Source organism: Equus quagga, unplaced genomic scaffold, assembly GCF_021613505.1.
Source record: "Equus quagga isolate Etosha38 unplaced genomic scaffold, UCLA_HA_Equagga_1.0 153_RagTag, whole genome shotgun sequence".
NCBI lineage: Eukaryota > Metazoa > Chordata > Mammalia > Perissodactyla > Equidae > Equus > Equus quagga.
Window position 1 is genome coordinate 676,632 of NW_025796915.1, and position 70,426 is coordinate 747,057.

Consider the following 70,426-nt stretch of genomic DNA (forward strand, 5'->3'; position numbering starts at 1 on the left):
ACCTCACCCTGGCCACAGTGATTGGTTCAGAGATGGGCATATGACCCAAATCATGCAAAGGAGAGTCAGGCTGGAAACATGCGAGACCGTTGAACAAGAAGCATATGCCCTTTTGTGTGAGGATGCTAAAGAAGGATGGAAGCCTTGAACAGCCATGGGCAGCCACATCAAAAGAGCCTGCCTGAGAATATAGCCCACCTCAAGGAAAGCAGAGCTGAGAAATGGAGAGGGAGAGAAAGAAAATGAGAGAGGGAGAGAGAGATCTGATAATCAAGCCCTAATGCCATTTTTGATTCCCTGAATTGGCAGGAGGCGAGAGGAAGAGAAACATCAGCAAAACTGTCTTCAGAATCATCCTCCTTCACCAGTCTCCTCTCGTCCCCGACTCTGTAGGAAGCTGGAGGTGGGGATGGGCTACAGTGCAGGGCCTATCTGGAGCCCCCTCTGGCCAGGTCCTGCAAGCACAGGTAGTCTCCTAACGTCTTATCTTCACCTTTGGGCATCAGCCAAAACAATGAGATAACAAAAAAGCCCCATTTAGGACCGGCCTGGTGGTGTAGGGGTTAAGTTCATGTGCCCACTTTGGCAGGCCGGGATGTGCGGTTCCAATCCCGGGCACGGACCTATGTACTACTCAACAAGCCAGGCTGTGGCAGTATCCCACATACAAAATAGAGGAAGATTGGCACAGATGTTAGCTCAGGGCCAATCTTCCTCACTAAAAAAAAGCCCCGTTTAACATCCTGCTACATGAATATTGTTGGCCGTTTCTACAAATGAGGAAAATGAGGCTCAGAAAGATTAACTAACTTGCCAAGAACACACAACTGGTCAGGACACACAGCTGGTCAGGGAGAGTTGAATTCACATCCAGGTTTATCTGGCTTCAAATTCCCTCCTCCTTTCTACTACTTTCTACTGGAGTCCCAGCCTAGGGGGCAGTGTGGTCCAGCAGGCAAGGCCAACAAGGTGGGAGCAGACACAGGCCCATATGGAGCCAGGTGGCTCCTAACATGGGGGCCACAAGCAGCTTGGCCTAGGGTTCAAGGCTCTAACTCCGGTTCTGGTAGGCTGGGGGCAGGGCAGTCCCACATCCAGAGGAAATGGCATTTATGGGGTCCAGAAGGTGCAGCTCAGGGGCTAAAGTTACTATCAAAAGTTGAGTGCTCACTGTGTACTAGGCACCAAACCACGAACTTCACTGTGTTGCTGTTTCATCCAGATAAGAAACTGACTACCAGCCAGAGCTGCTGAGCCCTGCTGTGGGAGGCCTTCTTGCCCTCCTTTCTCAGGTCAGAGAGGCCAGCCAGCAGAGAGCCTTGGCTGTTGGGAGCAGAGGAAGGCAGTGTCAGGAGCCAGGCCACACACCCTCCTCTCACATCTTCCAGGCCCTGGCCCAGCCTCCTCGTGCCTCTCTAGAAGCCTTGCCCCACGCACCTGTCCACAGAGTTGCCATTGTTTTCCTGATTGTTCACTATTTTGCTGCCAAATTAATGGTCCAAAAACGAGTTTTATAATAGCAACCTTTATCTATAAAGACTCTTTGAAACTCCTTGGCCTGGCATTTAAAGTGGCTCAAAAATGTGGCCTTACTGAACGTTTTCAGCTTTATTTCTCCTTTCTTTCAGATGTGTCTGGCATGTGTGTCAAACTGTGTGTACTCATTCCTGCTGCCACTCCTTGTCTCTGGCCGTTCTCTGCCACTCCTGCCCTCCCCTCTCCATCTGGTTAATAAAACAACTCACTCACTCAGTCAGTCAACCTTTCACTCAACAGGTGTTTTGGGCATCTCACTCTGTGCTGACCATTCCCGGGTGGCCTCGTGACTCGCAGCTGACACCTCATCCCTTGTACTGGGATCTCTGTAACCCTCACTATTAACCTTCTGCATGAGACATCCTTCCTCCCCTGCTCCACTCCACTGGAACCCTTTCAAGGGCAGAGGCTCTGCCTTGCCCATTTCACAGCTCCACGGGGGCCTGCTCGTGCCAGGGGTTAATAAACAATGTGTGTGTCACATGAATGGGACAAACACAGGCTCTGGCAGGAAAGCCCTAAACACTGGCTTGAGAGACTAGAGCTCAGTCCCAGCTCTGTCACTTACTAGCTGTGTGGCTTGTGAAGAGCTACTGTCTGTCTCTGGGCCTCAGGGTCCCCACCTGCAAAATGAGACTACCATCTTTGTCCTGACTACCTTACTGGGCTAAGGTGGTGGAGGAGACTCTGTATACGTGTGGGCTGTTACCATGATGTTTTCCCTGCAGGCAGGATGTGTATTTGAAGGCAGGGGAAAATGATTGTGTTTCTTGGAGTCCCTTGGCCGTAAGAGCTGAGCTGAGCAAAGCCACCTCCCATGACCCTCAGATGCCAGCCCAGGAGGTTTAAGGCAGGGGGAAATGGCCAGCACCCATGACTATCTGAGGTATGGCTGAGGTGCCCCTATACTCCTCCTGGGCTTTCTGCCGGTGTCTGAGGTAGGGAAGGAGCTCTTCTCCAGCCCAAGGCTGCCTTCAGAGACTGGGGGTGGGGCAGGATTTGAGTCAGGGCTTTTTATCATCATAGACTGTCTGAGTAGGAAGGGACAGCTGAACCCTCTGAGTCAGCAGCCTCGCCATTGGGAGGGGAAGCCGAGGCTTACACAGGAGAAGGGACTTGCTCAAGGTCACTGTTATAGTCCTGATGTAGGTTTTGGAAACAGACAAGGCCAAATCTCAGCTCTGCTGCTTGTTCACTAGAAGAATTGGAACAAATTGTGACCCTGACTCAGTTTCTGTAAATGTTAACAGGGGTTTACACTTCTAACATCTTAGAACTGTGAGTATCAGAGGGAGTGATGTGTCTAAGGTGTCTGTTGCTGAGTAGCAGCTCAGGCATCTGGCTCCATTCCCCCAGCCCAGGGTGATGAGGATGCTCAGTTCTATCCTGTTTCTCAGGTGACCAAGCTGTCTAAGGCTTTAGGAGAGAATTGGGTTGGCTTGGGGCTCGGGGCAGGAGGTGGCAAATCTAACATCCTGCCAGTCAGGAGACTGATTCCAAGGAGGTGAGTGGCTTGGGGCTTGAGCCACCCTTCTTGCCTCTTCCTTTCCTTCATCTGCTCATTCATTCCACAGGTGTGGATTGAGCTCCTATTCAGGAACAGATTCTGTCCTGGCTGCTGCTCAGTCAGACAGGACTCAGACCCAGTTTCTCCCCAGCCAAAATGCTCACAGTCCGGTGGGAAGAGAGACAAAGCGAGGAGACATCCTTAGAGTGGAAGTTGCTATTGGAGTCATGTGCACAAAGCAGAGGAACCGTGAGGAAGTGGAGCTGTGGAAGACTTGCACTTCCTTTTTTTCTTGTTTTAATTGCAGAGCACATTTTCATGGTTGGGATTGACCTACGTGTATAATTTTTATTTGCTATTTTTTTTTGCTATTTTTATTGGCATTATGTCATAAACATTTCCCCCATGTTATTATTAAACTTTTTGTAAATATTTTCAATGGCTGCAGCATATTTTCAGCAAAACAATGCCATAATTTAACTAGGTTTGGACATTTACATTGTTTTCAGGGTTTTTTCTTCCTACGGTAAATAAAACTATTATGAACATCTTTGTACATAAATTGTTTCCCACATTTCTTGTTATTTCCTTGGGGTAGATTTCTACGTTGTTTTCAGGGGTTTTTTTTCCTACGGTAAATAATACTGTTATGGACATCTTTGTACATAAATTGTTTTCCACGTTTCTTGTTATTTCCTTGGGGTAGATTTCTAGTCATGGAATTCCTGTACACAGTATATTAACATTTTAAAATCCCTCAATAGTCCTTTGGTACTTACTGCCAAGTGACTTCTGAAATGGTTTTCCTGGTGTACCCTATGGTAGTTGTGGCATTGTCAGTCCTTAAGTCTGTACAGAGGTACAAGGTTATAGTAGAAAGATAGTGGTGGGGGGGTTGAATCACACAGGCCTGGGGCTCCAGCCCCAGCCCCTTCAGTTACTAATCACGTAGCCCTGGCCACGTCAGTTCTCCCTCCTGAGCCTCCTCCATCCTCATCTGTGGGACAGGATGATAATACTATCCTTGAGCGGTTTTGTGACGACCAGAGACAGTGAATGTAAAGCGCACAGCTCAGTGCCTGGCACACAGTAGGAGCACAATAATTGTTTACTGCTACAGTATCACAACTTCCTGGTAGGGACTACTGTGAATTCATTCCCCTTGGAAGCTGATGCTGCAGGCTGAGGCCTCTGCTCCAGCCTCCGCCAACCCAGGCATTTGTGCCCCTGCATTGGCCAAGCCAGGCCCCCAGGAGCCCTGCAGTCATTCGGGCAGAAGGCAAAGGCCAAGGCCAGAGGCCAGAGAAAGGGAATAAAGGGCTCTGGGGGCAGAACAGAGGGGGGAAGTGATAGTCAGGCTGCCTGGGAAGGAGAGTGAAGAGGGAGGGGCAGCTGGAGAGGGCCGAGGGGGCCCGCAGGAAAGGTCAAGACTAAGGGGATGAGATCCAAAGGGAAGGGCTGGTTCAATGCCAGGACATAAGGTGAATCCAGGTACCAGGTTGCCAGAGGCTGCTGGAGGGCAGGAGGGGGTGCCCCGGGGGCTCTGAAAGGTGGTCGAGTACCTGGTTCTATGACTAGCTCACTGCTGACCCTGGACAGGAACCTCGCCCTTGCTGGGCACTCACCCATCTGCAATAGTCTCTGGGTGTCCTTCCTTCTCAGACATCCTCTGGCCTGGCAGTGCTATGAAGAGATCACTGACCCTCTGCCTGGCCCTCTGAGTAAGTTTAAATACCTACCAAACAGTTTCCCTGCTGCAGACAGGAGATGAGAGCTGCCCTGGGTCTCTTGTAACAATCAGAAGATCTTCTGGAGGATTACTGGAAAGGGAAGGGCAGAAGTCAGAGGGAAGGGGCTTGCTTAGTGACTACGGCCAGAGCAGAGTGGACAGGGGAGGGTGGGAGGGCGTGATGGGGGGAGTAAAGAGGTAGGAAGTGCCAGGTGGGGGGCCCCAAGGCAGGCACGAGGAGAATTACAAAGCAGTGCCTGCTTTGGTGGATGAAGCCCATGTTCATATCCTTTGGCTGGAGGAAAAAGGGCGCTCACTCATCCCCTTCTCTGGATACCCTTGTGTCACAGGTTTGATTCTGCAAGAGCAGACACTGAGACGGAGTTTGGGGCACGTTTTGTTTCTTGGGGATCCACACCCCTGAAAGGAAGGGGTATAAAGCAGGACTGAGCAGAGAGAAGTCAACCTGTGTTTCAGGCTCAGTCAAGTCTCAGCTAACGCAGCACCAGAGTGGGGAGTACCTATCAGAGTGGTCCAGCAGCAGATCTAAATGAAGGGAAATTTATATTCCTGTGTCCATCAGTCAGCAGATGCAGGCTGCCCCAGGAAGGGTGTGACCTCAGGTGAGGTGGCCCTCTGCAGCTGAGGCAGGCTCTGAAGTAACTGACAGCTTGAGACAGTCTGCTGACCACTCTCCCTGCAGCTGGACAGCAGGTCCTTCCTTGAAGGCGATCTGAACAGAACATCTTTGTGTCTATCAAACACTGAGCAGCGAACTACTTGCTGAACTATACATGGCAGCCCAGTGGGAGAGAAACTTTAGATGATACAAATCTGTGTCTTGTCCAGACGTTTTGGAAAATGCAGATAGGGAAAAGAAAATCAAATAGCAGATAATTGTGTTTGTACCAAGAGAGTCCCTGTGAGGAGAATCTGATCCTCTGAGCACACTGGTTCCTGATTTTCTGGCCTGGCAGTTTTGAAATGTCCAGCTTGCCACATCTCACCACTTCCCTCCCCTCCCCTTGAACTAGCTCCAGGCCCTGGTAAGATGCTTTCTGCTGGGAGAGGGTGTCAGATCATTCTTCAGGTGTGTTTAAGGCAAAGAACATCATTTCTTTCCTTTTCCCATTTCTGTGTGATTTGGTCACGAAGCCTTGAAGTCAGGGAGCAAGGAGGCAGCCTGAGAAAAAGAGACGACCTAAGTCTTCAAGGGAAGCGGGCGATGGAACCCTCTGGCTCCAAGACCTTCAGTGGTTCCTTAGTACTCTTAGCTTGGAGTCCAAACCCTCAGCCTGACATGTAATGCCTGCGTGAGCTGGCCTTGCATCTTCTCAGCCTGGCAGAGTAGGGACACAGTGAGTGTCACTGAATGAATGGAAATGTTTATTATTATTATTAATATAATAATAATAAAAGAACTCATGTTTCTCTAGACTTCACCAAACCAGGGGCAATCCTAGGGGCTCAGTATCAGCAGTGACTTAAAACTTCTTGGCTCACCTGCTAATGCAAAACCTTGACTCTCTCCTCAAAGTCTATTCCAACCAATCCTGGGAAACAAGAGGTGAAGAGCAATGAGTTAAGAGCAAGAGCTTTGGACTCACCACTGGGAGAAACCAGGGATACTTGGAGAAAGCTTGATTCTGGAGCTGGGGGAAGGGAAAGTACAAGATGAGCCTGAAACATCTTGTGCCAGAAAGTAAGGAAGTGCCCCCCAAAATGGGGCCATGTCAAAGGGAAACCGAAGTCACCCCATATGGGCTCACACTGGCCAAATCTGGGACAGTGTGAGTATCAAAATAAATAATAGTAGTAACAGATTATAACCCATATAGATATTCCCGAGTCCTTGTTAATATAAGAAACGAATAAATAGGGGCCAGCCCTGTGGCACAGCAGTTAAGTGCAGCACGTTCTGCTTCAGCGGCCCAGGGTTTCGCCAGTTCGGATCTCGGGTGGGGACATGGCACCACTTGGCCAGCCATGCTGTGGCAGGCATCCCACATATAAAGTGGAGGAAGATGGGCACGGATGTTAGCTCAGGGCCAGTCTTCCTCAGCAAAAAGAAGAAGATTGGCAGCAGATGTTAGCTCAGGGCTAATCTTCCTCAAAAAAAAAAAAAAGGAAATGAATAAATAAATGGGGAGAAGGGAACATTCTTCCTTTTAGTAGGATGCCAACTAATAAACTAGATGGAATGACAGAGTTGGAAGATCATCAATGGATGCCAGAACTAGTGGGTGAAGGTGTGATGAGAACAGGATACACTTATTTACAGTCTCAAAGAATTTTCGTATAAGATACTTATTAATCACTAAGGGGAAAATAGTAACTTTTTGAAGAAAACTAGTAGACATCACCTTAATCAAGGGATCAAAGTTCACAGCATCACTAATAGTACAAATTAACATCATGTGCCTCTTGATATGATGCACTGAGAAGGACACACCAACACTTATGTGGTGTTCCTGCCAAAAATGCATGATCTGAATCTAATTATGAGGAAAGGACTAGATACAAACCCAATTGGAGAGACATTCTACAAAATGACTGCCCTATAATTTCCCAAAGTGTTAATGAAAGACAGAGGAACTGTCATAGATTGAAGCAGACTAGGTGAAAAAAATAGACTTAAAAGACATTATAATTGATGGAATTAAATTTGAATCTGGAGTGCAGATAAGACAATAGCACTGTACCAATGTTAAATTTCTTAATTTTGAAAATTGTGCTGTGATTATACAAGAGAATGTCCTTGTTCTTAGAATTCGGGTACCATGTCTCCAACTTACTCAGATAATATAAGAAATTAATATGCATATATAAAAATAGAGAAACAATAATAAAGCAATTGAGTAAAATTTAAACAATCTGGTGAATCTGGGTAAAGAGGACAAGAGTCCTTTATACTCTTTTCTCTAAATTTAAAATTATATCAAAATAAAAATGTGCAAATTAAAAAAAAAAAAGCACATGAGAAAATACGCCTCTTACAAATGACCTGAGGAGCGGGCTGCTGAGGGCTGGGCTTGGGAGGGAACTAGGGAGCTGGGTGCCTGCACCTCGAGAATGTGGGGTCTCCTGGTCTGGTGAAAATCTGTTGTCAGGCTCCCTGTGCTGCTCAGGCTGCCAGTCACTTCCCAGCTTGGTTCTGCTATTTGAAGTCCTGGGAGTGAGGCTTTTCCAGCTGAGCCTGAGAGCACAGGGCTGTCAGCAGAACAATGCCAGGTGTAAGAGAGCACCGTCACCGTGGGTTGAGAGCCTGCCATGTGCAGGATCTGGGTTAGATGCCTTTTCATATTCTCAAACACCAGACTAGGCACGTCAGCTTTAGAGCCACCCTGTTAAATACATAGGCTCATCATCTCTGTTTTCCAGATGGGGAAACTGAGTCTGAGTGAGGTAAGCCTGGAGCCAGGATTCAAACCCTGCTGTTCTGACTCCAAGCCTAGTCCTCACCCCCACCCCCGAACCCTGGACATACCAGGGACTTTCCTGCTTCCACGCCCTGACACACACCAGTCCCGTTGCCGGTATCTCAGGCATCCTCCTCGTATTCCAACTGAGTGATTTTCTGGTCCAGCTGAGACTAAACTCTAGGTCTCCCGTCTCTGATTCCCAGGTTCTCAGTGATAATTAAACACCAACTGGACCAAAATCAAACTTTGCCTCACTGTGAACAAGTCATTTTCTGACTAAGTTAAAACCAACCCAACTGGGGAGAGGATGCTGAAAAACTGTTCTGAAGCTCTTTCATGAGACAGCTGCCATAACAGAAAGCACAAAACAAAACAGGGTAGAAAGGATAGGGGTAGGGGTGGGGGACACAGGTAGGAGAGTGGTTACACTCTGCCTTCCCTGTTAGAGTCAGGTCAGTCATTCTGTCCTGCTGGCCTCAGTGTCCCCATCTGTAAAATGAAGCCGTAAGGCAATAGCAGGAGTTCTGGTCTGAGGGTGTATGTCTGACTCACTTATGAAACCTAAAAACTATGCAGATTCTCTGGCCTCCACCCAGTCAGTAGGTCTAAGTTGGGGCCGGGCCTTATGCTTTTTTAAAGTCCCACAGGGCTCTGATGACACCCTCCCTGCCCTTTGAGAACCTCCGGATGGTCTCTGCAGGCCTTTCCATCACTGCAGGCCTCTGCCCTCTGACTAGCGAGCCGCTCCTGGTGATTTTTGGCCCTCATTGAAGGAGCCCCTCCCCCAGCCCTGCTGGGCCTCAGTTCCAGTTAGGTTGCTCTGCTGGCTGCTCACTGGCCACTTTACACCTCTTTGATGTCTTTCAAAGATCCTGCCCAGCACCCCAGCTTCTGAATACTGACAGTGCTTGGAAACTCAGAGTCACACTCTTGTGTAAATCTGAAAGCTCCTTGTCAACTCAGAAGAGTTGTATGGGTGGGAAGAAGCTTTATTTTTTGCAACTGCTTTCCCAGAGCAAACGAAAAACAGAATCTACGTCATATCCTGAAGGCCGAGGGTCACACCCTCAGTCCCCACCAAGCATCTGGGGCTGGGATGTCTCCTGGTGTTAGATTTATCACCTTAGGAGCCCCACCCCACCCTGCGTGGCCCCTGGTCTCTGCACTTCCGCCTCAGCTGGGGACTTCCCTTCTTTCCCCTCCCTACTCATCAGCTTCTGCCTCAGACCCTGGCCTCATCCCTCACCTCCAGCCCCACACTCTAGGAAGGAAAGACCAGACTTAGGATGGGACTCTGACAATTAGCTGACCTCTCTGAGCCTCCTCTCTGTTTCCTTATCTGCTGGATTAAGTGAGACCTAAGGCATGCGAAATGCTTAGCACAGGACTGGGGGCATTGAGAACCCAGCAGGCTATTACAGTTATTCTGGAACTCTCTTTTTGCCTGGTCTTACGGGTGAGTTCTGGTGCATTCCTTCTCTTTAATCAGGCCCCACTCTCCTCCTGTGAGAGGCCTTTCCAGGCAGGCTTCTCAGCAGGGCTTCTCTCTGCTTGCACACTGCTGTTTGCCAATCAGCACATTTCCTCTCCTGGGCTGCCTCCCCCACCAGACTGGCAGGAGCCATGCCTTGTTCATTTCCATATCCCCAGACAGGAAGACTCAGTAAATGCCGGTTGGTGCACTACAGTGGGGCTAACATGCCGGGCAGGGTAGGTGGGGTTGAGAGTGGGAGCCCTAACCCAGTGGACATGTGCCTCCAGCCACATGGAGGGACCCGGCAGACATTTCCTCCAGGAACAATGGATCACAGTGTTCAGGTCCAGGAACATTCCAATTCAGCCATGGACTAGGCAGGCACCCGACAGCCACGGCCAGCATCATTGCGGTGCACTCCGCTCTTCCAGGAAGGAAGGAAACATGTGTTGCTTGGACTGCCCAGTGAACAGTAGATATTATCAAGACAGCATGTCAGCACTGAAAGGAACAAAACAAATGCCCCTTGGATAGTGGCATTGCTGTTTCCAAATGAAATTCATGGTAAGGGCCTTCTGGCTTCCTGATGTCACCAAGGAGCTTTGAGATGCTCCTTCTCTACAACTCCTTCCCCTCGCTAGAAGACTCCAAGCTATTGCTTGAGATTCCTCCTGTATGAGATGAGGTTGAAGGGTAGGCTGGGGACAGATCATGCAGGGTCTACAGGCTATGTAAGGACAATGACCATTGGCTTGAGAACAATGGGAAATCATAGCAAGGTGACAACAGGAAGGTACATGATCAAATTTGGGTCTGAAAATGTCCCTCTGCTATGTGGAGAACAGACAGTAGTGAACAGTGTTGGCTTCAGGGATGTGCAACCAGTGCAATTGCACAGGGCCCTGTTGCTCAGAAATGGCCTGCACTTGGGGCTTAATGCTCTGTGGTTGCCATCTTGAAATTCTCCATGAAGTTATCTTTGAATTTGTGTTTTGTAAGTGAAGTGTGACGGGACAGAGAAGCATGCATCAAGGGCTTGGAGCCTTGACTCACATGTGGTCCTGCCTCCTACCACCTTCCCACTCCTACCTAGAATCAGTGCCATCCCCTGCCCCCAGCAGAGACCTAGCTGCAGGTGTGGAGAGGCTCAGGGTTGCCTGGTGGCATCTCAGGATGGAGCATGGTGGTGGCTGTCCCTACCCTGAGCTGACAGTGCCATGCTACATTCAGCAGGTGACTCAAGGGGGTGAGTCTCTTGCCCACTCCTCACCTAGGTACCTAGTGCATCCTGGCATGAGTTTGCGATACTCCTGGGGACTGCCACCCACCATGGGAAAGGGAGATGCCTGGCTCAACTTTGCTGTCACCAGCTGGAGAATGCAGTCTGGTGGCTGGCAGGAGGACAAACCCAGAAGCTGGTGGGTTTTGTGCAGAAGCAAGTCAAGAGGTGGAGAGAGCTTGTTCCACAAGTATTCCCTGGCCAAAGGAGTGGTAACATTAAACAGCAGATAAAACACCACGACAGGTTGAGAGAACACGGCAAAGGGGAAAGCTTTCTATTTTAATATCTTTAATGGCAATTGTTTCCTTGCTTTTTTAGAAAGAGGATCCACATTTTCTTTTTTTTTATTGCAGTAACATTGGTTTATAATATTACATAAATTTCAAGTGTACGTCATTATATTTCGATTGACCCCATAAATTATACAGCTGGTCCTGGTAGAGAGCAAGTGATGAGATCAAGCATGTAAAGTACGTGAGGCCCTGCAGGTATTAATACTCTCTTAGGGGTGGCTAGCATTATTGTTTTCTTTTGTTTATTTGGCTCAAAAGGATGGATGACGTGACTTCAGGAGCTGAGCCCTGACAGGTGGCTGGCTATGGTGATTGATGTTGTAACAACTGATTTCACATTTTATTCTCAGTCCTTGGACTTACTACTTTTTGAATTCTTCAAACGGGTATGTTCAAATCCCACGCAAAACACTTTGGGGCTTTGCCTGCGCAGGGTGACTCCTTCTTACAAAAGGAGTCACAGCCTGGCCTGAGGCACAGCTGCCCAGACCTCAAGGCAAATCGTGTTTTGAAGCAGCTGGAACAGTCATTAAAAAGCTATGATTTTCAGGACTGGATTCCCTTCCCTGGGGACTGGTGATGGAGAGACACCCAAGAGCAGTTCCCTTTTCTGAGGGACACTCAGATGTTTCCGTCCTGCTCTGCCATCTCCCTGATGTCCCACCAACACCCCCACCCCACCTCACCCATTTGCCCCATCCAGGCCTCATCCCTCTCTGAGTTATTACAACATCTTCTTCTGGTTTCATCCCCTCTGAGCCACTTTCCATCTGAAGAGCTCTTTCTAGAACCTGTCTGTGGACCTCTCAGGGCAGACTACGTCTGCATCCTCTCTGAGCCCCAGTCCCAGCAGGAGATTGTGCCTAGCAATGTTTGTGGACCTGGTTGAGAGAAGGCTGTGGTGGTCACAGGGGTTGGCTCCCGGCATCCATAACACCCCAATCAAGGGATCTCCTTCCTGAGGCCAATAATGGTTAAGTGTGAGCATGTGACTCGCTTCTGGCCAATGAGACACTAGGGGAGGTCCCCTGGGAGGCTGGGGCGGGGAGGATTTTGGAGAAAATGATACACCAGGAGAGGTATCCCTTTTTTGCCTCTTGATGTAGCTGTGTCTGGAGTTGTAGCCCAGAGCTGCTGCAGCCCAAGGAAGAAGATAGTAAATGACGGAGAATCACAGAGAAACTGAGCTGGGGAGCCAGTGTACCCCACTGGAGGCCACACTGCATCCAGACCCCTTGTGTGGGTGATAACACGCTTCCTCCATGTCAGACCCTCCAGTTTTATGTTCCTCGCAGCCAAGACATCCTCAATGGGTGGAAATAACACATTGAACTTGGAAGACCATGTGTCAGGGCTGGACTGTCACCCAAAAGCACCACTAGCCCCAACAGCCTCCCTGGACTAGGTTTTTCCAGCTATGGATCAGGGTGAGAGGTTCTGGAAGCAGAACCAGAGGAAGGAAGGATGAAACCCACTGTTAAGAGAGGGCTATTGGTAAAAGATAGCTATGGAGGTTAAGAGCATGCATGGACTTTGGCATCAGACAGACCTGGGTCCAAAGCCCAGCCCTCATTTACTGGCCATGAGGCCTTAGGTGAGTTGCATAAACTCTTTAATCACTGGTTTGCTTCTCTGTGAAGCAGGGATGATGGTAGCGTGTACCCCACAGGATGGAGTGAGGACTAAATGAGGTGATCCATGTAAAAAGCTTAATGGTACCCCCAATACTCGGCAAGTGCTCCCAAGCTGATTGACGGTTCTGGCAGCCCAGCCTTGGGAGCTGCAAAAGGTGGGGTGGTGCGGAGAGGGGGAGGCATATCTCTCTGTGGTGGAGAACTTGAGATTCTCCTTAGATACCTCCTATTACCCCTTCCACAATTGCTTCAACCCGCAACCAGCATGCCATCTGTCCGGAGCTGCCCTGGCTGGACCAGAGCAGTTGGGAAAGGAAGGCCTCATGTGTGGGGGCCTTGAGGGATGGGAGGATTTACCCAGGTTGGGAAGATCAAGGAAGGCATGCCAGGAGGGAAGCTGGGGGACAAAGGGACAAATGAGTGGAGGTAGGGGTTGGAAGGGTACTTTGGGGGAGAGGGAAAAGTCCTGTTTGAAGCAGAAATATGTAGGGGGTGATGAGAGGAACCCCTGGAGAGTCAGGGGAGGGAGCCTGGCCATGACGTTTTCTGCCAATAAGAGAGTTTATTGTTGTTAGTGCCATCGAGTCAATTTCAACTCCTATCAACTCTGGGTACAGCAGAGTGGAACCCTCTCCTTTCTTTTTGCGCCATCATCTCACCTTCTGGCAATGTTCTGCTGCTATTCATAGTGAAAACCAATTTTTTCAGAAGTGAGCGGCCAGTTTCTTCTTCCTAGTCTGTCTGTGTCTGGAAGCTCCACTGAAACCTGTCCACCATGGATGACCCTGCTGGTATTAGAAATACCAGTGGCATAGCTTTCAGCATCGCAGCAACATGCAGCCACTACAGTGTGACAACCATCCAATGGGTGGTATTGTTCCCTGATCGGGAAATGACCTGAGCCACGGCAGTGAGAGCAACGAATCTTGACCACTAGACCACAAGGGCTGATTTAAAAGAGAGTAAGAGCCTTCTATTAACAGAGGGTTTCTCATCTGCCTCCAGAACTAGAGGCATCATCTCATTTGATAGACTACAAAACTGAGGCAAGGGAGGCTGGGTCACTGCTATCAGAGGTGGTGATGCCCTTGGGATGAGGTACAGCCTCAGTACCTAGCCTTCGGGGTTCAAGATGTATTTACACCATTAGCTGTCTTCAGCTGCAAGTAACAGAAACCTGACTGGGTTGGCTTCAATGCTGAAGATGTTTATTAACTCTAACCTGGGGATTCTGGAAGTAGGGGGCTACCAGGGGCAGCCCCACTAGTCTGCAGTTCTCCCTGATTGTTCTTTCTTGGGAAGCTATTTCAGAAGCTTGGGTGTGCCCCATCTCTAATCCTGAGCACACATAACTGGCACTTGGGAGCTTAGCTCTCTTCTGCAGCAGCTCTCATCTGTCTTACCACTCTCCGTCAATGGTAGGGGCAGCATTGGTGAGGGTGGTGATTTGGACAAGCCTGACTCATCCCTTCTTGCCAACCCGCCTGGGGCTAAGTCCCCCTCTGCCGGCACCTTCTGCTGAGTGGGCAGGCCCTGGCTCTTCAGGGCTGTGTCTGGGGCTCCAGCCCAGGACTTTTCCCAAGGTGGTACCAGACAGTGCCCCCAGCACCTGCCCAACCAAACAGAAATTCCAGTAATGTTCTCAACACTCTCTCCTTTACAAAGACTGGGGGGGTGGCAGATGGGGAAACTGAGGCTCAGAGAGTTGGAGGGGCGATTAAAGTCCCTCAACCACTGAAGGGTAGGCCCAGACAAAACAAAAACTGGGGACCTCAGCGGGGTTTTCAATGCCTTTATAATCGTGTCTCTCTTGGTCCAACCGCATTCTTCCAGCCTGAAGACTTCAACTTCAGTGTGGCTTCCTGCCCCAGAGAATGTCTTATCTGGAGACTTGGGAGCAGTGCCCAGAAGGCCTAATAAGTTACCCGCTCATCCCATCTCTGTGCTCCCACAGCCCCCAGCACACAGCTGCACCTGCCCCCAGACCATGAGCTCCTTGAGTGGAGGGCACGGATTAGGGCACGGAGCAGCTAGGGTTTGATGAATGATAGCCATGTCCTCGGGCCTGGGTGAGCCCCTCCTGAATGGTTTGTGGGTGAGGGGTGGAGAGTCTAGCATCTCTGGGCCTGGTCTGGAGTGGCGCTGGGTGGTGGGCAACACCACCTGTGTTCCTGCCCCCCGCCTTGCTCACACCTTCAGTGGGTCTCAGGCTCCCTAAGTTTATGGTCTCTGAGAATGGCCCAGCTAGGGCATCGGAAGGGGGCGAGTGGAGGCAAGTAGCGGGGTGGCAGGTGGCAGGCGGGGCTGTGCAGGAAAGCACAGCAGCCTTACTTCCTGTGGGTGAGGGCCCTGGTGCCTTCCCCGGAGGAGGTTGCACAAACCTTCCTGTGCAGGCCTCAGGCTGCCTGCCTGCCTGCCTGCCTGGCCTGTGGACCAGCCTGCCTCTCCTGCTGGCCACTGCCTTTCTTCTGGGGCTGGCATCTCTGCTCTCAGTTCTGCAGCCTGGGCTGTGTCTTCCATCACTTTGGGGCTGGACAGGGGCCGGGCCAGACACTGGGACCCGCCCTCCCATCACTGGGCACCCCTCCTTCCTCATTTTGCTGCTGATTCTAGCCCCAAACAAAACAGGCTGAATTCTTTTCCTCCCTTGGCAGCTCGTCTCTGGCTTGTGGCTGCCTTCTGAGGCACTGGAGACAGTGCCAGCCAGGGAGGGGGTGCCTGGGCCAGCTCTGCCGTGACTGAGACAGAGTGCCTGGCTCCTGGCCCTGTGCAGCCCTGCCTGTGGCAGGAGAGTGAGCTTTGCCGTGGCAGATGCCTGAGGATGATGCCCCAGCTTCAGTTCAAAGATGCCTTTTGGGTGAGTGAAGATGGCTGGGGTGTTGAACAAGTGAAATGGGTCCCGGGGGAGGGGAGCAGCTTGGCTGAAATTTCCCGTGGCAGTTCATAGGGATGCGGCTCCAAAAGGGGGGTTTTCTCATAAGAATAGTGGTTGATTTCTTGTCTTAGAAGATTTTGTCTTGAAGGTGACTTGGGCTACTGTCCCTTCTCAGCTGGAAGACAAAGGGGCTCCTTACCCTGGGGTACTGATTTCTCTGCAAACTTCACTACAGTGGGCGAGCGATCTCCTCTGTGCTACCCAGGGCTGGGTGACCCTCTCTCCACAACAGGATCTTTTTAGGGGAATCTAATATATGGGTGGGAGCTTGAGGAGGCCAAGTGAGGCGAGGGATGGTGGGGGTCGTGGGTTTAGGGACCAGACAAACTTGAACTTGGATCTTGGCTCTGTTATTTAGAGTCTGGACAAATCATTTTACCTCTCTGAGCCTCATTTTCCCTGTCTATATAGTGGAGATAAATATTAATAAACATATCAACTGAATGGAAGGATTAAACAAGGTAATCTAATGTCATAAGGTCCCTAGAGCCTTGCTGGCATGCCAAATGGTAATTCTCTTCCCTTCACCCAAACCCTCTTCCTTGCAGACCTGAGGGGTCCTTGGAGGAGGCAGCAGGGTTGGGTGATTCCTTGCTTGCTTTCTTAAATTCAGATCAGGCATAAATCCAGTCCTTTCCCCATGAAATTATGGCCCCCAGCCTGATTGCAGAGGTGAGATGGCTTGGCCCAGGCCACGCAGCCTGCAAGCCCCAGATCCCCTCGTGTTTTTCCAGCTGTCCTTCAATCTTCCACTCTGCTCCTTAAGCACTGGCTGTCCCCAGTGGCTCGGGAGAAACGTGGAGACTCTCTGGTTAGAGCTGAGGAATGTGGCTGTCCCAGAGTTCCCCCTTATAGCCCTGCAGAGGACTCCCTGGCCCTCTGCTCAGCCAGCTCTGCCTCAGCTAATAGCCTGCCCTCCTCCGGCCCTTTCCTGGGGCCTGGGGCCAGGAAGTTGAGAGCTAACCAGCCAGGTCTTCCTTCCCTTCTGGGCCATGCTCTGCTTGGGGCCAGTGGCCAGTGTGTGAATGGCCTGCTTCCCACCTGCACTGACCACCCAGTGGGCAGAGGGCCACCTGGGGAGGGCACCCTGTGCCTCTCTGGGCCCCCATTTCCCCATCTCTACAGAGAGGGAGTGGAACCAGCCCAGAAAGCCAGTCGAGGCAGACCTGGCTTGGCCCATCCCAAGCACCAGGCTGGGGGCAGGGGGGTGCAGTGAGGGGAGGCGGGGGGGTGGTGACTCACCACGTCACATCTCTGACTTGGAGTGCAAAGTTGAGGTAGGGCCTGGAAATCCAGGGTGCTCTGTAGCCCAGGGCAGGCCAGGAGACCCTGACAGTCTTACCTCCTGGACATCTCTCCCAGCCCAGAGCCCCTGGGCCCACCCACCATAGGGCAGAGATATGGCAAGGAGCAGCCCCAGGACAGGATCTGGGCAGTGGGTGATGGTATATGAGGGAGCAGGGTGTGGTGGCAGCGGCAGCAAGAAAGCAGCCCACCTGTGGTAGCTTCCTGAGTGGCATCCCACCCAGGCTTACCCCACCTCTGAGCCACTGTGGGCTTCATGGCCTCCAGATGCCTCCTCTCCTCCCCTGCTGGCTCCTTAGCTCTGGACTGAGGGCACAGCTTCCCTGGGGAAGGCCAGAGCAGGGAGGGGGAGAGAAGTGGCCAGTGGGAGCCTCTCACACTGAGCCTGGGCAGATGCCCCAGAAGGTCACTGTCAGCATCATTGCTCCCAGGGCTCTGAATTCTAACGCCTCTCCCTGATGCTCAGCTCAGCCCAGCCCATGAGGAAAACTAACATTACTGAGCACTAAAGATGTGCCAGGTGCTATTCTCAGGACTGTGTATCTAGTCACTCATTTCAACTAATGAAGTAGATGCTATTGTTATCCCTGTTACTCAGAGGAGGAAGTTGAGGCACAGAGAGCTTAAGTAACTTGCCCAAGGTCACACAGCTGAGCTTAAACCCAAGAGGTTGACTCCAGTGCCCAGGCTCTCACCCAGGGCGCTTCATCATCCCTCAGTCGACATGGCAGATTACTGGATCTTTGAGCCACATCAGTGAAGCAGAGGGAAAAATTCTGTTCTTCCTACCTCCCAGGGAAGTAAGATCAGACAAGGTTGATAGAAGTATTTTGAAGCTCAATTTACAGACATACTGATCTAACTGCTGTGGGGGTGTTAGAGACAGAGCCCAACCTGCTCCTCCCACTGTCTGCCCCCTACCCCAGCCCAAGACAATGCCATTGAACTCTGCAGCTTGGCAGCACACTGTTTGAAAATGACTAGTCTTTAATAGTGGAAGGAAGGCCCTGAACTAGAAGGATCATGTCTAATACCACGGCACTGCAGTTATCTGGCAACCTCAAATCCAGAACACAGTTGAAAGCCAGCCTCGTTTCTGGCACTAGCTTACAGTAAGTAGGGAACAAAGTGGTTTCTGAGAAGCTAAGAGCTTGCCTTAAAGCTCATATACTTTATTCATATGAGATGGCCCATAGATTTTAGTTAGAGCCTATGAACTCTGACTTTACCCACAATTTTAACGAGCTTGGTCAGGTGGTCTTTTAACCTATAGATGCAGCAGTTAGTGGTGGGGTGGGGTGGGGGGGTCCACATGGAACCCCATATACAGCTAGTGATTGATAAATATTGGTGGACCTGAACAGTCAGAGACTGTTTCACAGGTAGCTGGTAGCCTGATAGCAAGGGAGGAGACAGAAAAATTATAAAAAGCAGACCTATTGGCTCAGAAGTGGTAGGAACACTCAGTGTGGGAGTAGACCACTCCTGTCCCTCAGTAGGCCTGTATTTGCAATTTTGTCAGTGTGGCCATACAGTATTTATTTATAGCCTGCTTTTATCTGCGGCAGAATATTCAGATGCAGGCTGCTGTAGGAGTGAGGCGGGGGTGGGCTAGCCACGGGGAGAAGGAAGGGACAATTTGATTTCTGTTAGACACACACAGTGATAAAGAGCATCACAAGTTTGCAGGAAGTTTGTGGCTGAGCCTCAGAGCAGGGCCTGTCAGTGAAACAAGGCTGAGGCTGAGAATACCACGTACCCGAGCTGAGAGGGCCTAGATCTCAGATAACCTGTCTCAGCACGCAGGCAGAGGGGCACAGAAGCCCAGAGAAGGCAGGGTCCTCCCCCACCCCCCACACATACAGCTCTCTTTGCCAGCGGCTCTGCTCCCAGCAGGCAGCCAAACTGTATTGCAAGAAACATCTGTCTGCATCCCCAGCACAAGGCTGGCAAGTGGAGTGTGTGTTCAGTCAATGTCTGTAGAAGAAATGGATGAACAGTGAAGGCCTCCCTGGTCCCACTCTCTTCCTGAACACATTTTCTCCTTCATTTCACTTTGGCTACATTCTACAAATATTTACGGAGCAGCCTTCTCTACTAGGTGGTCTAAGCTGGACCCCTGAGCCTCACTCCCACATCCAATCAAATGAATGAGACTGTCTTGCCCTCAAAGACATCACTGTCCAGTGCTGGAGACTGAGGTTCCCTAATAACTGGGCCAGGCATGGGGTGCACTGAGAGGAGCCATGCTCTGAGCTGCCCCTGCCCTCCCACGCTCTCACCCCTTCCCAGACCTACATATCCAATGACCTTTGCAAAGAAGTCACTGGATATTGTTTTAAGAGGGAAAATCTAGCTCTGGACCAGGTTTTTTTGAGGTTCACATCCTATCCCTTTTGGGGTCATTAACAGGAAAAGGAAGATCCCGAGGAGGCTGGGCCATATATCCTACAGTGAGGCAGGAACCACCAAGGGTGACAAAGACAACAGGCCTGAACTTTCCCTCTGACTTACGGTCATATCTCTCCCTTTTGAGGCTGGGCTCCAGCTTCATCTGGAAACCTCTTTGCCAAGCTGGGAGGAGCTAAGCTCCCCAACAGACAGAGGACAGAGGAAGGTACCACTCCCCCCAGGGGGAGTGTGAGGGGGATGACTCACCAGGGAGGCCCATGGGGCTGAGGCTGGGGTTGCGCTCCCCCGTGTATCCGCTCGGCTGCTGCTGCCTCTTCCCCTTCCCGGTTCTGAGACTCTGAGGTTCCCCATTTAGGAGGCTGCAGAGGAGGGGACCAAAGGGCTCCTCTTTGGCTGTCCTAAAGCTGCCTGTCCTCCACCCCAAGAGCTGCCAACCACGGCCCTGGGGCCTCATGGAAAATCAGGAAAGGTTGACGTTCACTGGGCACCTGTTCTGTTCTGGGCACTTAAAGCTATGTATATAGCTTCTAAAGAAACAAAATCAATGAATGTAAATCCTAAAAGTGGGAAAATAGAGAAAAATAGGAAAAAAGCACTCTTAGTCTTATCACACAGAGACAACTAGTAATATTTTGCTATGTTCCCCTAAGATTACTTTACATAGGTGCAAGCAGATTGTGTACATGATTTTGTATTCTCCTCCACCTTTTTTTCTTTGCATTTTTAATTGTGGTAAAATATCCCTAACATGAAATTTATAACCCTAACCACTTTAAGTGTACAGTTCAGCACTGTTAAGTCTATTCACATTGTTGTATGACTCCCCCGCTTTTCAACATAACTTCATTTTGAACATGTGTGGGTATGGGTGTGATTTCCTGATCTTCAAAACACCTTTGTTAATGACTGCATGGTCCTCTAGCCTGTGGATTTGGCAGACATGCTATGATGCATTTATCCAAACCCCTATTGTTGGACATTTAGGTTACTGTTAATTATTTGCCATCTGGACAGTGATGGAATGGTAGAGTCTTGTGTATCAAGGTTTTTCATTTGAGAATTATTTCCTTGGGTAGATTCCCAGAAAAGGAGGCATTCCTGAGTGACAGAGTGAGGCCAGTTCTCTAGCATTTGGCACTAGTGGCCACTTTGGGACCCCTCACCGTCCTGTGGCTGGACAGGGGCCTTTTTACACAGCAAGGAGGGACCGGAGTGGCCTGGAGGGGGCGGGGGGGGGGGGACTGGAGGGACTCTGCTGGTGGCTACTCAGAATTTATGGGAGGGTGTGCAGCAGGGCAGGCCCTCTGGCCTTGAAGGCTCAGGAGGCCTATGGCTGAAGAGCAGGTCCTCCTGAGGAACAGGGGCTTGCAGACAGCACAGGAGGTAGGAGAGGGAGGCCCTGGCTGTCCCGTGTTTGCCAACACCAGCTGCCTTTCCAGTACCTCCCTGGCCGTGGCTGTCAGAAGGAAAGAGGACACCCTCCCTGATCTGGTTGGGAAAGCTCTTCAAGACATGGCATTATGCATAAAAAGCACAGAGCCACATGGTGTGTCTGGTACGTGACGTGTTGTAAAAGGTAGGGGTATAAGCATTTGCATGGGCATAGGCTGTGTGAACCCAACAATCTCTGGAATGACACACAGAGAACAAATTAGAGTGATGACCTTGGGGGAGTGAGAGAAGAGAGATGGATAGGGGACAGGACTGGGTGGCAGTGAGTTCCTTCACTCTGTACTTTTTTATCCTGCTTCATTTTGAACTGTGTAAATGTATTACTTATTGAAAAAATTAAATTACACAATTAAAAATGAAAAAGAAGACATTTAAGCTCCATGAGATTTTTTTCTCTGAGTACTAGCTACTGAAATCATCCGCAGAGAAGCAGCTACAGTGCCTGTTTGTGGAGTGTCCGTTATGTACCAGGCATGATGACAGTCACTCCACACGTGTCCCCAAACCCACCCTGCAAGGAACGACTTGTCACTGTCCTCCCATCTCCGGCACAGAGGCACAGGCAAGTCAAGGGCCTGGTCCATGGTCACATGTCCAGGGCAGAGCAGGGACTGCCATCCAGGTCTGTGGGATGCCATCATGCTCTGCCCCTGAATTCAAGGGCGTTGGCTGGTTTGTTCTTGGTTCAATTATAATTTCTGTAGGATGAAAGAGTGGCCCTCTAGACGTTAACAATAGTTTCTATGTTTTGGAAGTAAGGTGATTTTTCTCTCCATTTCCCTCCTAATTTTCTGCAAGTGAACACAGATTGTGTACGTCATTAATAGGAAAATATTTAAAAGCAAAACTAAGCAATTCCTGTTTTCAAGGCCGAGATGGTGTTTTCAGGTGAGATTTGTGGTTCAATAGCATTGCCCCTTCCGCATGCTCTGTGCACACTTTGTGGTATGTGGGCCCCCCGGGACCCGAGTGCTTGGTTCCTCCGTGCCCCTTCCATAGGATGTAGCCCGCTGTCTGACGGTGTTAGCAGATTGCAGAGGTTTGTGGTTATGCTGCCTCTGCTTTTGTGGTGCCTGCATATGGTCACCTGTAGGATTTTCTGGTTGCAGTGTCCTGGATCAAGAACATAACCCACACCTTCGATTTTATTCCTGGTGGAAAACAAGATCAGCTTCTCAATGACACTCTTGGCACTCCAATTCCCAGGAACGCGAGTACTTTTCCTGGCTGCTCCTGGCACCTACACAGCTGGGGTAGCCCCTACACTGGAGAGGGAGGGCCTTGCTTGGGCTTTGAAGGGTGGGTGAGGATTTGGGAGATGGCAGGAGGGCAAATGGCACTCCAGGTGGAAGAAATGGCATGTTCAAATGTGTGGAAGGAGGAGTGGGCACAGCAGGTTTGGGAGACAGCTTGCTGGCCCAGAGGACTGTGCAGGGTGACTGGCAGGAAGGGAAGGCCCAAGCTGGATTGTGAAAGGTCCTGACCAGCCTCAGGTGGTGGCAGAGATACTTTCTTCTGCCTCTTTGCATCCTCTCCAGTGGTGGATGTTTCCTCCCACGCAAAGGGGCCTGGAGGCTGCAGGCTGTGGGCAGGATGCTGGTCCTCCTCACCCAGAGCCTGGCTGACGCTGCAAACCACACAATGGAGGGAACTTGGTGAGGAAACTGAAACCACCTCAGCTGCCAGCAAGAGAGAGTGGTGCCCTGGGCCCTGGGGCTGCCCACGCCGGGGTTCCCCACTGGAGGAGGTCTAGAAGGTCCCTCCCTCGCAGACGCAGTCACTCCCTGTCCTCCAGGCTCAGAAGGGAACAGGCTTCTTTGAAGCCTCCCCTGGCCCCCACCCTCACTTGCTGGGGGTGCCTCGGAGAATCATTTCCCCTCTCTGAACCTCAGTTTCCTCATCTGTAGGATGTCAGAGTGATGCTCACTTAAGATAAAGGCTTTGAAGATTGGGAGACTCAAGGCAGTTCTAAGGGGACCATCTTCTGCTACTAACCATAGGGAATTAGCAGACCAGAAACAGGTCCTGAGGGACTCAGACTTATCATTGGAAATGCACCTACAGGGCGAGCCTCATTGTGAACCCTCCCATTCCCAGAATGCCTCCCCAGCTCTGTTCGCCATTGCATATTAAATTCCACCGTTAGAGAGTCATTCCCATGGCCTCAAGTGACCAGCTGCATTTAATTCCAACAATAGCCCTGTGCGGTTGGTATTCTTATTAACATTTTACAGAGAGAAAACTGAGGCTTATAGAGGAGATGTGGGCCTGGGGATGCCGCCTAGATGGACTTCGGGGCTGCTGAGTTAGGCCTGGCTGCTACCTTCCCAGGCCTGGATCAAAGAGCCCTGTGGGGTTAGTGGGAAGTTGGGGTGGTTTGCTGAGACCTGGCACTCTGAGCAATGGGTGACAGAGCAGACAGGCAAGTGACAGCCCCTTCCGCTGGTGTTGACAGGCCAGCCACTATTGGGCAATAGGAAGTGCCAGCTGGAGCTCTAGGGACTGGCAACCAGGGTGGGGATGGGGTGGCCAGATGGAACTCAGGGCTTCCCAGCTGCACAAACGGGAAAACGGAAGCTGAACCATGCTGGGGAGGAAAAGAAGGGGTGATGGACTGAGGCAGGAGAGTGCTTGACATGTTCAAGGGGCAACAAGGAGGCCTGCGTGGCTCGGGCAGACTGATGGAGGTGGAGAGTCGTTGAAGATAAGGTGAGAAGTGTAACAGGGAGCCAGATCTTGTGGGACTGCAGTTCTCAAAAATCCCAATGCTCAGGCCACACCCCAGGCCAATTACATCCGAATTTGGGGGTGGGGGGCTGGGCATCAGTACTTTTCAAAGTTCTCCAGTGTTTCCAAAGTGCAGGCAGGGTGGGGAACCACTGGTGAGGATAACCGTGGGGACTCTGGATGCATTGCTGTCGTGAGTACTGAGCACACATCTGACCTTTACCATTTCCATGACCTCATTTGACTCACTTGTGAATGAGTAGAGGATAGAGGTTTATTTTTCTGTTTTTAACCTTATAACCTTATATGATTACTTTTTTATTGTGGTAAATATACGTAACAAAATTTACCATTTTAACCATTTTAAATGTGCAATTCAGCAGTATTATGTACATTCACATTGTTCTACGACCATCACCACTACCTATTTCCAGAACTTTTTATCATCCCAAACAGAAATTCTGTCCCCATTTAACACTAGCTCTACAGCCCCCTCTCCTCAGCTCCTACTTCTGTTCTACTTTCTGTCTCTATGAATTTGCTTGTGTTAGGAACCTCATATAAGTAGACTCATACAGTATTTGTCCCTTTGTATCTGGCTTGTTTCATTTAGCATAATGTCTTTAAGGTTCGTCATGTCTTAGCATGTATCAGAATTTCATTACTTTTTACGGCTGAACAATATTGCATTCCACGTATATACCCCATTTTGTTTATCCGTTCATCTGTTGATGGGTACTTGGGTTGTTTCCTTCTTTTGAATATTGTGAATAGTGCTGCTGTGAACATGGGTGGACAAATATCTGTTTGCATTCCTGCTTTCAGTTCTTTGGGGTGTATACCTATGAGGGGAATTGCCTGGTCCTATGGGACTCCTGTGTTTATCTAGGTAAATAACTGCCAACTTGTTTTGCCCAGCATCTGCTCTATTTTCCATTCCCGTCAATAATGCACCAGCCTTCCGATTTCTTCACATCTTTGCCAACACTTGTTATTTTCTGTGGATATGTTTTTTTTTTAAATCATAGCCAAACTGGTAAGCATGAAGTGGTATCTCATTGTGGGTTTTTTTTTTTTTTTGAGGAAGATTAGCCCTGAGCTAACTGCTGCCAATCCTCCTCTTTTTGCCGAGGAAGGCTGGCCCTGAGCTAACATCCGTGCCCATCTTCCTCTACTTTATATGTGGTACGCCTACCACAGCATGGCGTGCTAAGCGGCGCCATGTCCGCACCCGGGATCTGAACCGGTGAACCCCCGGCCGCCAAAGCGGAATGTGTGCACATAACCGCTGCATCACCAGGCCAGCCCCTCATTGTGGTTTTGATATGGATTTCCCTCATGACTAATGATATTGAGTACCTTTTCATGTGCTTATTGGCCATTTTATATATCGTCTTTAGAGAAACGTCTACTCAAGCCCTTTGCCTACTTTTGAATTGAGTTGTTTGTCTTTTTGTTGTTGAGTTGTAAGTGTTCTTTATATATTCTAGATATTAATCCCTCATCTTATATATGATTTGCAAATATTTTCTCCCAATCTGTGGATTGTCGTTTCACTCTCTTGATACTGTCTTTTGATGTACAAATTTTTTCATTTTGATGAAGTCCAATTTATCTATTTTTTTCTTTTGTTGAGTGTGCTTTTAATGTCATATCCAAGAAATCATTGCCAAATCCAATGTCTTGAAGCTTTTCCCCTATGTTTTCATCTAAGAGTTTTACAGGTTTAGCTCTTACATTTAGGTCATTGATCCATCTTGAGTTAATTTTTGTATACAGTGTAAGGTAAGTGTTCAACTCATTCCTTTGCATGTGGATATCTAGCTTCCCAGCATTTGTTGCAAAGACTGTCCTTTCCCCATTGAATGGTCTTGATTTTCTTGAAAATCACTTGACCATATATGTGAGTGATTATTTCTGTGCTCTCTATTCTATAGAGATGTCTATATGTCTGTCCTTATAACAGTAACACACTATTTTAATCACTGTAGTTTTGTAGTAAGTTTTGAAGTCAAGAAGTGTGAGTTTTTCAACTTTATTCTTCTTTTTCAAGATTGTTGGCTATTTGTGTTCCTTAATGGAGTAATTTTTATCATTCCCATTTTACAGGTGAGGAAACTAAGAATTTAGCCTTCCTGAGGTTCCCCAATCTGGATTGGCCATGAGTCTATGACAAACCCGCCATAAGTCTCCCAGCCTGGGCACACTTGGAGAGACTCCCTCCTTAGAGAGGTTCCTCCTGAGGATGGTGGGATAGTTTCCGCATCTTCTGGCCCCCTGGGAAGGCCCATGACTTCTGAGCTTCCTTGAGGATCCACCAGCTCTATTCTGCAAGGGGGGTTTGCCCACAGGCCAGGGTCACCAACTTCCTCAGTAGATCGTAGGAAGGCCCAGCAGGTAATTGATGTCCACCCTGGCCTCAGTCTGCCTGGACCTGAGGACTTTTGAAAAGCAAGACTCTGGCCCCTGACTTCCCAGCCAGCAGCCACTGAAGCAGAAGGGGTCCCCTTCTTGGTCACCTCCTCAACATTTTCCCTTCATCCTGGACAAGCTCTGAGCCCACTCTCCCAGGCATGGGGACCTCAGACTGTAGTGGTCAGCTGGGGACAGTCCATGCAAGCAGGGCTGGGGTGGTGGGTAAGGGGATCAGCACAGAATTCTGGATCAGCTTCCTGGAGTTGTCATGAACACTAAGCAGAGTGTGGGGCGTGGGCTGTGCTCAGTGCAGGGCAGCACGGCAGTAGGTGCTGTGTTAGTGTCTGCAATAAGTCTCACTCTGACACAGAAGAGGATGGAAATTGACTCAGGAATCAAAGGAACAAGTGTGTGGCTAATGCCAGGGCCAGGGGAAGACCAGCAGCTGAGACTAGGCCTTGGGTCAGGGCAGGAACTGCCATGAGGCTGCTGGAATTTCACCCTCATCCTTAGATAACTCCCAACCCTAGAGGGACTGCAGATTCAACAAGGGAGGGAGTTTGCATACAGGGTCCAAGAGTCTTGATTTAAATCTTACCAACGTGGATGCAAGTGAGAGGCTGAGAGGAAAGCGAAATAGCGAATGGTTCCAGAGAGCAGCACAGAGTTCCCTCAGGTAGGCCCCACACCCCAGGGCCAGGGGGTGGCCTCTTGCTCTCTTTAGAGATGTATATTCCCACAGCATGCTCTAGGCCGGGTGCACACGGGCTGTGCTGGGCAGGGTGGAACAATTTCCCAGTCTCCAATACAGAACCTTACTTGGAGGGTGCCGTCTTTCTCTTTCATGCTGCCTTTAGAACCCACTGCCCTGCTTCCGTTCGGCTACATTCACAGCTGGCCCTGGTGAGTCCCTCGACTCTCTGAGCCTCTGGCGCCTTGTCTGTATTAAATCAATTTTCATGGTCAGAAGATTGAGATGTGGCAACATGCATGTTAATGGCCTAGCAAGGGCAAGGAGCCCCACGTGCAGGCCCCCTGCAGGTGCAGGAGCCCACCTAGCCCCCAGGCTTGGAGGGCATTGCAGCCAGAGCCCAGGGTCAGCTCTGAGGCCCGGAACCTGCTGAGGCCAGCAGATGAGATTGAGGGGCCTTCCCCAGAGGCTGCAGGGGTCTGTCCCTGCCTTTGGGGAAAGGTATGGGGATGGGAGTGGGGCTCCCTTGCAGCTGTAGGGGCCATCTCTTGAGAAAGTCTCAAACCTAGGGGAGACACACCTCAGCACACACATGCAGCAACTCACAGCCACAAAGCAAGGCACCCACGTCAGCCTCCTGAGGGTGCGGGGTCTAAGTGTTCCTCCCACTTTACAGGTGAAAAATTGAGGCTGAGAGATTGGGAGCAACCAGTCCAGATAAGCGGCACAGCTAGGATTCAAACCCAGCTGTCCTTTTTAATTTCCTTTCTTGGTTTACTTTTACTTACTATGTACTAATCACCATGGCCACTATTTTCCAGGTGCTCATTAAGTGTCAGGGTACCCTTTGTTGGTCGCCTACATATATTATTTCATATAGTCCTCAGAGCCCCTAGGAGGTGGGCAATATGTTCACACTCATTTTACAGAGGAGGGAATCTGTGCTCAGGAGGTTAAGTGACTTGTCTAAGGTCACACTCTGTGTGCACGGAACTGGCCAGGACGAGAACCCAATGTGCCTGAGCTCCTCCCACAACCCCCTGCCTGGACTTCCTCCTGGGGTGGTGTTCCTGTGAGGCATCCCCTGGCAGGTGTAGGTGGCGAGGGAGGAGTGATACCTGGGCAAGGAGATGTGCAGGGATGGCACCTGGACCATTGGTGCCAGCCCCCAGTCTCTGGCTGGTCGCTCACAAGATGGAGCCTATGCAGCAAGAGCTCTATGTGGCCATCCATAGGCCAGGGATGGACAGTGCCTGAAGGGGTCAGAGTCTCTTCCAGGGCTCAGGGTCAGGGGTGGCTCATTTCCCTCCTTCCCTCCATCAATCATCCCCTGGGTCCCACCACCTCCCTTCTCCACCTGCCCTCACCCTGGGCCACTGGCATCTGCCTCCTGCCCCACCACCCCCAACATTGCTGAATCCTAGTGAGCTCCCACTGCCAAATCAGCTTGGCAGAGGCTGTACAAAGGAGCTGCGTGACCTGGTCAAGTCACCCACCTGGCTGAGCCTCAGTTGCTCATCTGTAACATGAGGCAATAATAGCACGGTCTTGACATTACAGGGTTCTCTGAGGACTGGAGGTGAGAAGGCATGGAGAGACATGTGCTCTACCTGTCTGCATCTGTTCCCCTGAACTCAGAACCCGGCCCTGGTTCCGTTAACTCCTGGGAAGCCCCACTCTTTGCTCTGCCTGACTCAGGGCTCTCCTCCAGCTGGCCTCAGGCTCCCTCTTCAGACATTGGCTCCAGCTCCCTCAGATTTCTCACTGCTTGCAGCCACTTCCAGCACCGAGCATCAGATTGCCAGCCTCCTAAACCTGAGGGCCTCCTTCCCACCTCCAGGCCTCTGCCCAGACGTGTGTTCGCTCCCCGCCCGCCCCTTGTGCTACGTGTTTTTGGTTTCTACATGTTAACGGTTTCCTAAAGCAGGAGGAAGAAGTGGGGCATTGAGTTGGGCCTTTAAGACTCAGGAGAGCAGAGGAGAAGTAGGTAGTACTTCACAAGACGGGGAGAGGGGAGTGTGGTAGGGAGAACGTTCATTTCTGATGATGGAGGAAGCCTATTTCAAAGAACAAAGCTTTCTAGCGTGAGGGACCTTGGTTGAGAGCCAGGTGTGCCCACAATTGCTGTCTGGGCCTGGACAAGTTACGTAACCTCTTGGATCCTCACTTTCCTCCAACACTCACATCCTGCATCTGGTCAGTATTACTGAGATAAGAGGCCCCAGGCGCACACGGTAGGTCCTCTTGTGGTGCTCCTGTTGCCCCCCTACTCTCACTGGGTTATGTGGGATCCCTGGGAGCCCCTGAAAGTTCACAGAGCTCTGGCGGGGCCCCCGGAAGGCTGCAGGGTGACCGTCAGCCATAGGCCTGCGGCTCCCCAGCATGTTGGGGCCCAGCGGGGACCCAAGCCGAGCAGCTGGACATTTCAGGGGCCCAGCCAGATGGGCTGCTTGGCTGCTATGGGGAGGGGCCCTGTAAGGCCCTGGGGAGGCCAGGCCATCAGACTAAGGCCAGTAGAGAGCTGGGCTCTCTGGAAATACATTTCTAATCTCAAGTTCCCGTCAGCCCAGCTGAACCCAGAGCAGCTTGTCTAACTACGTTCAACATGCTTTTGTTCTTTAAAAATAAAAGTCTGTCTTTGCCTTCTTGGCTGTCTCCCCACGACACCTATCCTGGGCCATTTTAGAAAAGCAGCAAATAAATCCACATTTATCTGCTTATGCGTGGACCCCTCCATCCTTGGCTCAGGGAACACCTAGTACAATACGTTGTCTGAGGCTTGAGTCCTCTGCAGAATCCCTAAGCCGCCAACAGACCGCTAGCGATGGGTGCTCTCCACCCACCAGAGCAGCTCGCCCTGCATCCTGTGGCTGAAGCTACTTGGGCTCTTGGAAAACCCTTCCTTGTATTGACCCGGAGTTGGTCTCTACCCCTGTGAGTCCTGGCTGGCTCTCTTGGGACACCAACCACCGTTGATCCCTCTGTTCCTGATGCCCCCACAAAAGCCTGCAGGTGACGGCATTCCTCAAGGGCTGTGGCTTGGTCCCCTCTCTTTACCTGCCCCTCCTCCTAGGATACTCTGGGTGAGCAACCGGTTGCTTACTGAAGTTTCTGGTCACCCATCTTTTCTTCCTTCCTTCCTTCCTTCCTTCCTCCCTCTCTCCCTCCTTCCCTCCTACCCATCCATCCATCCATTCACTCATCCAAGCCATACCTGGGTGTTTGGCCCTTTGCCTTCCTCAATTTGCCAGCCAATAATGGTGGAGATGAGTCACACTGTGGGGTAATAGCTGAGGGGCAGTGGAGAGACAGTGTCTCTGAGCCTCAGTTTCCTTATCTGTACAGTAGGGATAATATATAATCTTTTACTATTGTAAGAAGTAGAGGAGATGAGTCTGTCTGGTTTATTTAGAGGTGTTGAGTAATGAGTCATTGAATCGGCAAGCAAACCGTCTGGTTCCCTCCATGGAGCACCTCAGGAGCCAGCAGTCACAAAGCTGAGTCCTCTCCAGGGCCTCCCTGAGGTCCTTATTCAGCTCTTAATTCAGTGTGTTTGCTGAGCATTGCTGTGCTCACGCTGGGCACTGGGACCCAGCAGGGAACCACACAGACCCACTTTCTGCCTCACAGAGCTGCCGTCTCCAGAGTTCGGAGCTCACTACCTCAGGTTTCCTAACAATCCTAATGGTTTGTTTTCTCAGTCCACAGAAGACAAGCAACAATAAACTAGTTGCTAGTAAACTAGTAAACTACTAAGGGCAGGCGCCCCGGCTGCAGCCATTCCTGTCGTTAGACTGGCAGGAGAGGGCAGAGCTGCCCGGGCGCAGGCCTGCCTGGCAAGGGTCATTCAAAATCTCCGTCCTCAGCTTCTAAGATGAGAGGGATCGAGCCTAGTCACCTTGTTCTGTCTGCCCTCCCACCAATAAAAGGTGCTTTTTTTAAAAAAAGAAGAGCCTACCGACCCAAGAGCATGTCAGATGTTAGAAAGATTTTTGAACTTTTAAAAAAGATTTTTGAACTTGGCAGGGTGCAAACAGGAAACAACTTTCCTTTCTCCTACCTTCACAGCTGCTATGGCTCTCTTTTCACCACCCCTGGGCAGGTATTAGAGCTTCTCTAGTCCTTTTCAGGAGTAATTCGCTCCAGTTCAACCTGACATCAGAATTTTACTCTTGTCCAACCGAAAGCTTCTCCCCATCTCCTAGCTTTGTACTGGAAGCCTCTTCAGTTGCCAGGTTCTACCCGCACCCACACTGCCAGCTGCTTCTGGAGCCTCTGCAGACTGGGTGGGGTGCAGGGTCAGTAACTCCAAAGGGGTGAAAGGCCTATCTTCCAGGTGCTGTTGTAGCTGGTTCCGGTGCAGCAGGGGGCAGATGCCCGCGGGTCAGCTCCTTCTCTCCTGGGCACCTCAGTGGGTTCTCTGGTGATTCCGCCTCCCTGGAGGATCCCAGCGCTCCATTCCCTGCAGCTGTCTGCTTCTGACCCTCCCAGCTGCGCCCACCAGTCCACTCCACACAGCTTCTTTTGGGGGCTCCTCCCTCCCTGTGAGGCAGTTCTCATGGGCAGAGTCACAAGGCAGCTATTCCCAGTTACCTTCCATGGCCACCACTTGGTTCCCAGGAAAAGTATCAGGGCCAATTCCTGGACATGCCACCCCTCCCACCCAAGGCCTCACGCTTCCCTCGGCCTCCCAGGCAGCTCCGACCCACGTTCTGACTTCAGACTTCCCTAGGTAAGATACAGCCACGAGTTACCATGGCTTCCAAAAACCAGCAGACATACATCAGCCTCCCCGCTGGAAAGGCAACTGAGGGTCACTTCCTTTCCCTATACCTATTTCACAGTCAGGAAGGTTCAGAGAGGGCAAGAGATTTTACCAAGACTACCCAGCTTATTCCTGGCAGATGGAAATTGGAATCAAAACCCAGGCCTCTCTCTCTCAGGTTAGAGGTTTAGCTGTCCTCTGATGTACGTTCTATTCTGGAAGTCCATGCAGGGAGTGTTTGGAAAAGGTTTGGCAGCCTTTTAAATGGGCCCTCTGGTCGGGGAGGCTGTGTGTGTGGGCTATGGTGGGGAGATAACTCCTTTCTTCCAGCCTGGCCACAGCTGGGGGAGATTCCGTCTGGCGGGGGCAGTGGCAGGTAGGGCATGGGGAGCCACCACTTGCTGAACAGCCACTAAGCTGGGGCTTTGCAGAGAGGAGAGGGAAGAGGAGGTTAGGAGCCAAGATCTTGGCCTGGGAGAGCTGAGTTCAAATCCCCACTGTCCCTGCAGGCTCCGGAGCAGGTTAGATGACCTTTCTGAGCCCCATTTTTCTAATCTGAAAAATGGGGGTAGTAATCCTTAGCTTAGTACTCCACTCAACGCACCCTCTGATCTTGTGCTCATCTTCTCACCTGAACACGTTATTGGATTGGCTTCTCAGATCAACCCTAGGTGGCAGGCACTATTAGGCCCATTTTTACAGGGAAGGTGAGAATGACCAAGGTCACAAGGTGGGGTGTGAACCCATATCCAGTCTGCTGAACTCTATCCAGTTTCTCAGACCAGGCCTGGGCACGTTCCTTGACTTGGCAGCCACAGTCTGCCCTGAGGGGTCTGTGACCTAGAGGGGCGGGCTGTCAGGGCCAGGAGAGAGGTTGGCCTCTGCTGCTACTTTCTTGATGAGGAAACCAGGTCCCAAGAAAGGAAGTGGCTTGCTCGGGGCCCTGGTCTCTGTGGCCTAGCCCCTGTAGCCACCGAGAGTGATACGGGCAGGAAAAGGAGGAAGCGGTGGTGGGTACGGAGGCTGCTTCTCTACCCACCCAGTGGGGGCATGGCAGGGCCAAGGCCAGCTCGCAGGTCTGGACAATGGCTTACACCCAGACCTACCTAGAGAAGGAAGCAGGTGGGCTGTCCCTGGGCAGAGCAGAGCCCCCAGGCCTTCATACTACCTTGAGGCTGAGGCAGGAATATGCTTTTTCCTGCCCAGAGCTGTCCTGAGCACCTCCTCCTGGAGCCTTGGGAGACACCCTACTGCCCCCATCTGGCCCCTCCATGGGGAAAGGGAGGCCCAGAGTGGCTGCACAGCATGGATGGCAATGCAAGCGGGCCTCCCAAAGGATGAGACTGCAACTGCTCGCCAAGTAGCACTTACCCCAGGGTGGATTGCCCCAGATGCCACGCAGTGGGGCGGGGCTTCTGGCTGGTTGCTGGCTATCAGCGCACACGTCTGCAGAGCCAGTGCAGCCCTTCTCTAGGGCAGCACTCCTCTGGCCCAGCCTGGGCATGGCCCAGGCTCTGTGAGTCCATGGTAACTGAATGATATCCCAAAATATAGCTTTGATTGAGAGGAAGAGGATTTGAGCAATCATTTTGAGAAGTTTTTTTTTTAATCACTTTCTGATGTTTGAAAATGAAAATAGTTGCTGGGCTGTCTATTGACTAACTGAGGCAGGGATGTGGGTTTGAAGACCGGCCGACCTGGGTTTATATCCCAGATTTTTACCTTTACCACTTGAGTGACCTCAGGTAGTCACTTCCCATCTTTGGGCCTCCTCGGCACCATCCTTACCTCTCTGGGTGTGGTGCTTTCAATAGGATAATGGCTGTGATGTTCTTGCTGCAATGTGTGGCAGGTGGACTCCATAAATGGCAATTTCACAAAGGGTAAGGCCACTGGAAGGTTTCAGGTGACAGAGGCTGCCAGTGGACTGAAGGAGGTAAAAGGCCCTGCCTTCTGGTAGCTTCCATATTGTGAAAATGTCAGCCCTTAACCATGGGGGACTGGCAGGGGGCCCAGGTACTTACAGGGTGGAGCTGGGTCAGTGTGGAAAAGGAAGGCCAGGTGGGCCCCCTGGAGGGTGTGATTCTTGCGCTGGGCCTTGTGCTGAGAAACTGCAGGACCAACTGATTAACTGATTGAATGGTTGGTTCATTCATTTCCTCAACAGCATACTGAACCTGACTCTGCCCCGCTCTGAGCAATGAGTCAGAACCCATCTCCTTGAGGAGGTGGCTAGGGTGGGGGTGAAGGAGGAGCATGCAGGCTGGGGGAGGGGTGCAGCACTGAGGAGGCATTGCGAGCCGCCCCCAGGGAGTCAGGCACTTCCTCGGAACAGTCGAGTCGCTTGTGACACTTGTGATGGTGGCTCACTCGCCGCAGCCCTGCCAGCACCACTGTGGCTCTGAGTAGGGGCTGAACCAGATTCTTGAGCCTGCAGCGGCAGGGACCTTGCTGCCTTCTCCCTCCTCCAGAATGGCCAATGTAGGTTTGGTTTTGCTTCTGTTTCCACTCTGGGGGTCTTGATAAGGACAGAGGGGTTCCCCTAGAGAGTCAGGGCTGGGCATGGGGCTGGCAGGGAAGAGTGGAGCGTCCTGCCATGGGGCTGGTCTCCAGCAGGTGTTTCCCTGGTCAGCTCTCGCCATCTCTCCCAGAGGCATCATGGACTAATAACAGGTCCCCTACAAGTCCAGATTCCCGCCCTACCTCTGCCTGTGTCACCTCAGGCAGGTCCTTCTCTTTTCTTGGCCTCAGTTTCCCTGAGGACTTAAGGGTACTGGACGAGATGTCCCCCAGCTCTGGTGGTCCGTGGAATTTGGGCCTGAATGCTGGTGTCCAGCTCAGAGTGACCCCCTCATGGGGAGAGGGCAGGATGCTGAGGCTTCAGATTAATTTTCCTTCCCAGCTGCCACAGGCTTCTGCCCTGGGCGTCCAGAGGGAGGGCAGAGGCTGAGGGGCGGGAAGCTGTTGTCTGCTGGCTGGCTGGTGGGCAAGTGGCTGCCCAGGAAAGCTGCAGAAATGGAAGCCTGGCTCAGTAACACCAGCCTGCACGCCGGGACTGCTGCCTGCCGCAGGACAGGCCTGTGGGGTTGAGGGGACACCCTCCTCCTGCTGGGGCCCTGGGTGGCCAGCCAGGGCCCAGACGTCTGGTTTGTTACCCTCTAGACAGCTGAGCCTGGCCCTCAGGAATTTCTGGGGATGCTTCTGGAGGAGGATCTGTGGGAATGGAAAAGACAGACTAGGTGCCCAGTCTCAGGGCCTGCCCGATTTGCAGTTGCCTGGCTGAGCACCCTGGGGCCTGGGGGTCCTGCCTCAAGAATGGATATGGGACCCAGGCTCAGGTCAGACACAGAAGCCTCCCCTCTCAGCAGGCCGTTTTACCACCTCGCCCAGGATCCATCTCTCTCCCTGCAGTTGGCCTGTGTGCAGCACCACCTGGAGAGCTGGGAGCAGCACCCTGGCCCCGGCCCACTCCGTAGGCCTGGGGATGCCCTGCGAGACCCTCTGTCCCCTCACAGTCTCAAATACTACCTCCCTCCCCAACTTCCTGCCCAAGCAGCTCAGAATCTGCTCCCGAGGTGAGAGAGGAAAATCGGATTTGTCAGGAACACCAGGACAGGCTGAGCAAGTGCCGGGCAGCGGAGAATCAGCTGTGTCCTGGATTCTTCAAGATGCCCCTCTCCCCACCACCCTGCTTAAGAGGGCGACCCTGGGTGTCCTAGGTGTGCTGGGTGTCCTACATGCGTCCTACACGAGTGTTAGGGTATGCCCCAGTCCTGACCAAATTCACCCTCAATGCTCCCCTCATCTAGTAGACGTGGGAGGATTACCTGAGCTCACACTGAGGGCCTGGTGTGGCGAGGGCACACAGTTGTTGATAAAGAAACAACAATGGCTATTGTCATTGCAGAGGTCATATAGCATAGGGATGAAGATCAGGGACTCAGACCAGATGGCTTTCAAGCTGTCTCACTCCGGGCGCACTTCACCCATCTGTACCTCCGTTTTCTCACTTAGCTGAGGTAATAGGGTTACTGAGAAGGTGACAGGAGCAAGCAGTGCTGGGAACCCTGTAAGGCTGTCATCATGGGACCTTGGTGGTGGCCCTTCCATGGCAGTCTTGTGTTGGAGTCGATGTGTCCTGGACTCCGTTGCCAGGCGGGGCTCATGCATGCACCTCCACAGATTTGAGAAGACCTACCATGTGCCTGTGTGAAGTCAGGTCCTGAATCCCAAGAACTTGCCTTAAAGAGGGGAGATGGAGGCAGATGGGGAGGTGGTCAGGGGGTCCTCGTCAGGCTGTGCTCAGTGCCCCCCACAACCTGCACTGCTGGGGGTGGCCCTTACACATCCTCCTCCTGTGTCGCAGTGCAGGGACTTCACGGCCCACACAGGCTACGAGGTGCTGCTGCAGCGGCTGCTGGATGGCAGGAAGATGTGCAAAGACGTGGAGGAGCTGCTACGGCAGAGGTGAGCATCGCTGAGTGGGCCGAGGCCCCGTCCCAGCCACGCTGCTGCCGGGCGCCCCTGCTCTAAACTAGCAGGAATGCGGCTCCTCTGTTTTTCCCCAGACCTGGGCCTCCCCTAAGTGGGCAAATAATTTGATGTCCCTTCACACGTGCCTGCATTTGGCGAAGATTAATTTAGAGGAAGGGCTGGGGGCTTAACTTTCTCAAGGAGGAGCCTGGAGGGCCATGCCTGCCCCCAGAGGCTGACTGGGTGGGTCCTGGTGCAGAGGTTTGAGGGAACTGCCGCCAGCAGGAGTTGGGGAGACTCAGTGGCAGACTTGTTCTTGCAGGGCCCAAGCGGAGGAGCGGTATGGGAAGGAGCTGGTACAGATCGCCCGGAAGGCTGGCGGCCAGACGGAGATGAAGTAAGAGGTCCCGGCCCCGGCTCCCTCCCCCTTTGCCAGGTGCCTTCTGGGCCCTTAGACAGGGTCTAGGGCTTCCTGGAGCGAGGTGGATGGGGGATGGCCAGGGACGTCTGGATGGCTCCTGGGCAGGGGTGCCTGGAGGACAGCTTCCTTGGGTATCAGGCATTCTGGGTGAGGTCCCCCTGCAGTGTTGGCTCGGCCTGTGACCAGAGACAGGGGTTGGGAGGGGACACACATGGGGTTCCAGTGCCAGCTCCTCATCCACCAGCTGTGTGACCTTGGGTTGGTCATTGACACTCTCTGTGCCTCCATTTCCTCATCAGTGAGACGGGATAATAATACACCCTACCTTGAAGGATTAAGCGAGTCCAGGGGCTCAGCTCAGGCCTGGCTCTGAGGAGAGGCACTAAGGGCAGTTGCTGCTGTGGAGCAGCTGGGCCTCTCCAGCCCTGAGGTCTGGGTCTCTGTGCTGACTGTGGGGGAAGCAGATGGGGAGAGAGTGCTGATTTCTAACAGTGGAGTGGAGGGGCTGCCTCAGGAAGGCATGGACTCTCTCCCAAGGTGAGGCCCCAACCAGGCTGAGCATCAGACGGGGCGCTGGACTTCAGGTTCTGAAAGGGCTCTGATGAGCACTTCTCCTCCTGCCCGGGAGCCTCAAGACCTGACCCCAGCCTGTGGCTGCCACAGCAACCTCTGACCCTTGCCCCTGCTCGCCTGGAGGTCTGTGAGTGCCACAGAACCTGTGAGTGCCTGGCTCTGCCCAAGGAAAGTGGCCCCGAAGCCTGTCGGCTCCATTGCCTAGAACCTGGTCCCCCATTTGTGTGCCCTGAATACACGACACTCTCTAGGTCTTCTAGAGATGCCGAGGACCCAGCTGGTGCCTACTTCCAACCTGGAGCCAGAGGAAACATGGGAAGCGCTAGAGAAGGTTTGAAAGTAGCGTGAGCCAGGGGACATTAATGCTCAACGCCCGAGGGCCTGTGAGTTAGACTGCAAAGTGTGAATGCAACCCAAGGAGAAAGAATGCTTGAGCTCTAGCCCCCGCTCAGCCTTTGTGAGCTGTGTGACTGTGGGGAAGTGGCTTTACCTCTCTGAATTTAATTCCCATTTGCCCACTCCAGGGGGCTGTTGTGCAGATAAACAGGAACATATCCTGAGGGCCTCCCAGGGGCAGGGCTGAGGCTGGTTGGAGGCTGGGTGTAGAGGATACTCAGGACACAGTGGAGAATGAATGGAAGGCTATTGGTGAGCCCCGGCTGAGGCAGACTGTGTGAGGCACACTCAGGGGGCTGTGAGTCACAGGGAACTTCAAACGGGAAGGAGAAGCTACTAATCAGGAGGATAAAATAGGAGTGGAGCCAGGTGGGCAGGGGAAGGGTGGGGAGGTAGCTATATCTGCCCTGTTTTTAGAACCATGAAGTGGCCAGGGCAAGGCTCTGGCGGCCCTGACTCCCTGTGTTGTTACAAAAGTCAAGTGGAGCAGGGTCTGCCTTGCCCTACTTACTGTGTGACCCTGGAATGGTCACTCCCCCGCTCTAGGTCCTGGGTTCTTGGCTGTGAAAGGGACAGTCACCCCCAAGAGTTGCTCTGGGCAGTCACAATGTCAAGCTGAGAGCACCAAGCTGCAGGCATGCTCAGTAAACAGTGGGGTCTTTACCACCTCACAGGCCCCTCCAAAAGTCAGATAAATTGGGGTCACCCTGCTTAGTTTGGGGCTGAGAAGCTTTACTGGGCAGCCTAAACAATTTTCTTTGGGGCCCAGTCCCTCCCTGGCCCAGAGAGCTAGAGGCTGGGAGGCCCTGGAGGGGCAGCCCTCATCCAATGTGGGAGCACCAATGGTGGGGCGCCAGGCCAGGGGCAGGGGTCAGAGTCAGGGTCCACCTGCAGTCTACTGGGAGGAGCTGGAGCCTGGGCTGGGTGTGCCAGGACCCATGGCTCAGCCTAACCAGCAGCAGGAGGAGCAGAAACAAAACCCACAGGGGCCCTGCAGCCAAGGCACACAGGTTGCAGAATAGGCTGGGAGTGGTGCGTGCGAACCACCATTGCCCTGAGCTCCCCATCAGGCGGGGGCGGCCAGAGGAACAGGGCAGAGCAGGGTGGACTGGGGAGGGCGCCTCCTGGGAGAAGTGGAGAGGAAGGAGGGGCACATTCCTGCCAGAGGACAGGCATGGACAAAGGCTGGAGGGCACATTGAGAGCCAGTGAGTGACAGGCGGTGGTTGAACCATCCCAGCTCACCTGCTGCCTCCCTTAGGGCCGTGCCCGAGGCAGCTCCCAGCTCAGCTGACTACACACAGTAGTTGCTTAATAAGTGTTGCTGCTAACCCATGGGGCATGACTAGAGTTAGTGAGACCCTTCAGTCATTCCTTTGTTTAACTGTGGGCAAGCATCCATCATCCATCCATTTAGTCAACAAGCACATGGAGCACGTACTGTGTGCCATGCCCAAGGCTGTCAGGGGGATTCAAAAATTTTGAAATAAAATAAAGGGCCTCACTGTCCTAAAGCCAGAATCTAGCACACTCAGGGTGACTTCATTCTCCTCCCCAGCATTTTGCATCAGAACCTCCCTTCAGGGCCCTCTCATGTCCCACCTCCTCCAGGAAGCCCTTCCAGACACTCCAGCCTAGCCTGACTGTTATGGTCTTGGCTTAGACCAAATCACGCTGTCCCCGCACCCATCTGGAGGGCTCTTTGTGGGAAGAGTGAATGACAGCCCGGTTGCTTGTGTGTGGTGGAGACTTGTGGGGGGTGTGTTTGGGGTTGGAATCTCTGGAAAAAGTGGCCTGGCTCTTCAGTGTGGGGGCTGGCAGCTTAGCCTCCAGGGCCCATCCCCTGGTAGGGGAGCCCCCAGCCTTCCCATAGCCAAGTCCCCTAGGTCCCGTGGGATGTTCACTCTCAGCCCCTTGGAGGGTGGGCAGAGGGCTGGAGGGTGTGCAGGCTGGGCAGGGGTGAATGAGGAGGACAAAAGCCAGGGAGTTAAATGACCCCAGAAATAGCCCAGCGAGAGCCGAAGGGGCAGAGCAGGCCGGCTTCCCCTCCCTCCGCTGCCTGAAGACGCAGCATTTGTGTATCACCCCTGATCTCAGACCGGCCAGAAGCCTCCCTCAGGCCTGGAGGCTCAGCCATATATGCTGAAAAGACGTTCCTCCCATCTTCAGATGGCTTTTAGCATCCACCTCCTTCACACATGAACTCATAAACATCCCCTGGGCGGTGGCGATGGAAAACGCACGAATAAGAGCTGGTCCCCAAACATGAGGGGTCCCCACAAGCCCTTTCAATGCATCTTACAGATAGCTTTAGGTGGGCACACCTCAACCACACCTCCAGGCCTGCAGAAAGCTTGTCGGACTCTCCCTTCCAACCTCCGGGCCTTGGCTCGGGCTGTTGTCCCCTTTCCTCCCCTGCCCGGTCCAAACCATCCTTCGAGGTCTGCCTGAAATACCACCCCCCTGAAAGCTGTCACTTCCTCCTCCTGCTCTTGCTCATCCCACCCCAGCTGGGGTGCTAGGGTGCTGCACGCTCCTGGAAGCTGCACCGGGCATGGCTTCAGAAATGAAGGGGCATCAAGGCGGGCAGGGCTGGGGCCAGCTTCCTGGAAGCCCCTCTGTGGTTACCACAAGCAAGGACAGACCCCCAAGCGGTGTAGGTTTGAGTCCTCACGTCCTCACATCCCTGCCTCCCCCCACTTGTCAGCCTAAAATGCTGTGGTTTTCCTGTCAGAAGAGATTTTTTTTCGTCATCTTTCTTTGACCTCAGAGAATGAAGACATCGCTGAGGATGTTGAAGGGAGAGAGGCGAGCCCTCCTCCCATCAGGGGCCCTCTGATAACAGCTCACTTCAGGCCCAGCTTCCAGCACAGGGAGGCGAGAGGAGTCGGCTCCTGTCAGCTAGGAGGCAGGAGGCTGCTGGCCAGAACGTGGGCGGGGGTGGGGATGCCAAAGCAGGGACATGAGGTGGTGCCTGGTGGGGAGAGTACAGAAGGAAAGTTTACATTGGAAATTTAGACCATGTTTGAGCACAGAATTTCAGGTTGAGCATCCTAAGAGCCAAGTCAAGATAGGCAATAAGATGAGTTACACATGAGGTCACTGGTGACTGATAACAGAGTGTAGAGGTCTGCATGGGGGCCTTATCCTTGACGCGTGATGGAGACACAATAAAGGAGAGCTCAAGGAGATCTTGGGGACAGTTTCCGAGTGGCAAGTGTGGAGGAACACAGGAGTGACAGAAAAGCTAGGAGAAACCATCTTTTCTGGGTCTTACGGGCAGAGAAAGACTTTAAATGGTCCCCAAATCCTCCATAAGATGAGCTTAAAGCATTTACCTGGGAAGAGTCTTTGCTGACCCCCAGTGGGCTGTCTCTGGTCCTGGGAAAAGTTGAGGTCCCCTCACCCATAGCTGTGGCTGCTTCCTTGAAAGTCTAAGGCCAAGAAAGAGGTGGTGTCCCAGGCCCTGTCATGTGAGCAGAACTGTGACGGCCTGAAGGTGCCAGCACAGGGAACAGGTGGGGCTGGGACAGGAGGGTCTTCAGCCCAGAGGTGAGTGGGCAGGGGACCTGGAGCAGTCAGAGCTCACAACCCTGTCCAGCTGTCCCACACAGAGCAAGCACCCCCATCCATGCAGCCCCCAAGGCCCAGCAAGCTCGTGGGGGCAAATGGGAGCCTAAGGTAAGCACAGACTTTGTCGCCATCAGGGCTGTCCCCAGGTGGGAACAGAAGCTGAATGTCCACCTGGCAGTGCAGTGGGCTCAGGCAGGGGCTCCCAGCATCCAGTGGGGGTGGGGAGAAGGACCAGCTGCTCCCAAAGGCTGTGACTCCTCATAGCCATTCCAGGCCTGGGAGGAAGGACCTGAGGCCATGGGCCAAGGAGAGTGGGGCACAGGTGGGTTTGGAGTTGAGAAAGGCCTTGGTATGTAGCCAGTGTTGAGTTTGTCGTTCTGGGCTATGATCCTGGGGAAATTGGGGAGGAGAACCAGGCACTGACCCTGTTCATGTGGCTCACAGTTCAGTGAGGTGACAGACACTGAATGCATCAGCCCAAGGTAACAGCAGGGGTAAGTGCTCAGAAGGGACAGAAGAGGAAGCCAGGCAAAGATGCTGCGCATGGGGAATTAGCATGTGCAAAGACCTTGAGGCAAGAAGAAATATGGCATATAGAAGGAACTGGTGGGTGGCCAGATGACTGGCGGGCAGAAAACAGGGCTAATAGGTGGGAAGTGCAGCTAGGGGGATAGAGGTGTTGGGGCAGGAGCTAGGTGGTGGCAGTGAGAGGAGGACAGACAGGAGATTTAGGAGGTAAAAAAGAAGGTAGTGCAGGTGGAGGGAGAGGATGGAGCCAAGGACAGCTCCTGGGTTTCCAGGTGGCATAACCAGGTAGAGGGTGCTGCTTTTGATGAGAGGGGAGCCCTGCAGGGGGAGCAGGTTTGTGGGGCACCAAGTCCAGTTTTGGACACTCTGAGGTGTCTGTGAGATGTGAGGTCCAGAAGGAGGTGAGGAGCAGGCAGCGGGGGTGCAGGCCCAAGGGCTGGGAGGGGTCTGGGCAGGATGTGGTCATGAAGGAGCTGGGGGCCCACGGGGGCCGTAGGTGAGGGCTGTGGGGGAGGCTGTGCTGAGCCCAGAGATGCTCTAACCATGACTGGGGAGACTGAGGCAGGAGATGAGTGTGTGGGGAAGGAGAGGGATTGGAGGTGTAGCCACTGGCAAGGGGTTAATTCTGTCAGAGAAGAATCCTGACCCCCACCCAGGGCAGGTGGGTCCCCCGGCAGTCACCCCTCTCTGCCCTCTGGTAAGAAGCAGAAGGCAGGCCTTGACCAGGCCTCACCTGGTTCCGCCTCTCACCAGCTGTGTGGCCATGAGTCAGCTTCTTCACTTCTCTGAACCTTGTTTTCTCAACCGTGGAACGGGGACGATGATGCATGCTCCCTAGCAGAACTGCGAGGCTTAGATCACTTAGGCCAGCTGGGCTAACGTTTGATGAACGTACATCAGCAGCACGTGGAGGCTTGTTAAAACAGTGTGCCGGCCCTCCCTCCGAGCTCCGGCTTCACAAGGACTGGGGTGGGGCCTGAGAATCTGCCTCTCTAACAAGGTCCCAGGTGGTCCTGATGCTGCTGGTGTAGGGACCACATTTTGAGATCCACTTAGTTTAGGGCAAGGGGTCTGGCCTTGACTAGACCCCCACAGTTCTCCTCTAGGCCTGGATCCAGGCGGGTCCTGCCAGGTTGTTGCTCCTGCTTGGCCTCAGTCTCCCTAACTGTCCAATGGGAGGAAGGAGGCCCCTTCGAAGCCTGCCTTGCAAGGTTTCGGGAGACGCAGGCGGGAGGGCAGGAGTCCCGGGCTGCCTCTGCTGGGCGTCATGCGACGATATGGCCACCAGGGGGCAGGCGCACTGCTCGGCAGAAAGGCGGCGAGGGGCGTGGAGGGGAGCGGAGAGCCGGCTGGGCGAAGGGAGGCAGCAGGATGTGGCCAGCGACTGGACCTCGCGCTGCTCCAGCACCTCTGTGTGACCCCAGCAAGCCTGGCCACGCTCCGGCCTGTTTCCCTGTCTGCCTCGATTACTGCGGCTCCTCAGGCGCCCCGGTGAGGAGGGAGCCGCAGCGTATTTTAGCTCCTTGGTTGAGGGGGGGCTGCAAACGCAGGCAGAGAATCTTACCCGAGTGTGGACCAGTCTCGCCTCGGGGCCAGTCTGCAGCCTTCACCCACCGTCTCTGCGCGCCTGGTGTCGTGGCACCCCTGGGCCCATGCTGGGGCACAGGCCCTGGCACCCCTCACACACTCACAGTTGCTTGGGAACACAGATCTGCTCCTCCTGGCCACACAGGCTGCAGGGAGAGGGGTAGGGGGCCTACCTATGAGGCTGCCTCAGGAGGACCCCACCTGAAGGCAAATCCAGTGCGAGTTTCCAATAACAGGAGGCACGCAGGTGGTAAGCTCCTAGGTGGGGCACTTTGGAGGTAGTGCTCAGGTCAGGCTCAGGAGCCCAGGGGACCCCCCCCAGGATTGGTTGGGATGTGCACAGGTGGGCTCAGGGGAGGGCTGCACAGCAACCAGGTCCTGATAGAGGTGGTTTACACACGTAAATCCATTCAATCCTGACAACCATCCCGTTTGTACTATTATCCCCATTTTATAGAAGGGGAAACTGAGACACAGAGCAGTTAGGTAACTTGCTCTAGGTCACACAGAGTGAGTGGCAGAGCCTGGATTAAACCCAGGCTGTCTGGCTCAAGGGTCTGCTTCCAATGCATGTGGGAGTTCAGAGCAGGAAGCCCTTGCCCAGGTTCTGCTGGAATTCCGAGTCACCTCCCTTCTCTGCCAGGTTGGGGAGCTGATGGGCCTAGGGAGAGGCTCTCTCGCCCATTGGTCCTGTTTCTGACCCAAGGAGCACTCTGCTTCCTGGTGCCCCATTGCTGATCAGCAGACAGGACTGGGTCTTGGTGGGGCTCCAAGGCCTTTGCTCAGACCTCAACTCCGCCCATGGCTCTGGGGGCGAGCCTTCTTGGCAAAGCAGCCAGGTAAAATACAGAATGCCCAGCTGAACGCGACTTTCAGATAAATAACAAATACTTTTTAAATGTGTGTTCCAAATATTACATGGGGCGTACTTATACTCAAAAGTATTTGTTGTTTACCTGAAATTCGAACTTAACTGGGTGTCTTGTGTTTTCATTTGCTCCATCTGGCAACTCTACCCTCGGGTGTCACACTCCACCTCCCATGCCCTGGGCCAGCCTCTTTCCTTCCCCCTCTCCTGGCGCCTGCCCTGGAGTGGACAGTGCCTGCATCTCTGCTCCGGACTGACCACCCTGCTGCCTCCTGATTCCTGCTGGGTTCTCTCAGGCATCCCAAGCTCATGCACCCTAAAGTAGACTCCTCATCTTCCCTCCTGGGCCCCCGTCTCAGAGGTGTCACCACTGCCCACCCAGCCACCCAGCCAGGAGCCAGGGAGGCCTTCGGCCTCTTGCTGTCCTCACCTCTACATACTGTTTGTTCTGTCCTAAGGTCCCCACATCTCTCCTCTCCTGCTTGCCCACTCTCTCAGCCCCCATCCAGCTTCCTCCAAAATGTCCTCTGGCTGAGTCTGAACCCTGCCATCTTTCGGCTCATTCTGAATTGGGGAGAGGACTGGGGCGAGAGGCTTCAGGGAGGGAGGGCCCTGAAGACGCAGAAGCCAGCAGATTCTGCCAAGTGGGGAGGTTTAATTGCTTTGTAATTTCCAAAGAGAGAGCTTTGCCTTCTGGAAATCCCAACTAGGGCTGTCAGTGGACGGTCCCAATTGTCTGGCTAGAGGGTCCCTTGGGTCTAGGTCAGTATGTGTGAGTGACCTAGGGCCCTCTCAGCAAAATAAAAGTCAGCTGGGACTTCAGGCTCCACTGTGCTCCTCCTGTTGACCCTGGCCTTTCTGTTTTGCAGCTCCCTCAGGGCCTCTTTTGACTCCCTGAAGCAACGTAAGTCCAACTGTCCCCCACCCCAGGCTGCAGGGTGAGAGGACCTTCTGGGAGCACCCATATTCCCGTAGATGGGGTGGATGGATTCTCGCCAGGAGCTCAGGCTGTACACAGGGCTGCGAGGCTGGTGGAGGATTGGTGGATGACAGAAGACGAGGTGTGGGGTGGGAGCTGGGCTTGTCCAGGCAGGGGTGTGTGTGGGTGGCCGAGGCCCATCACGTCTGATATTGGGGACTGGCATCCTTACTCTGCCCCCAGAAATGGAGAACGTGGGCAGCTCCCATATCCAGCTGGCCCTGGCCCTGCGCGAGGAGCTGCGGAGCCTCGAGGAGTTCCGTGAGAGGCAGAAGGAGCAGAGGAAGAAGGTGAGGCGGGTGCTAGGGGTGGGCCCTCGGGGGGAGGTGGTCATGGTCGCTGTGGAGGGGGTGGAGGATGGACCCTCCTGACGGAGCCGAAGGAGGGTGAGGGGCTGTGCCCCTGGCTTGGAGGTGAGGGCGATTTGAAGGAGGAGGGGAAGGGTATGGGCAGAGGGTGGGAGATAGGGAGATAGGGTGGGAGAGGCCAGCACACAGAAACACTTCTTGCTTGGAGAGGAAGAATCGTTGTAAACTGTCCAAAGACTTGAAAATGGAAACTGAACTGTGAAGGGGAAGACAGCGCCAGCTCATGGTTGGACCAGACTGGACGTAGGTGTCCTGGCCAAGCCGCTTCCCCTCTCTGCACCTCAGTTTCCCTCTTGCAGGATGGGACACTTATGTCCACCTCCCAAGCTCTGGGGACGCAGCCCAGAATCAGGCCCTCCTCAGTCTTCAAAGACAGGGCAGCAGCTCTGACTAGAGGCTCTGACCACAGAAATTCAGCGTGGCTGCCGTTCCTGCTGCCCATTGGCTAGCTGGGCTCAGGCTTTCAGGATCTAAATTTGGGTTCCCGAACAGACAGTAGGTCCCCAAAGCCAGCCCCAGAAGCCGGCCCAGCCTTGAGGTGCTAGAGCAGGTACCGCTCTGAGCTGGGCCTTGCGTGCAGAGTGCAGAGCACCTGCTGTGGCAGCAAGGCCCTGGGCTGGCTATTTTGAGCTCTCCTGTGGCCAGACAGGCTGTGATGTCTGCAAAAGCTGCTCTGGATGGAGTGATGCCTTCCCCAGAGTAGCCAGAGCCCCCACAAGCAGAGAGCTGAGATGTAGTGTGCGGAAAGTCTGCCTGGGCATGTATGTGCACACGTGCGGATGGGGAGTACATGTGTGTGCGCAGAACATGGCACATGTGTGCACACATCTGAGCATGAGCCTGTGTCTCAGTGTGTTTGTGTGTGACGAGGCAGCTTGCTGGGAGGGGCCCAGTGAGAGCCCCAGCACACAACGGCTCCATTGACAACACGAGGGACGCTTCCTTTCCATTCTCCTCATAACTTGTGCCCAATCTCTGTCCAGGCGGAGTCTCATCCCCTCTATCTGAACAAGGGGCTTGGGAGGCACGGTGGGTGCAGTGGCCCCGTGTGCCCGCATGTGGCCATGACTAAGTTTGGTGTGTGTGTGTTCACCTGTGCAAACAGGCCTGTAGCTGTGCAAGGGGGACCAGGGAGAGTGTGCTTGTGTGCACTCGTGAGTAGTGTCTGTGGGTGCTCTGTTAGTGTGCACATGAAAGCCTGTATGTGCAAATGTGAGCAGTGGGAGTGTGGGGGCCTGTTAGTGTGTACTTCTGTGTGTGTGTCATGGAATTTTGTGTGTGTGCGTGTGTGCATGAGCACACATGCATCTGGGTTGGGTATTCCTTGGCTAGAGACCAAGTCCTGGCTGGGTCTGCCCAGAGAGGACATGATGGGCAGATCCATGCCCCAGGCTTCTCTAGCTTTCTGCTCCTAGTGGTGACTGTGAAAAAGTAGGCTGTGGGAGAGGGGGGCGTCTTGTCACTGCCCCCTTCAGAGCCAGGAGGGCATGCTGTGCCTCATCCCAGGGACTCCCCGTCCTCTTGGCCTAGGGGAGCATCCTGAGGCCACGGCCCCCAGCTCAGAGCCTCGTGTCCCCTGCAGTACGAGGCCGTCATGGACCGTGTCCAGAAGAGCAAGCTGTCACTCTACAAGAAGGCCATGGAAGTGAGTGCAAGGTCTTGGGCCTGGGGGGTGGCAGGGCTCAGCATGTGGGCCCCAGCAGCCCTGGACTGGGCCCCTGGGACAGGGCTCGCCTCAGACCTCCACCCAGCAACACCCACGGCAGCCTGGTGGGTGCTCGGGGCTGCACTGGATGCCAAGGCCCCACACGGATTGGCCCAGACCCTGCTGTTTGGGGGCTCCTGACTGATGGGCAGGTGGTCAGTCCCAGACAGTGGTCCATATGATGGTCACACTGTCCGTTGAGGACTCCAGGGGTGGACGAAGAAGGGACCTCTGAGCTGTGTCCCCTAGGACACTGAGGGAGAAGGAGACAGAGGGTTCCACAAGAGGGGACAGCACGTGCAAAGGCTGGCATCATGAGGGTACATGGCATTTTCAGCGAACTGCTACTGGTTTGATGTGACCACACCTCTGAAGAGGCCAAGGCCATGGCAGGGCTGTACTGTCCCCAGTGGGAAGGGGCCTGGGAACCAGACTCCATTCTCCATCTCCATGCTGGACCCCAGATCCCTATCCCAGGTGGGGAGGTCCCCACTCCACCCACAGCCCCCTAACAGGGAGAAGGGAGGCTGGGCTCAGGGAGCCTCACTCTGGGGCACCTAAGTCACATGTCTCCACACCCCCAGTCCAAGAAGACATACGAGCAGAAGTGCCGGGACGCGGATGACGCCGAGCAGGCCTTCGAGCGCATTAGTGCCAATGGCCAGCAGAAGCAGGTGGAGAAGGTGTGTAGGGCCACTGAGGCCATGTGCTGTCACCCAGGGCTGGGGCAGGGCGGGGAGACAGGGAAGGGGTGCTTCAGGCACCCCAAGGCAAGATCTGCATCTGGGACATGCTGGCTCGTCACCCCTCTCTGAAGCTCAGTCTCCCTGTCTGTGAAGTGGGTTTCCTAGAATCTCAGGGCAAAGACAGACAGGGTCAGCCTATCCCCTTTGCCGTCTCCAGACTGCACCCAAGGACCCATTCCTCAGAGTAGGGTCCTGCGGCCCAGGCCCAGAGCTCACAGGGCAATGAGAGCAGACGCTAACCCTCACACAACCCTGGGAGAAGGGACCAGTAGGCCCATATCACAGAGAGGAAACTGAGGCCCAGAGATGGTGAGTGACTTGTCCAAGGTCTCAGAGTCAGGTCTCAGAGAAAGGATCCAAACCCAGGTCGTCCAGAGCCCAAGCTCTTGACTGCTCTCGCCTCTGGGCCAGGGGTCTCAGAGCCACCAGGCCCAAGAACACATTTCGCCCACTGCACAGACGAGAAACCTGAGGCCTAGAGAGGGTCGGGGCCTGAGGGTGGGTTGGGGGCAGCAAGTCAGGGACGAGAGCCCAAGTCCCAGCCAGTGGGTCCAGCAGGGGCCATGTGGGGCGTTAGGGCCTGGCCCTGGTCTCCATCTGTCCCTCTGTCTCAACATCTATCTTTCAGGTTATCTGCATGGGCTGTGAGTTTCTGTTTTTATTCTTTTTTCACTGGAACCAGCCTGTGGTCCTCTGTGGGGTGAGGCTGGAGGGAATGATGGAATGCGCCCACAGCTGGCTCCTGAGTGAGGCCCTGGGTGGCTAGGGAGACTGTGACAGAGTCCCCTCCGAACTGCCCAGGGAGGCTAGGAGCCCGAGGACGGGGCCGGTCGTGCCAGCGCTCAGTGCTCCTTCCCTCTGTCTCCTCAGAGCCAGAACAAAGCCAAGCAGTGCAAGGACTCAGCCACAGAGGCAGGTACGGCGCCAGCCCGCTTCCTCAGACTGCAGGTGGGGCCTGGAAAGTCCTTCCACCACCACACACTCCTGGGGGCACACATACTCACACCCGATGACATGGAGTCACATGCTCATCACTCTCACTTCCATACTTATGCAAGTTAAGTAAAAACATTCATTTTCTCTCATTTGCCAAGACTGTTCTTGGAGCTTTTCATGTCTTAACTAATCTGCAGAACAATCCTATGAGATGCCTGCTATTATTATCACCTTTTTTAAGAGATGAGGAAACTGAGGCACAGAGAGGTTAAGTAATTTGCCGAAGGTCACACAGCTAATAAGTGGTGGTGACTGCATTCAAATCCAGGCCATCTGGCTCCAGAGCCCAGGACTTTCACAGCCACAATCACGGGAGACAGACCCACTCATATATACATATGTATCATTCATACATACATTGACACACACATGCACATACACTGCTGTCCCTGGGCCTCTGTCTCCTCTATCCTTTGCCTGATGCCAGAACCCCCCAATACCCCTTGTCCCTGCTGGCACACCTCCTAGGACAGAGCACTCACCCTCGCTCCCTTCCCCTGGGAAGGCTCTCTCTTCGACTCTGCCTTTCCCAGGACCCAGCTGCCCCCTTGGCTGGGGGACAGATGAGCCCCAGAGATCTGGGGATGGAGGTCATGGCCCAAGCCTGCTGGGTTGCCAGCCCAACAGCTCCCGACGCTCTCTCCACCCATCCTTCAGTGCCACCCTGAGCCTCAGTTTCCCCTCTAGAAAGTGAGATGGGGGGACCTGGGGATGGCGAGATGCCTGGACTCTGGCCCCGGGTGTACGAGGCTCTCCTCCAGCCCCGGCCAGCTCAGAGCATGGTGGGGAGCTGAGAGTTCCCTCAAAAAGAGCAGTCCCAGAGTGGGTGGCCCTGACTAGTGTTTAGATGAGGCACCAGCAGCCAGGGTAGGTATCTCTAGGGAGGAGGAGGGCACCCTGGGTGGGGGCAGCACAGGAGCCCGGGGGTGGGGCTGTGGGAAGCTGTCTATGCCCCTGGCCTTCCAGAGCGGGTGTACAGGCAGAGCGTGGAGCAGCTGGAGAAGGTGCGAGGCGAGTGGGAGCAGGAGCACCGGACCACCTGCCAGGTGCGTGAGCCCCAGCTGGGCCTCTGGGTCCCCAGCCGCAAAGTGGGAAAGGTGACCGTCCCTGCTGCAGCCGCTCCCTGGGGGCAGCGAGGCAGTGGTGGGGAAAGGCAGCACCCCTTCCTCCCTTCATGCGTCTGCTCACTCCCCAGGCCCTGTGCTGGGGCCTTGCCCTGGCTGTTCCCTCCCGGCTTGGTGCCCTGGGTCCCTTTGTGCAGACAGGCATCCTTTACCCATTTTGCTGAAGCCAAAACTGAGACTCTGACAAAGCCCATGGCTTTGCCGGGCCCTACTGATGGATGGCCTGGGAGACAGGCGTCAGGACTCCAGGTCCAGCGCTCCTCTCCTGTCACCCCCAGGGCCTTCTCCAGTGTGTAGTGGAGCCTGGAGGGAGAGTGGGGGCAGGAACCCCACAGGCAGCTCAACCTCCCTTCCCAGAACCTCAGGGGTGGGCCAGAGGTGGGGGCGGGGACCCCCAGGAAGGGTCTCTCCCTTAGACTTGGCTGTCTGCAGAGGGGTTTGGCTGGTCAGCCACAGCTGAACTGTGAGTGAGGCCCACCTGGGCTGGCCCTCCTCATTTCTCACCTCCCTCCCACCACCCCCAGGCCTTCCAGCTGCAGGAGTTTGACCGGCTGACCATCCTCCGCAACGCCCTGTGGGTACACTGCAACCAGCTCTCCATGCAGTGCGTCAAGGATGACGAGGTGGGACTGAGGGTGGGGGGAGGGAGTGTGTGAGGAGAGGGTGGCCTCCAGGCAGCAGCATGCCAGGTCTGAGTCCATCAGCAAACACCTGGTCCTCTGTGGTCCAAGCCCTGGCTCCAGGGGTCTCCGACCTCAGCACTTGGCCTTGGTCCCAGGGCCCCAAGGACAGGGAGCTCACCCCTCTGAGCCATGGCCCCTCTGGCTGGAAGCCTGTGCGTTTGTGGTGACCCTGGCTTTGCCCTCTTGGCTCATCCTGCTCCGAGGTCCTTGCCTCTGCTCTCAGAGCACAGAGCACCTGCTCCCTCTGCTGGGGTTGGGAAGGTAGGTGGACACAGCCCCTCAGAGGTTTGCCGAGAGGCTGGAGGACCCTGGGCTGTCCCGCTCCAGGTCTGGCGCTCCCAGGGGCTGAGGTGCAGTTCCTGCTCTGCCCAGCAGATATCTCGGGGGTGTCCTGGTTCCCCTTACTGAACTCTACATGCCGGGTGGGCTGTGGGTCCTCCCCAGCAGACAGGGGCTGCCATCTCCCCGCCAGGGGCCCCGACCTCTGTTAATGCAGCCCTAGAGCCATGAACGCTTTCTTGAGGCAGCCCTGACTCCGCAATGCCCACTGCCTGACCCCTTCTGCCCATGGGCTGTGGGGTTTTGGGGTTTCTTTTCCCCCAAATGACTCAAGGCCACCTGGTGGCCTCCTTGTGGCAGAGGAAGGAATGTGGGCTCTGGATCCTCTCCTACTGGATCCAAAGCCTCGCTGCATCAAGTCCTCGCTCTGTGACCTTGGGCAAGTCCCTTTCCTTCTCTGAGTTTCCTCATCTATAAAATTAGGAAATAGTGTCTACCTCAGAGAACAGGAGTGTGGTAAGTCCCTTGCATGGACCTTGTGTCCAGTAGGTGTTCAGGAAACAAGAGAGGCTGTCAGCCAGGGCTCGGACCCCTCAGGCAGGCCTGGGGCAGCTACATCTCAAGGCCCCTGAATACAGGCGCTGAGCTGTGCACACGAGGCTGGGAGGAGGCCGGTGGAGTGGGGGCCCCTAGCTGGAGTTCAGACCCACAGAGGGGCAGGGCTTTGGCGAGGGGGCATGGAGGCTCGGCCCCTCAACCTCTGCTCTCTCCTGTCCCCAGCTCTACGAGGAGGTGCGAGTGACACTGGAAGGCTGCAGTGTGGACACTGACATTGACAGCTTCATCCAGGCCAAAAGCACGGGCACGGAGCCCCCGGGTGAGGCCCGGCCCGCAGGCAACTCAGCCTCTGGGTCCAGGCCTGCCTGTCCCTGGAAGGCCTGGCCCTGGGTTCTCTGAGCCTCAACCGCCAGGACAGGGCTGTGGGGGCTCACAGCTCGCTTCTGGGCAGAGGACCATTGATCAGACCCCGGGGAAAGGGTCGACAGTGCAGTCCCTTGGCTGGGTCCCTGGTCTGCGGCCTCCTCCGAGGCCAACGATGAGCAGAGATTAAGAACGCTATACACTCAGAAGGGGGAGATGATGGGGAGTACAAGTGGGGAGCCTCCTCAGAGCCCCACCCCCAGCCTCTTTGGTGCCACCAAATCATGAGTCTGGACTATTTGGTCTTGGTGGTACCCACAGTGGGGTCTGTCATGGAAGCAAGAGAGGCCCCCTCCCCAAGTACTAGGGTGGGCCCCAGTCTGAGTCTCTGGATGGGGGCAGGTTGGGGTGTCAGGTGGCACAGGTCCTCCCTGCTCTGCCCTCACCAACCCTGGCCTCATGGGCCTGCTGCCTGCAGCTCCGGTGCCCTACCAGAACTACTACGACCGGGAGGTGGCGCCGGCATCCAGCAGCCCTGGCGTCCAGCCGTCTTGCGGTATGATAAAGAGGTGAGGCACCCGATGGATGCAGAGGCTGGGGCCAGGTAGGGAGTGCCAGGAAGCTGGGCCAGCCTCTCCTCCTGCAACTGACTCTTGCACACACATTTACTGAGTACCTACTGTGTGCCTGGTACCGTGTTTAGGTGCTGGGTACTCTTCTGGGACAAGACAGGCTCAATCTAGCCTCATGACACGCTCAGCGCAAGGGCACCCAGGCATTAAACAAATAAGCACACCCACTTTCACTGTGTTCAGAGCTCCGGGGAGGCCCCAGGCTGGCTTGTCCCTTGGGCCCTGCTGCTAGTCTGGGTTAGTGCCCTGGACCTTCAGGTTGCAGTAGCGACACTCAACCACTGGCATGGGATCAGGGCATAGGAGCAGGCCCTGCAGCCAGTACTCTTGGAGAATTCTCCAGGCCTTTCCAGGGCCCCTTCACTGGTCTGGCTGCGGCAGTGCCAGAGCCGTAGTGGCATGTCTCAGTGTGTCACCTGCACAAGTCATGCACCTTCTCTAGGTCCAGAACCCCTGAGTGTTGGGGTCAGACTCAGAACCTAAGGACCCTCCTGGTTCAGGCCTTGGGTGACAATGGTGACAGCCCAGTGGGAACACCGTAGCCTGCTCAGGGAGCCCTCCAGCAGCCAGGTCCCTGAGGGGGTCAGGTGCCCCATCTGTGGGCATCTAGGAGCATCCGTGGGTTTCACATGGTACCTGTGGCCCGCTCACATCGTGAGGTCTCTGTGACCTCCTCTCTCCATCTGACCTAGTGCAGGGAAGGGCCTGCCTTTGGAAGGTGGCTGAGGGTGGGGTTGACAGAGCTCCCAGCTCTCCGAGGACAGCTCATTTCCAAGGCCTCAGGAGCCCCTGGAGCCACCCTGCAGCATGTCTCCTGGGAGACAGGCTCGTGAGAACCACCAGCCCTCAGAGCAGAGAGCACAGGATGCCCCTCTGAGAACCTTGAGCAAGCGATGACCCCAGAGGAAGGCATTCACACTCAGTCTTAACAAAATCTGGGGAGGACCTGGATCTCAGCACAGGTGGTCATTTCAACAACTAGACGGAAGAGTAGTATCAAGAAAGGAAAGGGGTGCCCCACGAGGAAAAAAGTAAAGGAGAGAGATCCCACTGGGTGGAGGAGGCCTGGCTGCTGGAGGGGATGGGCAGGGGACACTGTGTCGGGGCAGCCAGAAGCCAGGCAGGGTTGGGGAGGGGCAGGGGGCAGTGGCTGGGAAGTGAGTGGAGGGAGGAATTGGAACTGCAAGTGTAGACAAATCTGGGGAAACAGGGCAGTGGGGCAGGGCGCACAGCGGCCTCAGGAAGCTCTGCTCCTGCCAGCCATAGCCCTGGGGCTTTGACCCTGCCCCCTGCTGTCCATGGGGCGGGAGCATGTCATAGGTGCTATGTCTGCATGGCCTGTGTTAGGGTTAGGCCTCCTCATGTGTCCAGGTCCACACTTACATGTCCATGTGCTCCCATCCTGGGCTTGTGTGTCCTCCTGGGCCCTCAGCTCCACAAACTCTGTGAGTGTGTGTGTTTGGCATGGCGAAGAGGGCTAGATTGTCTTGCCCGTGGGAGAGGCCCCTCGTGTCTCACCTGGCACTGCAGGGCAGCCTCTCACAGGCCCAAGTCACAGCCCAGCCCCTTGTCACGGCCCCTTGGGTCTGGCCCAGTACCTATTCCAGTCTTGTCTCCCACACACCCCAAGCTGGTCCACTCCACTCCCCAAACTATTCCACCTGCACCTTTGCACCCCCCCTCCCATTCACCAGCAATGCCTTGCACCCCAGCTCTGCCTGTTAAAGCTGAGTCTTTCAAGACAGCTTGAGCCCAGCAGGAAGACTTTCCTGAGGCAGGCTTGTCACAGCAGCCTCTACTTATTTAGCCCTTAGCACTGGCTGCTTCATGGGGTGACCCCATCTGCTCTCCACTAGTCCCCCAGTGGCTGCCTCTTGCTTGTTCCATTCTTTTCTCTATTCAACGAATCTTCATGACTCTGGCTAAGTCCAGGCCTGAGCCAGGTGTAGGGGACGGGGTGGATTAGCCCAGCACTGCCTCCTGCAACTCACATGTACATGGGGGACCCCACTTTGCATGGTCCTGGAGTGGCGAGACTGGCCGGGTCCCTGTGGGACCGTGGGGAGGAGAGCTGGCTGGGCCCGGGCAGGTAAGGGTCTAAGGGGGCCAAGCTCTAAGGACAGCTCATTCTCCTGCCCGGCGGGGAAGGCTGTTAGGAGGAGGCTGGAGCAGGAGCCTGGTGGGTGCCAGGCCCTGCAGGAAACAGGTGCTGAGAAGAGGTCCAAAGTGCAAGGGACTGAGAGGCACTGCTGGGGAAGGAAAGCCCACTGGGCCTACCCTCTGGGGAGCCCTCACGCCTGAGGGGCACCCCCTAAATCACATCCTCACCTGGAGGCTAGAGGCAGCCCAGCCCTGGAGCTGTGAGGGCTCCCTGCCTCACCCCCCTCCCTCCAGGACCTACTTGCTTTCCTCCCTGTCCCCAGGTTCTCCGGGCTGCTGCATGGAAGTCCCAAGACTGCATCAGTGTCAGCGTCTGCAGGTAACTGGGGGTAATGTGGGGGTAAGGAGAGGACACCTATATGGCACAAATGGGCCCTCCAGGGACCACTGTCCTTTGAAAGGGGCAGGCTCCAGGCCTCACCTTGCTCTCGGCCTCCACAGAGACCCTGACCCCGACCCCTAATCGGAATGAGGGTGTCTATGCCACCATCGCGGTACAGGAGGCGCCAGGACCCCCTACCCTGCCAACCCAGGACTACAGGGCACTCTATGACTACACGGCCCAGGTGAGGCCCTCGCCCTCCTCTCCCTCGCAGGAGGGCACAGATATGCCCAAGTGTGTGTTCACACGTAGGCAAGTGCACTGCGAGTGTGCTAGGGTATGTGTCCTTAGAATAGCACCCAGCATTTGGGAGGGGCTCAGTGCATATCTCAGAGCAAATGTTGATGAATGGGTACCAGGGCCTGTGTCTGCCCAGTCTGTTCACCTGCACCCACGTGGTCTCTAGGCAGACACAGGCGTGTGTATGTGTGTGCGTGTGTGTGTGCATGTGCCCAGGTGCAGGCAGGCTGACAGCACCTGGAGCTACCTGCAGGACCCTCAGGTTTGGGCCTTGTTCTCCATGGCCATGGGTGCCAAGAACAAGGCATAGCCAGAATGGGTCCCACAGCTGTGCTGGGGTTGATTTTCTGAGGTCCACGGAGAGAGGGTTGGTCAAGGAGCCACAGGGCAGCTGTGCTAAGATCCCCAGAGTCCAGTCTGCTCCCTGCTTTGAAGTGAGGGATGCAGAGCCAGACCCCAGATCCACCTGGACTGAGCCCAAACATCCCCTTGGGGCTAGGCAGGCTGTGCCCTGAGCTGCACTGACTCCCAGAGCTGGTCCCTGGCAGGAAAGACAGGGCAGAATGATGGTGTGCTTGTATGATGGTGGTAACAGGGCTGGGGAAGTACAGGGGAGCTCCCAGGAGAGGGGCAGGCTGTGCGCAGTGAGCCTGGAGTGAGCGCGCACCCTTGGGCTTCGGGCATGGTGAGCACACCTGACCATTGACTTGCTAAGGTCGCTGTGTGTCTGGAGCAGGGAGGGAGAAGGGAGCAGCAGGGAGGTGAAACAGGGAAGAAGTCCCAAGTTGTGGGAGGTCTACAATGACAAACTGGGGAGAACAGAAGGCTGAGTCCCACAGGGCACCCCCACATCCTCTATGTCTCTAAGGGCTGGCCCGGCCCAGAGTGGCCTTGTTCTGAAGCCCGAGGAGGCTGGGCATATCTCAGCTGATGGCCCACCTGGGAGACAAGCTCACATTTACTGCCTGGGGTGGGGTAATGCCCCGTCAGAGCCCTCCCAGCAGGCCCCTCAGCCTGATGTGCTCTCATTCTGTTGCCCAGAATTCCGATGAGCTGGACATCTCTGCAGGGGACATCCTGGAGGTCATCCTGGAAGGGGAGGATGGCTGGTGGACAGTGGAACGGAATGGGCAGCGTGGCTTTGTCCCCGGTTCCTACCTGGAGAAGCTCTGAGGAAGGGGCAGCAGCCCCAACCTGGACCTTCCCTGCTCATGGGGCCACCAGTGCCCCTCATCACTGCCCTGGCCCTGCTGGGGCCCCGAGACAGACCTACTCCTCCAGGACAGGTGCTGGCCATTCCCCGGCAGTCACTCCCACAGAGAATAAAGGAGTGCATTTTTCTCCTCGGTGTGAGGGTCCTTTTTTCTTCTTCCTGTCCCCATGTCCAGTGCTCAATTCAGAGGAGGAAAAGGAGTGACAAGTCTGGAGAGCAGAGCTCACCTACTTCTAGTGTTGTCACTGAGGCCCCGGCTGGGTCTGTCCCAAGGTTTGTGGGGCTGGTGAGGAGCCTTGCCCTGGTCCCTGGGAACTGACAGACTGCCAAGGAGACACATTCACAGGCAGGCAAATGGGAGAGGGCAACAAGGGTCTGGGAGGATGGGCGGGGTGAGGAGGAGGGGCTCAGGAGAGCTGGGATGGGGGACAAGGCTTCCTGGGGGAAGCAGCAGACAGGACACAAGGAAACAGTGAAGAGCATCAGGGCAGGGCAAGTGTGTGAGCACAGGGAGGAGGTGGGAACGCCTAGAACATTCTGGGGATGCCCCAAACTCAGTCTGGGGCAGGAAGTAGGCGATGGGTCTGCTGGAGGTGGAGAGGCTGTGGTACGGAGTCTGGGGAGACAGGCTCAGAGGCTTGTGGAGGCAAGTGATTCTCGCTGTCACCCGGACTCAGCTGGGGCCCGGGGAAGCCACTGCTGCCTGTGTCCCTCCCTCTCACACACGGCGCACCCCGCCAGGCAGGGGTTCCAGGGCCCATGCAGGCTGACCCTGGGCACCAAGGTGGCCAAGCTCCTCTTCTGTTCTTGATGTTCTGAGGCCTTTCTCATTTTGGATCCAGGCCCCAGAAACATAACTCCTACTGCTGGCCAAGAGCTGCCAAAGCCCTGCTCCAGACACGGTAGGCTCCATCCACACCAAAGGCTGTGCAGGGAGAGCCAGTGGGAACTGGGCCTCCCCAACACTCACCTGTGGGAGCCCCGGCACTCTACCAGCACAATAGGCCAGCAGCCCACCTGGACTCAGGGCCAGACTGTAGTGGGTGGAGTGGGGGACATGTGGTTCTCCTCCACTGGGCACAGCTTGAGAGAAACTGTTGAAGGGTGTTACTGTCCCCTGTAAAACCATCTTTCTCTGGGACTGTTAATTACTTCACTTGCTCATGCATAAACCTTTGTGACCCGCCCGCTACGAGAGCAAGATGAGTAAGCCTCAGTCCCTTGCTTTACTCAAGGAGCTCTTGAACTGGTGAAAGGGACCAAACAGCCCAGAAGGTTAACAACAGTGCAGGAAATGTCCCAATGTGCAGAGCAGTCATGAGGCTTCTGGGGACAGATGACCTGAGATGAGCCAAGGAAACGGGGAGGCTGTTCCAGGAGAGGAAAGGGGGGCCTGCCTCTGGTAGCCTCACAATGGACAGGGAGAGGGTTCATGCATGAGACAGAAAAAGGAGTGAGTGGCATCACTGGGAATTCCCCAGGCTTTAGAACTAGTCTCCCAAGAGACTTTGGGAGAACCTAATCTGACTTCCTGCATGATGCCCTCCCCACCACTCCCGGGGACTGGGCACCCCAGTCGGCTTCAACAGCTCTGGCGACAGAGAGCTCATGACACCCACAGAAGCCTGCTGTAGACCTGTGGCTTCCCGCAGGCACTGGCTCTGCCTGGCCAGCCGTCCACTTGACAACCATACAGATCCCATGCCCAGGCAAACGTCAGATGCCACAGCGGCAAAAATGAGGCTTTTGACCAAGCTCTGCCCCAGGAAAAGGACTAGGAGGGGGCTAGTAAGGGGGGCCTGTGTGTATTGCAGATGTCCATCTTTATGCCCTCATCTTCATCATTTGAGCAAAAACATGGGTGTGATTAAGCAAATGTGACACCTGGTAAAGGAGGGAGACGGGTTTCTTCTTTGGGGGAAGGAAAGCACCTTTGAAGTGCAGCCTCTCACTCCAGTCTCAGGTGAGTGGGCACCTCGCAAGTCTACCAAGCAGTGAAAGTGTTGCTTACTGCCTAGGTATTATTCATGCTGGGGCCAGGCAGAGATGAAAAGGCAGCCCCCTGGTGTAGGTAGGACCCTGGAAGCAGGGCTCTGGCTAGCCCTGTGCTGATGTCACCCACCATTGCTTCTGCCAGCAAGTGTCTGGCAGATGGGGTGGGAAAAGGCTTTGGGCCTGTGAAAAAAGCCAGACTGAGGCTTAAATCCTTCCTGAATGTCATTTTCCTTTGTAAAGCACATCCTACAAGAGAACTGACCAAACGCCCCACACCTGTCCCTGACACAGTTGAGGTTTAGAAATAGGGATATTTGGTGAGAAAAATGTAATCTGGTGCTTGGTCTCATACTCCCCTGAAGGAGAGAGAGGGAGAAGTCAGTGAATAAAGACCAGGCTATGAAAATGTTTGGCTGGGCCAGAAATGTTGCCCGGGACAGCCAGGTACGAGACCTGTCAGGCAGCCTCAGAAGGAATGCAATCAAGGGATTTTGATGACTTCTGTGTGACAGGCACTGTATTTGATAATGGGTATGTGTGTGCTAAGATAAAGGGCTGCCTTCAAAGAGTTAACGCATGCCAGGAGAGGTACACAGATGCTATAACCTCTCTGATACAAGGTAGACAGTAAGCAGGGCAAGAGTGGGAGAGCAGGCGCAGGCTGGCTCACAGAGATGCTGGTGGCTTGTCTCAGAAGTGGCACCTGGGCTAGAGAGCAATTCTGGAAGAATGTGGGAGATAGAGCAATAGGACTTGGTAATTGAGGCGATGCGAGACAGAGTGGGAAGAGTAAAAAAGAAGGAGATGAGGAGCAATTTCTGAGCTGAGCCTTGAAGATGGGCAGGTCCCCCACAGTTGGAGTAAGAGGGGTAGCAGAAAGGACAAAGCCTGAGTAAGGGCAGGAAGAGGCAGGACAGCCAAGCAGACTGACCACCGGAGTCAGGTCATGTATGGGCAGCCAAGATGAAAGAGGAGAAAGTCAGGTATCAATGCTTTATTTATCCCTTGTCATCTTGATTGAACATTCCTTTCAATTGCAAAGATTTTTAAAAAACCTTTGGCCTAGACATTTATCATCATCTCTGACAGCTGCAGAATTGCCGATGGGCCCCAGAGGGTGAAGGGTAACGAGAGTTAGATAACAGAGCCCATGCTCCAGTCATTCAGGCAGCCTGAGAATAGAAGTGAAAGCAACTCTTGGGTCACAATTTATACCAGGAAAAAACCCCAACAAATGAATCTAAGTCAGATCCATTGCCTCTGCAGCTTTCTCCATTCTCTGTGCACCAGGTCACAACCTCAGCTGAATGGACAGCAGAGGAGATGATGCCAGATAAAGAGGGAGTTGGCGTCTGTGTAATTGGGTGTACAAATAACTGCAGCCCTCTTCCTGACAGAGGGCCCCTCAGGGACAGGATGGAGCAGGGGGAAAGCATGGCCTCTGAAGTCAGAACATCAGGGTCTGAATCCAGGCTCAACCCTCCTTGTCTGATCTTAGGCAAGTCATCTCTGGGCCTCGGTTTCATCATCAGTAAGATGAGCCCCTGTGTAAGTAGCTATCCCTGTAAAGTGCAAACGAACTATAGGTGCTGATTAAAAGCAAGAGATGACCATTTTTAACAAAAAGGCCCACCACTTCCAAATCTTGGCTGTAAGTGACAGCAGCTTTGGGCTTGCCACAATCATCATCACTCACTATGCCATCTGGAGAGCTGTGATTACCACCAGTAAGTCCTTCCCGGTGGTGACAAGGAGGTAGAGGAGAAGCAATCCACTGTCTCGCTGAACTGAACGCATGCACCACTGGGGTCCAACACCTAATTCCAACCATCCTCCCACAGCTATTCCTAGGCTCAGCAACCTCAGCACGGGGGTATCTTTTCAGCTCTGTTTGGTTGAACCAGGTCTGCCTATTTCCCATCCTGGCATGTTAAGCAGCAGCATAAGCCCAGAACAAGGTTGTCACTAGGGTGGGCACACCACCCAGCATCCTCTGAGGACTCTCAGGACAAAAGGAATGTGGCTTTCAAACTGTGCTCAGCAAATCCCAGTCAGGGGCCAGAGGCAAGAGAAAAGGGGCTCCCTTCTCCCCCTTCTTCACTGCATATTGAACTAGCAGTGGTTCTCAACCCTGGCTGCCCAATGGAATCCCCTAACAAGGTTTTTTAAAATGCTGATGCTGGGGCCAGCCCCGTGGCCGAGTGGTTAAGTTCACACGCTTTGCTTTGGTGACCCAGGGTTTTGCCGGTTCGGATCCTGGGCGCGGACACGGCACCACTCATCGAGCCATGCTGAGGTGGCATCCTACATGCCACAACTCGAAGGACCCACAACTAAAAATATACAACTATGTACCAGGGGGCTTTGGGGAGAAAAAGGAAAAATAAAATCTTAAAAATGCTGATACTTTGGTCCCACCTTAGATAAAGTGATTCTTAGGAATTGATTCTCTGGTGCCAGCTGAGCTTAATATTTATGTTTAAGCATAAATATTTCAAATATTCTCCTGGTGATTCTAATATGTAGCCAGGGCTGAGAACATTTCTGGCTAATGGGTTCTTCAGCTAAAAAGAAAAGTTCGGAAACCATATTCTTATGGCACCAACAATGACTTATTTCAGAGATTTAGTGCCCACCACGTGCCTGGTGCTGGGGATGCAAAGATTAACAAGTCTCTTTCCTATCCTATTGTTATCGTTTCCACATCTATTTCACTTTCAGTGAAGAAACTCAGGAGAGCAAGACCTACATACGAGTCAATTTCCCCATGACTAGCAATGTACTCAGCACTGTTCAAAAAAGGTACTGAGTAGGTAAACACAGCGTTGTTTCTGTGAGGCCACTGTGGCCTCAGGAGACCGCAGAGACACTGCAATAAAAAGCCATACAGAACATGCAAATTATTTTCCAGAACTGCAAGGATGCAACACACCCAAAGAGTAGGTGTTCCTATATACCAATAGCCAATTAGAGAATGTATCAGGACAACTATCCCGTTCACAATAGCAAGAGATGTTAAGTTTCATAGAAAAGTTTCCTAAATAAACTTAACTGTTAAGATCTGTAAGTAAAACAAAAACAAAAACAAAAATAAAACATAACAAGCTGGGCAGATGACAGAAACTGGAAATTCAGGAGATACAAATCATTGAAATACCTTTAAAAACATCCTAGGCCTAGCTAATGGTCAAAGAAATATATATTTTTATCTGTCAGACTGGAAGAAAAGATAACGGCTGATGATACCCAAAGTGTCCACATGGCTGTAGGGAAATGCACATTTTCATACAATGCTAGGAGGAATATAAATTGGTATAACCTTTCTGGAGAGCAACTGGATATATCCACGAAAAGTTTTAAAGGTGACTTTTGGTCCAGAGTAAATCCACTACAAAGAATCTATCCTTGAGTCCACAGAACAATGCATGATACAGGGTGATGGAAATGCTTCACAACCAGACAGAGGAGGTGGCTGGACAACACTGTGAATGTGTAAGTACCACCGAATCGTCCACTTCACAACGGTTAATCTGATGCTATGTGAACTTCACCTCAATAAAAAAAGCTTCTAAAAATTAAAAAAAAAAAAAAAATTGAAATGCCTGACAGTACATGTACAGAAGTGTTCACTGCAGCCAGGGTGGAGTAAATCTGAGTGTCCACCCACTGTATACTGGTTAATCATGGTATTAATATATCCTTGCAGTTAACAAGAAGGCATGACAAATCCTACCGTCTGGTACAGAAAGAGCACCACAGTATGTTGGTACGTTGTGAAGAGAAAGAGGACCCTGTAGAATAGAATTCATATGACAGGAAAAAGCAAAACTAAAAGCCACCACCAAGTCAGTTTTCGTATATGTACAGAAAACAGTCTGGAAGGATACACACTACTGCTAAACTTGCTTACCTGAGGGCACTTTTTCTTTATAGATGTCTGTATGGCTTACATTTTTTTAAAGCACTATTACTTTTGTTTAAAAAAAATTAGAAACAATTTTAAAAAGGTAGTAAGACACGCTCTGATAGGATGAGAAGCAATGACACCCCAGTAGCAATGAGCACAGCTAGTGCCAGGGACTAGGGCTTCTCAGAGAAACTGATTCTAGGGCTGGGGCACAAGATAAGCCTGGAATATCTTCTGTCAGAAATTACAGCATGTGTGTCATATGTCAGGCAGAGTTCATAAAACATGTTGAGACACAGGAGGAAACTCGAAGGGGCTTCCACTGGCCAATTCTAGAACTATTTGAGAACCCAAAACAAAACAAAATAAAAAACAAAAGGACAATAATGAATTATAGACCATTGGAACAAATGGGACTTCACCAGTCCATAATGAATATAAACAGAAATATAAAAATAAATAATTGGGGGAGAAGGGAGGGAGGACAGACTGGTAAACAAGGAAGGAATGTTGGATTATAAAAAGAGTGTTTTACAACCATTACAGTAAAGATGGAATCTGAAACAACAATCATCCTAGGAAAGACTGAATCAGGTCAGAATCAACAGTATTTGCTAAACACAGGGAGAAGTTTGGTGAGCAGCAGGATATTTATATGCCCTTACATAATGTCTCCAGAGACTCGAGTTAGAAGGGAAAAAACAGTAAGTACACCAAGGAAAAAGTGGAAAACACCGTGAACAGGTGTGCCTGGTATTAACCTGTGGCTTCTTAGCTCCAAACTCACCCTTCCTTTCCCTTCCTAGCCATAGTGAAGCTGGGACTCTGCAAACGACATCTCTCTTTTGCCAGCTGGCCAACAGAGGTATCAGAAGGGGATGGCAAGGTTGGAGGAGCCCATTTCCATTTCAGGCCGGCATGAGTCCCAGCAGCATGCTCCACAGCGGTGGTCCCCTGCTCTCATGCTCAGTGACAGGCACCTCCATGAGTTTATTCTGCAGCACAGGGCAGGCAGCATGTTCTTATCAGAGGTCTGACTCGAAGCCTTCCAGGGCCCTGTCCTGAGTTTCTAAGATCCTTCCTTGTCCTCTCTTCACTTGATCCTCAGGGTGGTAGCTGTTTTCTACTAGGCTGCTTTAGAGCTTTTTTGAAACTTTTTTACCTTGTAGTAGTTTAACTGATTGTTTACACTGTTAACAATTATTTATATTAAAATTTTCCTGTTTACATTTTCCCCTCACTAGACCCTGAATGATACACCAGGTGATCAAAATTAACATCATCACTGGAGTGACATCAGCATCATGGTGGAGTGAGCTTTCCCTGTAAGCTCTTCCATCTAAGATACAACGAAAAGGACATTGATATTCCAACAGATGACATCCACACAAGACAAAAGATGTCTGAGAGACCCACGCAGCCATACATCACAAGGTGGAGATGCTGGAGCCTGCCCCTACCGAGGAAGTGGAATGAGCTAAAAGAAGGCTTCTCTTCCTCCCCAAAGGACAGTGACCCAGAGATTGCACAAAGCCTCCAAGAGGAAAGAGGGGAGGGAGCAGCAACCCTTCACGGGAACACCATAGATCTCTCCAAGGTCCCTCACAGCCCAGGGGAAAGCCCTGACAGAGGTGACTAGTTATCATGGAGGTGTCTTCATCAAGCCAACACCCCAGGAGAGCAGACAGCGAGGGCAGAGCAAGAAGCCCCTGAGATCGCACAGGAGAAAGAAAGTGCCCCTCCCCACAGCCTGGCGCCCCAGCCCAGGACCTGACAGCTGTCCCGCAGTGGGCTCAGAATACGCAGTTCTTGACCTTCAGCCAGTGGCGATAGGTGGAAGCGGTGATCAAATACTACAATACAGAAGCACAAATCCACGCCATCTAGCAGTACAAAAAAAATTTATTAAATCTCCAGACCAGAAGGAAAATGACAAGTACCCAGAAACCAATCCTGAAGACACAGAAATCTATAACCTAAGTGACAGAATTCATAACAGCTATCATTAAAAAACTCAACGAGTTAAAACATAATGCAGATAGACAATTCAACAAGTTCAGGAGCTACTTCACAGAGATTGAAACTATAAAGAAGAATCAATCAGAAATATTGGAGATGAAAAACACAATTGATGAGATAAAGCAGAATATGGATTCCCTGAACAATAGAGCTGATATCATGGAGGAACAAATCACCAACACTGAGGACAGAAATATAGAAATGCTTCAGATGGAGGAGGAGCTAGAACTAAGACTAAAAAGAAATGAAAAAAGTCTCTGAGAATTTCTGACTAAATTAGGAAACACAACATAAGGATTATAGGTATTCAGGACAGAGAAGAGACAGAGAATGCAGCAGAAAGCTTGTTCAAAGAAATAACAGCAGAGAATTTCCCAAACCTGGGCAAGAAGATGGAAATTCACGTGAAAGAGGCCACCAGATCCCCTAACTACATCAATGTAAAAAGACCTACTGCAAGGCATATAGTAGTGAAGCTGGCAAAAGTCAGTGATAAAGAAAAAATACTAAGGGCAGCAAGGCAGAAGAAAATAACCTACAAAGGAAATCCTATCAGGCTTTCAGATTTCTCAGCAGAAACCTTACAACCTAGGACAGACTGTAATGATATACTCAAATCTTTGAAGGGCAAAAACTTTCAGCCAAGAATACTCTATCCAGTAAAAATATCCTTCAGATATGAAGGAGAAATAAAAACTTTCCAAGACAAACAAAAGCTAAGGGAGTTCACAGCCACAAGACCGCCCCCCCTCCTCACAACAAGAAATCCTCAAGAAGGCCCTCATACCTGAAAACAAAAAGGGAGAAACAGGTTACAAAGTACAGAACAAGGAGATAAGTAGGTAGACAAAACCAGAAAATTGTAGCTATACATCAGAACAGGTTAGCAAATACTCAAGTATAACATGAAAGATAAAGGGAAGGAAAACACCAAAAACAAAGATAATCTTGTCATTTTTACCACAAACTTACAACACAAGATGGAATAAGACATGACACAAAAACAACATAAGAGGAGAAGAGGTAGGGGACTGAATTGGTTTAGTCCAAGGAAATAAGAGGCTATCAGAAAATGGAGTATCTTATCTGTGAGATTTTTGTATAGAAACCTCGTGGTAACCACTAAACACAAAAGCAGAACAGAGACATAAATAATAAGGAAAAAACAAAGAAACACAACACAAAAAACTACATAACCCAACTGGTAAACAAAAACACATAGGGCAAGAAACAAAGGAAATGCAGGAGAACCGGAAAACGAGTGACAAAATAGCAGCGTTAAGCTCTCATGTATCAATAATCACCCTAAATGTAAATCGACTGAATTCTCCAATAAAAAGAGACAGAGTGGTCAGCCCGGTGGCACAGTGGTTGAGTTTGCATGTTCCGCTTTAGCGGCCTGGGGTTTGCCAGTTCGGATCCTGGGGGAGGACCTATGCACCACTCATCAGGCCATGCTGTGGCAGGCGTCCCACATATAAGTAGAGGAAGATGGGGACAGATGTTAGCTCAGGGCCAATCATCCTCAGCAAGAAAAAAAAACAAGAGGAAGATTGGCAGATGTTAGCTCAGGGCTAATCTTCCTCAAGAAAAAAAAAGACACAGAGTGGTGAGATGGATTAAAGAACAAGACCCAACAATATGCTGCCACCAGGAAACATATCTCAGCTCCAATGACAAACACAGGCTCTGAGTGAAAGAATGGAAGACGATACTCCAAGCGAATGGCAAACAAAAGAAAGCATGTGTCGCAATACTTCTATCAGACACAGTAGACTTCAAGATAAGACAGGTAAAGAGAGACAAAGAGGGGCAGTATATAATGATTAAAGGGACACTCCACCAAGAAGACATAACACTTATAAACATCTACGCACTCAACACAGGAGCACCAAAGTACATAAAGGAACTACTAACTAACCTAAAAGGAGATATTAATAAGAACACAATCATAGTAGGGGACCTAAACATCCCACTCACATCAATGGACAGATCATCTAGACAGAAAATCAACAAGGAAACAGTGGAATTAAATGAAAAGCTAGACCAGTTAGACTTAACAGACATATATAGAACACTCCATCCAAAAACAGCAGAACACACATTCTTCTCAAGTGCGCATGCAACATTCTCAAGGACAGACCATATGCTGGGAAACAAGGCAAGCCTCAATAAATTTAAGAAGATTGGAATAACAAGCATCTTTTCTGATCCCAATGCTATGAAGCTAGAAATTAATTACAATAAAAAAGCTGAGAAAGGGACAAAGACGTGGAGACTAAACAACATGCTATTGAACAACCAACGGATCACTGAAGAAATTAAAGGAGAAATCAAAAAATATCTGGAGACAAATGAAAATGAAAAGGTATCATACCAACTCACAAGGGATGCAGCAAAAGCGGTACTAAGAGGGAAATTCATCACAATACAGGCTCATCTTAACAAACAAGAAAAATCCCAAAGAAGCCATCTCAAATTACACCTGAGTGAGAAAAAGAACAAAGCCCAAAGTCAGTAGAAAGAGAGAAATAATAAAAATCAGGAAAGAAATAAATGCAATTGAAACAAAAAAGGCAGCAGAAAGGATCAGTGAAACAAAGAGCTGGCTGTTTGAGAAGAAAAACAAAATTGACAAACCCCTAGCCAGACTTACAAAGAAAAAAGAGAGAAAGCTCAGACAGATAAAATTAGAAATGAAAGAGGAAAAATAACAACAGACTCCACAGAAATACAACGGACTATGAAAATACTATGAAAAGCTATATGCCAACGAAATGGACAATCTAGAGGAAATGGATAAATTCTTAGATGCTTACAACTTTCCTAAGCTGAAGCAAGAAGAAATAGATAATCTGAATAGAAAAATCACAAGTAAAGAGATTGAAACAGTAATCAAAAGCATCCAAAAGAGTAAAAGCCCAGGACTAGATGGCTTCCCTGGAGAATTCTACCAAACTTTCAGAGAGGATTTAATACCTATCCTTCCCAAGCTATTCCAAAAAATTAAGGAAGATGGAATGCTTCCTAACACATTCCATGAGGCCAACATCACTCTGTTACCAAAGCCTGAAAAGGACAACACAAGAAAGAAAAACTACAGGCCAATATCGCTGATGAACATAGATGCAAAAATCCTCAACAAAACATTGGCAACCTGAATACAGCAATACATCAAAAAGATCATCGTCAGGATCAAGTGGGATTATACCAGGGATGCAGGGATGGTTCAACATCCACAAATCAATCAATGTGATACACCACACTATCAAAATGAGGAATAAAAACCACATGATCATCTCAATGGATGCAGAGAGGGCATTTGACATGACTCAACAGCCATTTATGATAAAAACTCTTAAGAAAATGGTGATAGAAGGAAATTACCTCAACATAATAAAGGCCATATATGACAAACCCACAGCCAACATCATACTCAATGGGCAAAAACTGAGAGCCATCACTCTGAGAATAGGAACAGGACAAGGGTGCCCACTATCACCACTCTTATTCAACATAGTACTGGAGGTTTTGGCCAGAAGAATTAGGCAAGAGAAAGGAATAAAAGGAATCCAAATAGGGAGTGAAGAAGTGAAACTCTCGCTGTTTGCAGACTACATGATTTTATATATAGAAAACCCTAAAGAACCCATTGGGAAACTATTAGAAATAATCAACAACTACAAAAAGTTGCAGGGTACAAAATCAACTTACAAAAATCAGTTGCATTTCTACACTCTAATAACGAACTAACAGAAAGAGAACTCAAGAATACAACCCCATTTACAATCACAACAAAAAGAATAAAATATCTAGGAATAAATTTAACCAAGGAGGTGAAAGACCACACAATGAAAACTATAAGACATTATTGAAAGAAATCAATGATAACATAAATAAATGGAAAGATATTCCATGCACACGGATCAGAAGAATAAACGTAGTTAAAATGTCCATACTACCTAAAGCTATCTACAGATTCAATGCAATCCCAATCAGAATCTCAATGACATTCTTCACGGAAATAGAACAAAGAATCCTAAAATTCATATGGGGCGATAAAAGACCCCAAATAGCTAAAGCAATCCTGAGACAAAAGACGAAAGCTGGAGGCATCACAATCCCTGACTTCAAAATGTACTACAAAGCCACAGTAATCAAAACAGCATGGTACTGGTACAAAAACAGGAACACAGATCAATGGAACAGAACTGAAAGCCCAGAAATAAAACCACACATCTATGGACAGCTAATCTTCAACAAAGGTGCTAAGAACATACAGTGGAGAGGGGGCCGGCCCCGTGGCCGAGTGGTTAAGTTCGCGCACTCCACTTCAGTGGCCCAGGGTTTCGTCAGTTCAAATCCTGGACGTGGACATGGGACCGCTCATCAAGCCATGCTGAGGCAGCATCCCACGTGCCACAACTAGAAGGACCCACACTAAAAATACACAACTATGTACCAGGGGGTTTTGGGGAGAAAAAGGGAAAATAAAACCTTAAAAAAAGAAAAAGAACATACAGTGGAGAAAAGATACTCTCTTCACTAAATGGTGTTGGGAAAACTGACAGTCACACGTAAAAGAATGAAAGTAGACCATTCTCTTATGCCATTCACATAAATAAACTCAAAATGGATTAAAGATTTGAAGGTAACACCTGAAACCACAAAACCTGTGGAAGAAATCAGAGGTAGTACACTCTTTGACACCGAACTTAAAAAGATCTTTTCGAAAACCATGTCTTCTCAGACAGGGAAACAAAAGAAAAAATAAACAAGTGGGACTTAGGAGACTAAAGAGCTTCTGCAAGGCAAAGGAAACCAGGATCAAAACCAAAAGACAACCCAACAACTGGGAGAAAATATTTGCAAATCATATATCCAACAAGGTGGTAATCTCTATAATATATAAAGAACTCACGCAACTGAATAACAAAAAAAAAACAACCTGATCAAAAAATGGGCAGAGAATATATGAATAGAGATTTCTCCAAAGAAGATATACAGATGACCAACAAACACACGAAAATATGGTCAACATCACTAATCATCAGGGAAATGCAAATCAAAACTACACTAGGTTATCACCTTACACCCATTAAAATGGCTATAAGCACTAAGACAAAAAATAACAAATGCTGGAGAGGTTATGGAGAAAAGGAAACCCTCGTACACTGCTGGTAGGAATGCAAACTGGTACAGTCACTATGGAAAACAGAATGGAGATTCCTCACAAAATTAGAAAAAGACTTATGCACCCCTACATTCACTGCAGCATTATTCACAATAGCCAAGACATGGAAGCAAACTAAGTGCCTATCGACCGATGATTGGATAAAGAAGATGTGGTGTATATATATATATATGTACGTATGTATATATATGTGTGTGTATATATACATACATACAATGGAATACCACTCAACCACAAAAAAAGACAAAATCGCCCCATTCGCCACAACATGGATGAAGCTGAAGGATATTATGTTAAGCGAAATAAGCCAGACAGAGAAAGACAAACACCATATGATTTCACTCATACGTGGAAGATAAATACAGAAAGAGAAGAGTGCAGTGGTTACTGGGGGATGGGGGGTGGGGGGTGGTGGCTGGGCACAGGGGGTGAAGGGGAGCACTTCTGTGGTGATGGACAAGTAATAATGTACAACTGAAATTTCACAATGTTGTGAACTATTATGACCTCAATAAAAAAAATTAACATCATCAGTGAGGGGTAGATGACACTGTGTGCCTCCAGATGTGATGCTTGCCATAAGAGGAGAGAAGACACAGGTAGTATTCCAGGCACCCGGAATGCAAAACCTAATCTAATCAAGAAGAAACATCAGATAAACCCAAAATGGGCAGCATTATTTAAAAGGGACTGTATTCTTCCAAAATGTCTATGTGATAGGTGACAAAACTATGGAAATGCTCCAGCTTAAAGGAGACCGAAGAGACATGACAAGCCCTAACTGTAATACCTGATCCCAGCCTGGATCTAGAACTGGAGGGGCAAAACTGGTGTAAAGGACATCATAAGATCAACTGGAATAGGAACAGCAGGTTGGAATACTGTA

The 70,426-nt window shown here is 52.1% G+C and overlaps 1 protein-coding gene across 3 annotated transcripts; it reads left to right on the top strand.

The window, feature by feature from the left end:
* Positions 1 to 15,357: 15,357 nt before the first annotated feature.
* Positions 15,358 to 56,553, top strand: LOC124233045 (proline-serine-threonine phosphatase-interacting protein 1-like). Of its 3 annotated transcripts, XM_046650064.1 has the most exons (15): positions 15,358 to 15,734; positions 35,946 to 36,046; positions 36,375 to 36,449; positions 44,867 to 44,901; positions 45,160 to 45,266; positions 46,927 to 46,989; positions 47,634 to 47,732; positions 48,666 to 48,711; positions 49,758 to 49,837; positions 50,440 to 50,538; positions 51,658 to 51,754; positions 52,277 to 52,367; positions 54,854 to 54,909; positions 55,032 to 55,156; positions 56,254 to 56,553. In XM_046650064.1, the coding sequence occupies exons 1-15, from the start codon at positions 15,699 to 15,701 to the stop codon at positions 56,383 to 56,385; spliced, it is 1,242 nt and encodes a 413-aa protein (XP_046506020.1). In that variant the 5' UTR covers positions 15,358 to 15,698; the 3' UTR covers positions 56,386 to 56,553. The 3 variants fall into 3 exon arrangements, with proteins under 3 accessions (XP_046506020.1, XP_046506022.1, XP_046506021.1); XM_046650066.1 differs by lacking the exons at positions 35,946 to 36,046; positions 36,375 to 36,449; XM_046650065.1 differs by lacking the exons at positions 15,358 to 15,734; positions 35,946 to 36,046; positions 36,375 to 36,449 and adding an exon at positions 43,572 to 43,968.
* Positions 56,554 to 70,426: the final 13,873 nt, after the last annotated feature.

Bases quoted from the DNA above. Each gene is read 5' to 3' on its own strand.
- LOC124233045 (XM_046650064.1), top strand. From the start codon at position 15,699: ATGATGCCCCAGCTTCAGTTCAAAGATGCCTTTTGG. The intron at 36,450-44,866 runs GTAAGAGGTCCC...TCTGTTTTGCAG, and splicing joins GGCGGCCAGACGGAGATGAA to CTCCCTCAGGGCCTCTTTTG. The intron at 46,990-47,633 runs GTGAGTGCAAGG...CCACACCCCCAG, and splicing joins TCTACAAGAAGGCCATGGAA to TCCAAGAAGACATACGAGCA.